Source organism: Papio anubis, chromosome 12, assembly GCF_008728515.1.
Source record: "Papio anubis isolate 15944 chromosome 12, Panubis1.0, whole genome shotgun sequence".
Lineage (NCBI taxonomy): Eukaryota > Metazoa > Chordata > Mammalia > Primates > Cercopithecidae > Papio > Papio anubis.
This window is the reverse complement of record NC_044987.1, coordinates 47,290,781-47,362,869: the sequence shown is the minus strand read 5'-3', so window position 1 is coordinate 47,362,869 and position 72,089 is coordinate 47,290,781. Positions and strand designations below refer to the sequence as shown.

The following is a 72,089-nucleotide window of genomic DNA, read 5'->3' as shown; positions in this document are numbered from 1 at the left end:
CAGCTCACTGCAAGCTCCGCCTCCCGGGTTCACGCCATTCTCCTGCCTCAGCCTCCCGAGTAGCTGGGACTTCAGGCGTCCGCCACATCGCCCGGCTAGTTTTTTGTTATTTTTTAGTAGAGACGGGGTTTCACCATGTTAGCCAGGATGGTCTCGATCTCCTGACCTCGTGATCCACCCGTCTCAGCCTCCCAAAGTGCTGGGATTACAGGCTTGAGCCACCGCGCCCGGCCAGGCACTTTTTTATAGATATCTCAGAGGAGAAAAACTTATCCAATGTTCAAGAGCCTCTAAGAGGAAAATCTGTGATATGATTCCTGGTGGATTCAGGTCTGCTTGATTGTAAATTTGTTGTTATTTCCACTATATTGTGGTGTTTCTCGTAAATATCACCTTTGTCATCATTACAATGAACATTTTATAGCCCTTTAGAGAGTAGCTCACACTCATGGCAACCTTTTAAGGAAGGTTTTATTATCCTAATTTTAAAGTTCACACAGTCCCAGAGAGACACCATTAGGATTTGAGCTCAGGATTTCTTACTACATAAACAGTGTTTTTTCCACTATATCACAGCTAGTTCCAATCAATGTTGATGAATTAAATGTTACGCAGCTTCAGGCTTGTGTTCTCTCTCTCTCGTTTCTCTCTCTCGTTTCTCTGTCTTGATTATATGTGCCACACCTCCCAGTTCTGGGTCAACTGCAAATTGCTTTTGTGTCACGCTGACTTCTCCCAGATAACACGCCTAGATATAGGGAATGAAACAGGTTCTGACATCAGCTTCTAAAGCCTCTAGGCCCCTCCACCCACAGATAAACCAGATCAAATTCCCCTTTGTTTAGGAACTTTTGGTCAATTTTAAGTCAACATGACTTTTTTAAATGTTGTAAAATATCCTCAGTATTTACCATTTTAACCATTTTCAAGTGTAGTTCAGTGGTATTAGGTACATTCACCTTGTTGCACAACCATCACCATTATACTTCTCTGGAACTTTTTCATCTTTCCCATTTGGAAACCCCACACTCCACACTCCTTCATCTTACCCAGATGGAAACTCCCCATTTCCCCTCCTTCCAGCCTCTGGCAACCACCATTCTACTGTCTTTCTCTATGAATTTGACTACTTTCAGGTATCTCATGTAAGTGGAATCATACAATATTTGTCCTTTTGTGACTGGCTTATTTCACTTGGCATAATGTCTTCAAGATTCATCCACGCTGTGTCAGAATTTCATTCCTTTTTAAGGCTGAATAATATTTCATTGTATATATAGCACATACTGATTATTCATCAATCAATGGACATGAGGTGCTTTCACATTTTGGCTATTGGGAACAATGCTACCATAAACACTGGTGTATACATATCAAGTTCCTACTTTCAATTCTTTGGGATATACCTTCCCAGAAGTAGAATTGCTGGATTCCATGGTAAGTCTATGTTTAATTTTTTTTTTTTTTTTTTTTTTGAGACAACATCTTGCTCTGTTGCCTTGGGTGGAGTGCAGTGGCACCATCTCGGCTCACCGCATCTATATTTAATTATTAAAGGAACTGCCATTCTGTTTTCCACAGTGGCTGCAGCATTTTAATTCCCATCAGCAGTACACAGGGCACAGGGTTCTAATTTCTCCTCATCCTTGCCAACACATTATGTTCTATCTTTCTGATGATAGCTCTCCTAGTGAGTGTGAAGCAGTATCTCATTGCGGTTTTGATTTACAGCTCTACTGATTATTAACCATTTGTATAACTTCCTTGGAGAAATGTCTATGCCTGTCCTTTGCCCATTTTTCAATCAGTTTTTTTTATTGTCAGTGTGACTTTTCATAAGTAAACTTTTTTATTTCAAAAATAATACATCAAGTGTTAAAAAATACATTTAAAATCACATTTAATTTCATCACCCAGAAAACCAGAGAAAGTTACTCTGAAATTAAAATGTTCCTAGAAATAGCTTAAAGATTTTATATCTAATATTACAAAATGAGTATATTAAATGCATTAGAGACCTACTAATTTATAAGCATTTTCTCTGGTTCGATACATTTTCTTTGGGGGGAAAAAAAAAAAAAAAAAAAACCTTATTGCATTTTGCTTATTATGTTGTTTAAGTCTCTAGGGTTACTTGTTACCTTCATACTCGTTTCATTAAGTTTATAACCAGATAAGACAGAGTCTACATTCCTCCTTGAATATAAATCAGTTTCCTAATTCTGTCCTCTAGAACTGTCTTCATTTTTCTTTACTTTACACAAGTTAATGCAAACACCCACTTCCAACACCCCTGATAACTTAGATCTAGCTCTGCTGATTCTGCAAAGTTCTCATTTGCGAAGTGCTCCCCAGCCTGCTTTCCATCAAAAGTTACAACAGTGTTTTCACTACTTCTTCATTATCCATACTACTGGGCTCTGAGATCCTTGTGAGCAAAAGCAAATAATAATTGGGGCAACTGCATTTTTCTTTGTTTAGATTACTATTCTTTTCTCTACAGAGTTTGACTTAATGCAGCATTTTCTGTTTTTGTAATTACATTTTTCCCTAAACTCTAAACCTCATACTTTTGACTCCTTCATTTCTCAGTAATCCCTGACCCTTTTTCTGGGTGCCTCAGTATAGGTTACTAGATTTTCTCATGCTTCTCCTTTTTATGAAGTGAGGGCATTGCTTTTTTATGCTAAGTTCCCAGATATGATCCTGCTTTAATTACCTAAAAAAATGAACCATTTAATCAAATTTTATTTGTAGAGGTTGTGCCTCACTGTTTAGTCACAGTAGAGTCTATTGAATAGACCAATTGATACTTATAATCCTTGGTTAATTATTATTACTTATTACAGTATTAAAGTATTCCATGAATCTATACTATATGTCTAATAACAAAAGTCACTTTTTTGGAGTGTTTATGTGCTAGGCATTTTTCTAAGCACTTGACATAATTTATCACAACAAATCTGTGATAACTTAATTATTATTTTATGATGATACTCACATATAGAAATACTAAGTATATTGCCCAAGGTCACATAGCTAATAAAAGATATGGCCACAGTTTGTACCTAGGCAGGCTGAGTGTTGTGTTAGATGTTTGTTCATAGGACATGTCAGTGACTCTCTAGATATGTACATGAACTTTCAAATAAGTATGTATTCTCTGAGGAGTTACCGAATGTGTTCATTTATTCAAAGTGCACTTACTAAGCATTGAATCAATGCCTCTATTATGATACACTCCATGGAAAGAGATTCAGCAAACCAATATCTATGCTTCAGGGAATTAAATCTAGGTGAGAAGATCTACACGTATAGATATGACACAATCTAGCTAAGGAGATTTAAGATACAGACACGACACCATCAAATAACAATAGAATCAACATTTGAGTACAAGATCGCATAGAACAGCTTATCTCTGATACCAGAAATCACAAAATGGGAAAATAATTGTAGTACCCATTTTGTCAAGCCATACAATGGACTTGCGTTAGAACATGAGTACACTCAAAAAGATTAAAAGGAAATCTTGATACTATGAATTTATTTGATTAAAAAAATACTTATTGAGCACCTACTGTGTGTCAGGCACTGTTCTTGGCACTAATTGTTAAATGAGGGGATGGATGCATTATTGAGAGAAATTACAAAATTACTTTCTCTTCAGTAACTTTAAAAATAGAACAATATTTAGTTATGCACAGAGGCATGGAGATGAGCTATGTGATGAAAATTGTACTTAATGATAACAGGATGACCTCGAAGGGGGACATGGCATAGCCCTCTCTGGGCTGTCCCATTAAGCTACCCAGGGAGAAGTCATTAAGTCATCTCAGGAGCTCACAGAAGTTCAAGGCTGGTGCTGTGTGCATCATTCAGTCCAGTCCTTTATGCCTCCCTTTCCTCCCAAACTTTTCTAGAACCCTCTGGAGCTAGATCTGTGATCAACAAACTCCAGTACATCCTCATTGCTCTGACCACTCCCTCTCCTGGGCTTGTTGAAACTTGGTTATCCCCCAAGGCCACTACTTCACCTAAAATTTCTAAAGGCTATGGTCTCTCTTATTCTAAGTGTCTCTAAGGGCTAGGATGTGGAGTAAGTATCCTTTTTGCTCTAATTGCTGTTTTAAACCATTTGTCCCCCATCCTCTCTCAAAAACTGAAGCTCCTCCCTTGAGATTACAAGAATACCTTGTAGTTGTCAAATATCTACCTCCCTAGATGGCAGTAGCTCATCCCCCTCTTTCACTGAAGGCTTTGGTTATGAGTGCTAGGTCTCCCAACTAGACTGTGAGCTTCTTGAGAACAGAGACTTTCTTTCCTTTGGTCATTCCTGGATCTCCAGCATCCAGAACAATGCTTGGAAGAAAACAGGTACTCAGTCAACATCTGTTAAATAAATAAATGAGTTTTAAGATATATGTTATATGCTATCTTCTTCAAATGTCTTGTTTCATTTAATCCCCATAACCATCTTACCAGTTATTGTAACTATCATATTCTTTTGACAGATGAGGAAACAGAGGTTCAGAAGAGCTATTTGCTCAGAGTCACATAACTAATGCAAATTGTATTAGTCAGCATGGGTTGCTATAACAAAATACCATAGACTAAGTGGCTTAAACAAGAGAAATTTATTTTTTCCACAATTCTGGGGGTTGAAAGTTCAAGATCAGTGTGCACAGGCAGAGAGAAAGAGTTTAACCCTAATTACTTTCTCAAAAACACCATCTCCAAATACAGCCACACTGGGGTTTTTGGATTCAATATACATTCAGGGAGTAGGAGGAACACAAATATTCAATCCATAACACTGACAGAGCCAGGATCCAAACCCAGACTTGTCCAGCTCCAAAGCCTATATCCTAACTGCTGAATCAGGATGTCATATTGCCTCTGGGTCCCTCGCTCTGCCCCATCCTGAACCACTACAGGCCAGGGTTCATGCATTGCTGGGGTCACCTGTCTGGTTCTCTCACGGCACACATTCTCCTTGGAGTTGGAAGCTAATCGTGCAAGGCCTGGCTTTGCGCTTCAGTACCTTTGTGACCTGGAGCCAATAACTTAACAGCTCTGGATGTGCCTCCATTTCCACCTCAGTAATAGAAGATGATTCTAGGAACTTCTTTCAGGTGTTGAGGGAAAAAAGAAAATAGTCTTCTGACAAGTCCACTAAATACTTTATGGTCAAAGCACCACATGATTCCAATGTCTTGTTGCTATAAGTATTTCCCTGAATAACATTAACAGCTGTGTGGCTAAGCACGCGAGAAAGCTGCCTCCATCCCAGCAGGGTGATGCAGCCTATGGGAAAGGCCCTTAGAGGCTGTGACCAGTATTTTCTGCTGCTTTCTCATTTGAATCATTGTGCTTTTGCTCTGTTTGAATGAAGTTTTTGTTCATTTTGTTTTGTTTTTTGCTCCTTTGCTCTACTTACAAACTGGGAATGATTATTCCAAGGGGATTGTTCTAGTAGGTGGCCTCAGGATCCCACTGAGATGGATGTCACCCTGTCTGGAAGTTCTCAGGAATGTTATTTATCCACTTGAGATCAATGGACATCTGAAGGTAGCCTAGATTATAATAACAGCTGACACTTATACAGCACTATGTAACAGGCATTGTTCTAAGCACTACTGAGATATTAATTCCTTTATTTCCATGATAACCACACTCTGAAGTAGATGATCCTCCTAGGCAGGTACTATAATAATCATTCCCCTAGCTACTAAGCAGCTGAGCTGGGATTGGAACCAAAGGACTTTGGCTCTAGAACCTGTGCTCTGAAGGATGACAACACATGGCTTCTCCCGACATCTGTTATTCCTCTCTGCCTGTCCCGTAGTCGCGAGTGTTGAGAGATGGGGCCATCTTAGAGGACAGGGAAAGGAAGCATGGGGCCTTATGGGTAGAGGTGAGTCCAGGAGCGCCATTGTAGGAACAGAGGCAGAAGCCAGAAGTCCGTGGTACCTGTAGTCACCACCTAAGAGGGTTGGGGCTAGTCCCTCTCCAGGGCTCCCAGATCACCCCTGTGGGTTCCCAGATCACTAACCAGCCTGCATTGACACTATTAGCTCAGTTATGTCCTCCAGGGGGCAGTGGATTCCTCCAGGGCAGGGCTGGTATCTAGGTCAGCTCAGGGGTCCCTCTGCAGACAGTGGCCAATGGTAGTAGGGCAGGAACCTGGGCCATCACCTGGGCTATAGTGATCCTCGGCTCTAAAACAATGCACTCACAGCATAAGTGCTCATGAATGGGTAGATGAAATAGGCCAGGAAACACCACAATAAGCACTTGCATAATGTTTCTTTAGTATTTCTAATTTCTTTACCTTTTATATGTTTCTGCTCCGCACAAAGGCCTTTAAACTTGAATCACCTGAGGAGTTTGGTAAGAGGGCCCAAAACCACTGAGATTCTGAATCAGTAGCTGGTTCGTGGTTTTTTGTTTGTTTGTTTGTTTTGTTGTTGTTTTTTTGTTTTTTGTTTTTTTTCTGAGAAAGAGTTTAACTCTTGTTGCCCAGGCCAGAGTACAATGGCACGATCTCAGCTCACTGCAACCTCCGGCTCCCGGGTTCAAGCAATTCTCCTACCTCGACCTCCCGAGTAGCTGGGATTACAGGCATGTGTCACCATGCCTGGCTAATTTTGTATTTTTAGTAGAGACGGGGTTTTTCCATGTTGGTCAGGCTGGTCTCGAACTCCCGACCTCAGGTGATCCGCCCACCTCTGCCTTCCAAAGTGCTGGGATTACAGGCATGAGCCACCACCCCGGCCAGTTCATGTGGTTTTTGAGAAACATTTTACTAGGGGCCCCACACAATGGCTCATGCCTGTAATTCCAGCACTTTGGGAGGCCAAGGCAGGTGGATCACTTGAGGTCAGGAGCGCAAGACCAGCCTGGACAACATGGTGAAACTCCATCTCTCCTTCAAAAAAAAAAAAAAAATTTATAGAATACAATATACAACCGGAAGTACTCATAAGTGTATACCTTACTGAACCTTTGCAAACTGAATATACCTATGTACCCAGCACCTAGATCAAGAAACAGAATATTATCAGAACAGTTTTTGGACCTTTAAACAAATGTCATAAGATAAACAATACCCCAATAATTCTCATGCAGGTTCCCTGAAGGCTGAGAAACACTACAGGAGTAATAAGCAGTAAAGCTCAAAGTGGAAACCACTCATGTGTGCATCTTTGAGGGCAACAAGGACAAGATAACTAGAGAGATTGGTTCCTTGGACACTGGGACTCCCCAGGGACAGAGTAAGTGGCACTGGTCTTGGGGTGGGGAATGGAGAAGGCCATTCTCCACTGAGCTGCCAAGTGACTTTCTGGATACACAAGGAGCAGAACTCACAAACTTCCAACGCCTGAAGAGAGACCCTGAGGATTCAATAAGAGAAAAGTTCATGAATGCCAGGTGCAGGCCTCAGGTTATTAAACAGCTAAAGCAAACAAACTTTCAGAGCAAAGGCAGAGGGGCCTCATGGGCCTTAGTCATTGAGTCACCTGCTTAAAATGGATGTGTGTCCCTCCTTACAGGTTCCATCTGAACCAGAATGGATCAAGGCCTTCAGAGATTCATTCGTTCTCTTTCTCTCTCTCTCTCTCTCTCACTCACACACACACACCCCAAGACTTGCTTTTGAATATTCTTTCCCACGCTCCATTTAGGGTCTTTCGCTATGAATCAGACTCACTTTGATTCTTGAATTTACTTCTGCCTTTTTCCTCCTAACTTGTCCTTTCTTCAAAATTTGTTGATTCCTGATGTTCAGACTTAATGACAAAACTAAAAGTTGAAACCTGACCCTCTACAAAAATTAAAATTTTGAGTGATGAGAAAAGAAGAGATGATGTTATCCTGATGATCACTTAATCACTCATCAGATTCTCAGAACACTGAAATCAGCCTGGCTGTTCCAAGCTGCATCTGTATTTTCCCTCCTGTATTAAAAGTCCTCCAGAGCCTAGCTGTTTATCAAGTATAGATATAGAAACAGGGATAACAGGGAGTCATTTGGGCACTGGACTTTGAATAGTTTCTCTAGTTCTCTAATGTTAAATCACTAACAGTCCATCCAACGTATACAACTATTTGTTTTTAGTGTTGTATATTCAACAGAGGGATAGAATTTTGTTGTTGTTGTTGTTTATTGGGTTTGGCTCCTGAATTCTTTCCCTAGAATTTATTTAGTGTGGGAAAAGGGTTGAAAACATTTCAAAATAACTTTGGAAAGGAGTTGTCTGAACCCTGTACAGATTTAAGATGAATAAAATGAGTAAATTTTTTGCATAACTTTTTATCTCCCAGCCAATCAGTAATAAGTCTCCATCTGGTGGTCCTATGGAGAGCTCAAGTATAGTTCATGCCCAGAAACATTACATGGGGGACTTTTCACATTACACTATTGAATTATTCAATCATTCATTTCTTCAACAAATTGTTATTGAGCGTGAACTATGTGTCAGGCACTATGGTAGGTGCAGATCACCAAATGCAAACACTCTTCCCTGGTCTCTCCTTTTTATATCTTGGTCGGGGCACTCACATAAATGAAGGAAATACAGCTCTCTAAAATCATCATCCTTCCCGTCCACCTGTCCCTTGCTTTCCCAGTGCCCAGTTAGGAAGTTGCATAATTAAGAAAAAAGTGATTCCCTCCAAACCTGGGCCTTCTATCAGTGTTGTTGTTAACATCTGTGTCTCTTCAGGATGACTTTTATGAGTCTAATGAGGGCCAAGAGGTTTCCTGGGCTTCACAAATCCAGCTGACATATTGCAGCAAGCCTGCAGCCTCCCGGGAACTGCTGATTACAAGACCTGTTGATTGTATTGTATTGGGACAACCAGCTCTGGCTAAAACAGTACACTCGTCTGCTTTGCAGGATCAAAAATCAAGTGTTCCACCCAGATTCTTTTCTAATTTTCAAACTTCTGATCTCATTCCAAATTACATGTTACAGCAGTTTGCATCAGCAGGATGATAGTCACTTTGGAAAACTGAAGGAGTGGCTCTGCCATATGTTTAAAAATATGCACACAGCAGTGTGGATTTTGGTAACAACTTGATTCAAGCTGCATTTGTGCCTTTAACACTTTTTTAAAAATTTATTTATTTATTTATTATTATTATACTTTAAGTTCTAGGAAAAAAAATTTTTTTTTTTTGAGATGGAGTCCCTTTCGACCAGGCTGGAGTACAGTGGCACAATCTTGGCTCACTGCAACCTCTGCCTCCCAGGTTCAAGTGATTCTCCTGTCTCAGCCTCCTAAGTAGCTGGGATTACAGATGGGCACGACCACATCCAGCTAATTTTTGTACTTTTAGTAGAGATGGGGCTTCACCATGTTGGCCAGGCTGGTCTCGAACTCCTGACCTCAGGTGATATGCCTGCTTCAGGCTCCCAAAGTGCTGGGATTACAGGCATAAGCCAAACACTTTTCAAGTAGACATTTTCTTTTTAATAAAACAGAGCTCAAATTTAACAGTGTTATAATGGGATTCAACATTTTTCCTTCACGCAGCTCAGATGTGAGTACCTGACTTTAAAGCAAATCCAGTACATGGAAATGGGGATGTGTACCCATCAGATCTGAGGCAAGGGTCACTTCACAGAATGAATGCTTCTTTTCTTTACCAGAGGAATTTTCATAGTATTCTCTGGAAGGGATAAGCTTTCTTCATACACATAAACACTTAGTAAACTTTTAATTTAAGTATACTCTTTAGTCAAGTGCTGTATAAAGAGAAGACTCAGATCAGGCAGATGGTGCATGTTATTTTTCAAGCAATTACCTTATTTCAAATGAAATTCAAATGATTTGTCAACATCTGGTTGGCATTCAGTGCCTTGCCTAGATTGTTCTTTTTAAAACGTAATGGGGTCTCACTATGCTACACAGGCTGTGAACTCCTGGGCTCAAATAATTCTCCCAACTTGGCCTCCTGAGTAGCTTGGACTACAGGTGTGCATCACCATGCCCTGCCTAGATTGTTCTGATGTAAAGCTGCTTCAAGGCTTAGGTTAATAGTTACTCCTTTGTCACCTCTCAGATAATCTGTACCCTTTTCCCAGACTTGAAATCTTTTTAGCGTTTATGTAGGTTTGTACTCTCCAATTTGAATACTGTTTGGTTTTATTCATTTTATGAGGTTAGCCATGTGCCAGGCCCTTAAGAAATGCCTTAAAAAATATTGCAGTTGATGAAATGGAATGAAAAGCTGTCACTGTTCTGAATCGTGTCTTTTGGTTAGGAAGAATTCATCAGAATGAGATCTGATCTTGGTCACAGGGCAGCATTTTATAGTGGCCTACACTTAGGCTGTCTTCATGGGCAAATTATTTAAAACAAGAATAAGAAATTAAAGACCAGGCATGAGTCCAAGCCAATCAGCAATGATCTCTCAGAGCCAGAGGGATTACTTCAGGAATGTGCAGGTGACCCTGCCTGGCCAGTGGGAATCAGGGTCCAGGATAGTTGTTGGAACTGATGGGGAAGACAAACTCTCTTTTCTGCTGGTTTTAATTCTTGGAAAATAAAAGTTAATAGCATCTGCGGATTACCTTAAAGTGAAACCAGCACAGAAGAAAAACCGAGCAGTAGAGAAACCCAAATCCTGATGTTTCTTGAGCCCTGTAGTTCAACAATTCCAAGGCTGATCCTATTTTGGGGACTTTTCAGTTAAGTTAATAGGTAAATTTACTTTTTTTTTTTTTTTTTTTTTTTTTGAGATGGAGTCTCCCTCTGTCGCCCAGGCTGGATTGCAATGGTGCAATCTCAGCTCACTGCAATCTCCGCCTCCTGGGTTCAAGCAATTCTCCTGCCTCAGCCTCCCCAAGTACTTGAGATTACAGATGTGCACCACCATGCCTGGCTAATTTTTGTATTTTTAGTAGAGATGGGGTTTCAACATGTTGGCTAGGCTTGTCTCAAACTCCTGACCTCAAAAGATCTGCCTGCCTTGGCCTCCCAAACTGTTGGGATTACAGGCGTGAGCCATCACACCCAGCCAAATTTACTTCTCTATTTAGGCAAGTCAAGTTTGGGTGACTTTTTAAATTACTTCCTAATGAAAAGTCCCTGACTCCCCCATTTCCCCAACTCTTTTTTATATAAATTACCAAGACCTAAGGTTTCTCCCTCCAGAATATCACATATCCATATGTCATCTCCATCTCAAAGTCCATAATCTACTTCGGGTTCTCATGAACTCTTGCTTGAATGTGCAAACTCTTAGTTTGTCTCTCAACCTTCACTTTCTCCCCTTGCATCTATCTTTCCAGAAGCTGCCCGATTAATCCTCATAAAGCACAGATATAATGAAGGCACACTGCCCAAAAGCTTTCACTGACTTCCATTGCCTACCGAATAAAGTTCAAATTCCCTGGTCCAATATTTCAGCCCCTCTGTATTCTACCCGCAATCTTTACCTTTCCAACTTTTATTTTTTGCTGCATCTCTTATGTAATTTATACTAAAGGATTTTGCTTTCCAGTTGGGTATTCAAATTTTTGAAGCAAGTTTGATATACGTGAACAGGTGAACTTGCTATTTCCATATCCAAATCTACCAGCTTCTAATTCAAGTGACACCTTGTCCATGAAGCCTTCCCTAACACCATAGCTGAAAATTGTTTCCACCCTCTGAGTGGTTACAGCCCTTTGTTCCTTCATTACTGAGCTATTACTTCCTCTTATCTTCCTATATTTTATTATAGCTGCTTTATCTAGTCTGCTCTCTAGAATTTTTAACTACTAGATAGCCACTGTCCTTTCAGCAGTAAATCTGTTTCAGATTTACTTTTTTGTGTACTCCATCCCCTCCTCCCATGATAATATTCCATACATGTTTATTGAGTTGGTATAAATGAAGGGATGAGAAAGGTGTATAATAGCTTCTTAGAAAACTTAGTTTTTTGATGACTACTTTAAAATAACTTATAAATAACCAATCTTATTCACCTATCCTAATTTATATATAGACTTCCTGTTTAAATTCATCTGGATGCTTGAAAATTGGCTTTTTAAGTACTAAATTTTACACTTTCCCCCTATTTTACACCATAAATCTGCCAGCATAAAAGTAAAATTTAGGTAAATCTTTGGCAAAACTCACACAAATTCTAAACTATCATCTTGATGAGATCAAGTACCACAGATGAGTTTAACTGAAAAAGTGTCTCATGATCAACAGCTCTCTTTGAATCATGTTAATAGAAGCCATAACATGCATTTAAGTAGTGTGTTACACTTTACAAAATGTTTCTACAGACATGACTTCATTCCTGTTTCACAACAACCTGGTGAGATCAGTAGGGTGGGAATTGTTGGCCCTGTTTTACCAATAAGGAAAAGGTAAGGTCTAAGAGAGGCTACCCAGTTAGCGAGTTTCCATAACTAAGTAGATGACAGAACTAGGACTAAAACCCAAGATCTCTGAACCCTAGTCCAGAGCTCTTTTAATTATTCCACACCACCCACCTTAGACTAACTAAAGTAACTTCATTCCCTTTCCAGTAACAGGTTTAGCAAAGGATGTATTATGACCATTGAATTCCAGCCATTGCAATATGAGGACAGCTGTGGGGAGTGGTATAAATTTGTTGCTCCTAAGAGATATAAGAAAAGCCCCCTTTTGATTGTCTCCTGGATATAATTATACACGATGTTTGCTTGTTTCTCCCTTCATCTTGTCACAAGCCTGAGGGCTGAGCCAACACAGAAGAGGGGACCCCAAGAGAAGCAGAGAGGGAGCCTTGAGTGCCCCTCACCTGCAGCCACCCTGACCTTGAACTTCTTGATTTGATTTTTCATTTCATTATTTTTTAAGCTAGAATGAATTGGGGTTTTCCATTACTTGCATGTAAAAGCATCTTAACAGAAACAACATAGGGAACTTTATATGAGAATTTGGGATAGAGTGTTCTGGGTTTTCATCCTCTCTCCCAACACTCTGAACAGAGAATGTTACTTAACTGTTTGGAGCCTCAGGTTCTTGCCAGTAAAAAGAGAGATTTGAGTTACTACTGCTCAGGGTTATCCAGTCAAATGCAATAAGGAGTGGGAAGTATCTAGCACGTGGTAAATTATAAGTGATTATTATTAAGATGGACTCCAACTATATCAATGCCATAAGGACTTTTTTAAAAGTGCAAAAGTAAATTTGGTGCAAAAGTATTTGCGGTTTTGGACCGTGAATTCTAAGTTATTATTGTTAAGCTCAAACACATCTTTATTAAACAAAATAGGAACCGTTACAATCAACGCATTTTTGCCAACAAGTAATAAGTTTGTTTATTCCTGTAGCGTAAAAATCCATGCTTCAGGATTCAGTGAACTCTTGGAGAGCATTTTCTGCATCCTGCTGGCCGAGGAAGCATTTTCCTGCAAAAGGCTGTCGAGATCCTTGAAGAAGTGGTAGTTGGCTGGTGAGAGGTCAGGGGAATATGGCAAATGAGGCAGAATTTTGTAACCTAGTTTGCTCAACGTTTGGAAGCATTTGTTGTGCAATGTGTATTCGGGCGCCATTGTGGAGAAGAATTGGGCCCCTTTCTGTTGACCTTTCTGCAGGCCTTTCAGTTTTTGATGCATCTCATCAATTTGCTGAGCATACTTCTCAGATGTAACGGTTTCACTGGGATTCAGAAAGCTGTAGTGGATCAGACTGGCAGCAGACCACCAAACAGTGACCATGACTTTTTGGTGCAAGTTTGGTTTTGGGAAGTGCTTTGGAGCTAGAAGAATCTAGTTCCAACCACTGAGCTGGTCGTCATCGGTTGTCATATGAAATCCATTTTTGTTGCACATCACAATCTGATCAAGAAGTGGTTCATTGTTGTTGTGTAGAATAAGAGAAACGACAAAACGACATTTCTTTTCTCAGCTTATGAGGCACCTATGAGTGAGTACTTATTGAGCTTCTTCACCTCTCCAATTTGCTTCAAATGTCAAACAACCATAGAATGGTAGATGTTGAGTTTTTCAGCAACTTCTCGTGTCATTGTAAGAGGTTCAGCTTCAATGACTGCTCTCAGTTGGTTGTTGTCAACTTCCGATGGCCAGCCACTATGCTCCTCATCTTCAAGGCTCTCTTCTCCTTTGCAAAACTTCTTGAACCACCACTGCACTGTACCTTCGTTAGCAGTTCCTGAGCCAAATGTGTTGTTGATGTTGCAAATTGTCTCTGCTGTTTTATAACCCATTTTGAACTCGAATAAGAAAATTGCTTAAATTTGCTTTTTGTCTGGCATCATTTTTATAGTCTAAAATAAATATAAAATAGCAAGTAAGTCATTAGCAAAAAACATTAAGGAATGTACATTAAAATGATATATAACATAACATTTAATAATGTATTCCAGTATCAAATGGCAAATTTCAACAATGGAAAAACCGCAGTAACTTTTGCACCAACCTATACTATTTAAAACTATAACTTTACATGAAACCATTTTATTAGCTAACTCATTCTTCTCTTGTCAGATAGGGATCAGAATAAATGCAAAGGTTGATACCTATCATGCTTAGATCAAGAATACCCAATCTTTGAGTGAACTTCACTTCCCTGAAGCTTGGAGATCATTGGGCAGAGGATGAAAGAGTTGATAATAAAATCACAGATTGTAGTTGGGGTTGGGGGACTGCTACCAAGACTGGAATTTGCCTTGAAGTCCGCAATCAACCCTACAAAGCTAGGTTAACAAATCAAAGGCTTGTCATTTATTTGTTTTTAATTTTCCTGCAGGAAGGTTTTTAAGGATTTAAGAGTTCAATTTTATTGCACTGAGAGAGGGAGAGAGAGATTGCTATCTCTTGTCCTGAAAGAGTAAATAGCTTGGATAACCTCATTTTCCAAAATGCTATTTATACAACTGTGAGGTCACGGTAGTTTAGGTACTTTAGACTTCCTGGGTCTTCCTGGATTGCAGCCAAGTGACTTTTTCATTTTCACATTACAAGGAAAATTGCCATGTCATCTTGGAGTGGTGTCACATTGCTGGGAAGAGCCCATTTTTATTGGCAGCATGATCCTCAAACCACTGTATTACCTATCACCCTGCTGTTTGATGGAGTGGACCCACTTCTCGTCTGGAGACTCTGTGCTCACCCTGACTGCACACAATTCCCCAAACAGCACCTCTGCCAGCCTTGAGCAAAGAGACCAGATATCTGTGTGCTCCAGGAAGAGCCAGAAGACTCAAGATTGGCCCACTAAGAAAGTGTGAGGCTTGTGGGTGCAGTGACATCAGAGCCATTTATTAACAGTTTGGGTTTATGTCTTGATTTCCCAGGGGCAGGGATGATAATGTGAGCAACTACTTACAGATCCCACAGGATCTAGGGGCTTTTCCCTAGTAATTTTAGTCTGCCGGAAACTGGGAGAAAAAAGTCACTCCTCCTTGAAGGAAGTCCCTACCTGCAGCTGCTGGTGTCAGTACTGGAATCTCGTCCCAGTGTGACCTTCATTGCCTCTGTTAGTGTGACAGGTTCCACAGAGCTGTCACCCTGCAAACTCACCCTTTCTCCAGGAGAACAGGCGCAGAGCTGCAGTGGAGGGTACCTGTGTGGCTTCCCTGTCTGACACAGATTTGCCTTCATGTGGTAAGTCCCACCTCACTCCCCCAGCTCCCAGGAAACGGCTTTCTTAAACCAGCATAGCCCTGGAAGGGCCTCTCTTGTGTCAGAGAGGGAGAACCTTGTGGCATTCTGCAGGGCTTTGAAGTGAAAAGAACAAGGATGATTATTCTTGTGGTTTCCCTAATCTGTGTGCTGAGGGCTGAAGGAGCCAGGTGATCCTGTGTTTGAAATAAAACAGGTTACTCTTCTGAAAAAGGAGGAAGCAATTTGCTTCTATAGGTACAAATCCCCCTGCTGAACCCCTGGGCCAGCCCCCTCTTGCTGGCTTTCAAATGTGACAAATTGGTGCCATTTCCAGTGATGGCTGTGAGGCACTCTTCACAAGCTCACTTGTTTTTCAGCAGCTCCCACCCCCACAAAGAGACAAAGGAAAACCTAGAGGCCTGGACTGTGGGGAAGAAGTGCCAGAACAATCTGCTGAAAGTTAAAAATAAGTTTTAAAGTCAGCTTACTGCTGTCTGTTTTCAAGGTCAGACTGACTGATGATTCCAGTCAAAACAGCCAAACTAGCTTCCCTGTGAGTTCTGTTCAAAGTGGCTACCCGTGGCACACCTGATGGCATCCATTCATGGCCCTGCTGCTCAGAGGGCCTGTGCTGTATGTGTAAGAGCTGCAAAATAAGCAATGCATGACATCTTCCTCAATCAGCTATACCAGTAGCTATTCACAGAGTTGTTATCAATAGCTAAAATAATGTGAGAATCAGGCTCTGTGCAATATGCTAATATTTGGATGCATTTTCTAATGAAATCCCTATAATCTCCTTACAGCCCTGTGAGGAAAGTACTGGTCACTACCCCTATTTTGAAGCAGGCTTTCCAAGTGTGCTGATTATTTTCTGTCTGCCTCCCTCTCATGAGTTCTCCAACCTTCACTACCCTGCACTGTGCCCAGAAGGCTGGTCCTTGTAGACAGCCAACCCGACTCCCTTGTGAGCTGACTTTGGTAGGCCTCGGGAGATCAGAGTAGGAAGAGAAGAGGTCAGGGTGCTTCTTTCCAACTCCCTCCATCCTTGGGGAGCCATTTTGTGCAGCAGCTGCAACTCTCTGGACTACCTGGCAATTGGAAGCAGGCTTCCCTCCAAGGTGCTCGTGCTCACTGGGCTCTGGGACAGCATTTCCTCCTTTTTGCCTCTTGCCCAGAGGAGTGATGGCTTCTCACTGTTGCTAGACCCTGGATGCCTCTCTGGCTTGTTTGTTCCCTCTACCCTGTTTTCACCTCCGTAAGTAGCCACTTCATTAAAGTATCTCCATTTGAACCAATCTAGGGTGAAATGTGCTATTGCCAAGACCCTGAATAATACACCCTGCCAAAAAAGGTGCAGGCCAGAGATGCAAACTCATGGTATTCAACAGTAGGGGAGAAGAAACATAAGCTGAAAATAAAACAAATAAAATTACAAGAGCCATAAGAAAGTCATAGAAAGTGTTACGGGAAATCAAAGGCCAACAAAAATACTTTGTAGAAGATGTAACATTGTGTTAGGCCTTTGAAAAACAGATAGAAGGTAGACAGATGGATATGAAAGAAAGAGTTTCAAGTATGAACAAAGACAGAAAGGCAAAAACACAGAAGTGGAGTAAACTTATGGATGATGTTTCTCAAACTCCATTCTCTTTTTGAGACAGGGTCTCACTTCGTCACCGAGACTGAAGCACAGTGGTACAGTCACAGCTCACTGTAACCTTGACCCCCCAAGCTCAAGCCTCCCAAGTAGCTGGAACTACAAGCACGTGCCACTAGGCTCAGCTAATTTTTGTGTTTTTTATAGAGATGGGGTTTCATCATGTTGCCCAGGCTGGTCTTGAGCTCCTGAGCTCCAATTCTGTTCCTTAGAAGGCTAATATACTATGAAATGTTACTTCTGTACTGAAAAAAGGATTCCATGGCCAAATAAGAGTGGGCACCTTTGAGATAAACAAACTTAACTAGACTTCTTTATGCAAGACTTCTCAGAGTATTTGAAATGGTAATATCCATATTTAACTACCTTTTTTACAATTTGTTGAACTCTTCCAGAAGTGTGGGAGGGAATAGAGTTTGAGAAACAGATATTGTCCAACAGCATTCTATAATCCTGTGGGACTCCCTGGTAGAGCAACTCCGAACACCCTGCAGGGGCCAAATTCAGAGCATACTGCAAAGAGTTCTGCAGAAAGCCAGTCAAATGTCATAAATCATGGACAAATGGCACCTAGAATGCCAACATGTAGCCATAGCATGAGTAGTGAAATGTAATTAGCAGACCAAGTGGAAACTGAATTTGTTGTCTGACATGACCTGTAAGGAAACAATGGGAAACAGATCTTAAACGGAAGTTCAGATTTACATTCTGGAGAGTGTGGGAGCCCCAGTGGTAAAATTTCATGTACACTCACTGTGTCCTGTTCCTAGTGGCTGGCAAGCTAAATTATTTCTGATCTAATTTTTTAACTAATTAGAATTTTATTCATTAATTTATTTAATCATTTATTAACATTAAATAAGCCTTTGCCAAGAGCCAGGTTCTCTGTTAGACTATAGCAGAAAACTAGAAAGACTATAAAGGAAAACAAGACAGATTTCCTACCCACAAGGAGCTCTGGACGGCTTGAGTTTCAACAGGTAAATACATATAATTACAACATAAGATATAATTTTAATACAACCCTCTAAAAAACATAAACTTACAAATCTCGTACCAAAGGGTTTGGAAGACTTCAGAGAAGCTGATATTTGAGCTTGAAGGATGAATAGAATTTTCCAGAAAGAAAAGGAGAAACCTCATAAAAGACCCAATTTCAAATATCCAGACCCCACATTGAACCACATGAAAGCTTACTCCTTATAAAAGAGTAAAGAGAGAATCCAACATTTATGGATAAATATAAACGTAAAACAAGAATTTTCCATAAAAGATTTTTAAAGTTATAAAGATTTTAGAAAAAAATTCCAATATAAAATCTTCATTTTCTCTATTGTTCTTGATCATAAGATCCAGTATGCAAGTTAGAGTAGATCAGAGAAACCCCACGCAGGTCACTGGAGACTCTTCATATTTGACCAGAGAAAATGAGAAACACATAGTTATTCCAAAATGTTCCTAATATTTCAGTTTACAATAGTGCCCAGAGTATACAGGAAATTGTGAGTACTCAAGTCTATTTTTCTTTCTGATAATTTTAGATTGACATATTCTAAGTAGGATTAAAGCTTTTCCTTGCTGTGCAGCTCTTTTTTTCCCACCATATGTACCAATATGACAATTTAACCCTACAACGATTTTACCTGTTAAGCATTTATATATGACACCTTCATATATTTACATTCAGAGTGCCTGACTACCTATGTTTCCAAAGACTTAAAATGAGTAATCTATACTTAACAAAAATAGAAATTTTTAGAAAGTTTTGAATGTAATACAAATATATTTGTTTTCTGTATTAAGTGCTGTAGAGATTTGAGTGGTTTATCTTGTAAAATTTGTTTTTATTATGGAATTTTACTATGGGGGTTTTATTTTTTTTACCATAGAAACGTTTAAAACCTGCATTATAAGAAAAATGTGGTTGTGCCCTAAAAAAAAAATACTGACAAGTATATAAACCTTGTAATATTCATGGTTCAATAGGTAATTGTTAAATGAATGAACTGATGGTACGACAGAGGAGATTGGAGGAGGAGACAAAAAATACAACCATGGCTTTCATCTGAATCTATAATTCTTCCTAAATTCAGTATTAAAACTCTCTTGCCTATAGACCAGACCAAAGACAACAAGATTTGGGGGTGTCAACAGGAGTCCTGGGATAAATTTTTTCTTATAAAGTCTGGATTAAACTTTTTAGTATTGATGATATTCATTTATTTATTCAACAATTTGTGAAAACATTTATTAAGCACTCACAGTAGTAACAGCAGCAGCAGATATGGTAACGATAATAATAATAATAATAGGTATTGTCAATTTAGAGTTTACTTTGTGCTGAGCTCGATGCTATGGGTTTTGTACCGATTATCTCACTGAATCTTTACAACAGCGCAAAATCAGTCCCATCGTGCAGATGAGAAAAGTGAGGCACGGAAGGTCACGTAACTTGCCCACATTCACCCAACAAATAAATGAATTCTAAGTTGAATCCAAGTCAGTCTGACCACAGAATTTCACATCCTTCACTACTCCAGGATCCCACGGTAGGCACCATGGGTGCCCCAAAATTTAAAAATGATGTAGATCATCTTCCCATAAGGATTACTATGTCATAAGCTCACAGACTGTAACAGCAGGTTATCTGGGCTCTCTATAGACAAGAAATTAAGGCCAATGAGTGTGGTGATTTACCCAGGGTCACACAGCACCTCTATGGCCAAGACACATTTAGAATGCCCCACCCTGTGTTGACTTTCATTCTTCTTCTCACTCACTACACAGAGCCGAAAACCCCCACTTACTGACTAAACTACAAAATCCTCATAATACTTTGTTATTATCATCAAAGAAATATGAAACCATATGGAAATGATTTTAAAATATGCCCATTTATCTCCTTAGAAATAATCCTTTTTGATAACTTTCAAACTGACTTAAATTGTTGAGGCTACATATGGATCTTGGGTCTTATGAAAAATAAGCACTAAAATTGAATTGAGGTTGAGTTTAGAGTTGGTGCTGGTCATGCTACCCTAAGTTTCCAAGTATCATTCAGTCCCATCTTGTTTCCTGCTTTGGGGTCATTTAACAGGTCATTATTGAGTTATTACATAATTGGAACAAAAGCAAGATAGAATCAAAAGGATACTTAGAGCTGGAGTGACATCAGAAACTGATGCAACCTCCTTATTGTCAGCACGGGAAAAGGCAAGTCTGGGAAGCAATATAACACAATGGAATCTGGCAAAAGAATGGGGCAGACTGGGCAGAGGTCACAGCTGTGATCCTTTGTACTGTAGTGTGGCACCCAGTACACTATTTTAAAACTTTGAACCTCAGAATCCTCATCTGCAGAATGAAGAAAATCATAGCTTCTCTATTTGTCTTAAAGATTACACATAATAAAATATACTCCACAGTACCTGGCATATAGTATGCATTTCCTAAGCATAGCTACAATTACAATTTAGTCCTAGTTCTGCTCCCTTAATTTATGCATTGATTTTCTCATCTATACAGTGGATATTTTTCTTCTTGTCTATGTTACAAAGTAGTTTCGTGAACACAGTGAGATAATGTCCAGATCTTTATGCTTTGAGCTTCAGCTAAAATTCTACCTCAGAGAAGCTTTCAGCACCTGCCAGAGTGGGAATTAATGATTCCCTCTTCCATGTTCTCTAGCTCACATCTGTATCCTGATCCAGCCAATATCTTGCTTTCTCCTATATTTGATTTTGTTTATGTCCGTTGCATAAATTCCTCGAGCTGAGGGGTATTTGCTTTTCTCTCCCCGACAGCCCAAATAACCTTATACAGAGTGGATGATCAGAAAATGTGTGGGCTTTGCCCTGAATGCGTTTTCAACAACTCGATTGCTATGCATATAAAAAGTATTTGGGAATTACAATTATAGAGTTGAACTGAGTTCCTAAGAAGCAGTGAGGATTTCAGCTTTGGTTCCCCCTACCCCTTCCCCGCCAGGGAGGGAAATGGGACAAGTACAAAAAGAAAAGCAAACCTCTAGGCTTAGCCTGAAGACAACTGCTGTTTACACTGGTCATTTGTCTCAGAGGTCAAAATACAGTTCTATCCTCGTCCTTATGGCAATCGTGGTGACAATCTAACAGCCAGGAAGTAGCCTCTCATTTTACTCTTGGCAGCTCTGAGGAAGAACAAAAGCCAGTGGTGAATGTTCAAACCCTGAGCCCCCATGGAGCATCTGTAGTTAGAGTCCTGCCTATTAGCTCTTGGGATAGTAGGCAGTAGTCCCTGAGACCAGCTCAGGGACTATTGTGCTCCTGGGCCCTTCTGTGCCTCAGTTTTTCTCTCTGAATGATGGGAATAATCATCTTGTTCTCCATGACTCTACCTTGAAACACTGCAACTACTAGGAAAAAAAAATGAGCAATGAATGTCAAACCTGTTGAGGTGGTACTGGAGGACTACACTCCAAGCAGAGCCAAGCGTGATAAATATAATAATTCCTAACATTAAGGGCTTGTTCCACGTAAGAAACTGTCGAAGCACACTATGTATATTCATTCAATTCTTAAAAGAACTCCATGAGAAAGTCCTGGTTTTACAGTGGATGAAACTGAGGTACAGAAAAGTTAAGCGAAAAGCCACACAACTAGTAAGCGTCAGACCCTGGATTGGTACCCCATAGTCAGATGCCACTGGCCACTCTTAATTATGTTGCTGTATGGTCCTCCTATTGCCATCTCTTTAATTTTGTGCCTAGCGCAATGTTTTCCATGTAATAGGTCTAGCTCAATATATATTTGTTGGATTGAAGTAACTCTAATACGACTTGAGCATGGTTGATAAATCTCTCCCTTCTTCTCCTCCTTCCAGCTATACCTCCAGTTCCTCTATTAAGATACTTATCTTTTAATGGTGTTTCTTCAATTGGGAGCTACAGACCCTTAGAGTGCCTCAATTTAATTTTTAAAATATTTATAATAAAAGATAAATATAAACACATTCTGGATCATTGGGATGACTATCTCATACCAAGTACTGCCTCTTGATTGCAGCACCTGTGCGTACTAGTCTTTGGCAGCAAGAGTTACCACTTCACTTGCTATGTTAATAAGAAAGAAATAGCACGAATACCTAAATAACGTATTAGAGTCAAGAGAGACCATTGCAATGACATATGGTGTGGGCAAAGGAGATGTGGTAGATGGAACGAAGGAAAGAGGTGAGAGAATTGAGTCTGCATTGGGCACCTCACACACCATGAGAGTGGTAGAGCCACAGGGAACTCAAAGGTACCCACACCTCAGCTGTCAGTACCATGCAATGCTGGTAGTTGTCCAGGAAACGTTACTAATTTCAATTTTATTATTCTGGAAGAAAATTTTTATCTGTTTTGGTTTTATTTGTGAGTTGTTCAAAAGCTGTAACATAAGCTTATATCTGGTTTTGTGTCTGTGTGTGTTTTGAGACAGGGTCTTGCTCTGTCACCCAGGTTGGAGTGCAGTGGTGATCATAGCTCACTGCAACCTCCACCTCCTGGGCTCAAGCCATCCTCCCACCTCAGCCTCCCAAATAGCTGAGACCACAGGCGTGTGCCACCACAACTGGCTAGGATTTTTGTATTTTTTATAGAGATGGGGTTTTGCCATGTTGCCCAGGCTGGTCTCAAACTCCTGAGTTCAAGCAATCTGCCCACCTTGGTCTTCAAAGTGCTATGATTACAGGTGTGAGCCACTGAGCCTGGCCTGTCTATATATGTTAAGGTGACATTTTAAAATAAAACAATTGAAGCCAAGCCTGGAAAGGTCTAAGAAAATTTTGCCCTTAAAATGGTGGAAAATACCAGTTTCCTTTCTATTTAGGAAACACCAGGCCGGGAGCAGTGGCTTGCGCCTGTAATCCTTGCTAAGAAGGGAGGATACTTGAGCCCAGGAGGTGTACGCTGCAGTGAGCTATGATCCCGCTACTGCACTCAAGAATGAGCTACAGAGGGAGACCTGTCTCGAAAAGAAAAGACCACAGAATAATGTGTTCAGGGCTTTCTTATTTAAAAGTAATTGTAAACGCCAATGTATTAGGCATATCAGTAACACCTTGCTGTGAAATAGTACTTTACACCTTCCCTTTCTGAGAGCAGGCTTTGATAGGAGAAAGGAAAGCTAAGTAGCTTGATAGAAAGTATGGCTCGGTGCAAAATCTTGTCCTACCATTCAGTAGCTGTGTGACTTTGGGCAAGTCATTAAACCTCTCCAAACCTCCTGTTCCTTATAAAATCAGTGTAATCTCTGCACCTTCTTCACCACAATGGCCTATATGTAAAGCTAGTTGACAGAAAACGCACAATACACGGTAATCTATGTTAAATAGGAAGGCTCTAACACTAGGACCTTAAATGGCAAGGTCTCCAGCCTGGTTAGGAGAGGATTCCCCGCACACCCCCTACCCTGGCCCCTAACCACCACCACCACCACCAAGATACCGACCGCTTAGAGTGACTCAGGGAAGCAGGCCCACTGGACGAGGAGGTGGCTCCACCAGCTGGTGCCCCGATGAAGAACTGAGGCCAGTGGGCTCGCCCGCCAGCCCGCCGCCCAGAAGCTGCCAAGCACCCCCGGTGCTTTGGGCTCCACGCAGAACACTGGGTGCTGTAAGGAAATGCAAAGCATTGGTGGCCCTACCATGGGAGTATAGGTTTCTGTTCTCCGGAGAAACTAGGAGTTCGGTCAACACCTTAAGGCGCTAAAAGTGTACGTAGGGGTGGGGAGCACACAGGTTTTGAACAAATTCTTCAAATTTGCCCAGGGCTCCCCATGCATCAGGTGTGGCCCGCGTCCCTAGTTCTAGGCTGCTGCGGGAGGGTTCGCCTTTTGTAGGGGACCTGGTCTTTTTGCGAGCTGGCAGCGTGCTCCCAGCAGCGAAGGCCTTAGTCTTGCTCAGGAGGCCGCGCCCCAGACCCGGGGATGCGCGATGTTCAAAGGGTGACGGCGCGCGGGTCCCGGGCAGGAGAGACCGCCAGAGCCCGCGCTGCCTGGCGCCGAGAGGCCGGGACTGGCGAGTGCTGCCGCGCCACCGGGGCCCACCTGCGCGAGGCCGCGAGGCCTCAGGCCCTCTGGGCTGCGCGACCCTGCTCCGGCCGCAGGCGGGCGGCGAGGGGAGGTGGGGCACGGTCTGTGTGCGGTGGGGCGGGCGGCGGCCGCGCGGCTTCCCCGAGGCCGGAGGCGGGGCGGGCGGGCCTCGGATGGCGCGGGGGGCGGACCCGCCAGCTGCCTGCGCTGCTCGCCCGCTCGCTCGCACTCGGCTGTGCGGCGGGGCAGGCATGGGAGCCGCGCGCTCCCTCCCGGCGCCCACACCTGTCTGAGCGGCGCAGCGAGCCGCGGCCCGGGCGGGCTGCTCGGCGCGGGTGAGTGCGGGCACATACTAGGGCGTCCGCCCGGGAGCGGGAGAGGCGAGGCGCCGGGAGGAGCGGGACAAAGGGCCGGGTGTGCACGGGGTGGGGTAACTGCGGGCTGCTGGAGGCACCGGAGACTTCGCCAGGGCCGTCTTCGGGGTTCCAGGACGCGGGCTGGGGGCCTGAAGGAGCTCTGGGGAGACAGCGAGGGCTGCAGGGCATTTGGATTCATGCAGTGTTACCCATGAAACGGATGGGGAAAGAAGATTTTGAGACTACTGTCTTGAGTGCAGGATGTTGGTTGGGAAGCGAGAGAGCCGGCTCTCGGCAAGCTGTCCTTCGGCGGGGGCGATGGCTACACCCCCATGCACCCCCCCAACACACCACCACTACTTCTTTTCCTTGAGTTTTGCATATACGCGATTCCATCAAGTTCTGAACATTAATTTTTAACCCTGGGCATGTGATTGTGAACACACCTGAGCAAGCAAGAAAAGTGCAAAAGTGCAGCAAATACAGGCTGGGAAATAGAATCTTTTCTCTGGAGCCGTAGTGGATGCCCGTGTGCGTTCCGGGGGTGCTAACCCTAGACACTACAGTCTCAACTAACAACAGTTGTTGTAAGCAAATAGTTCTTCTGCCTGTAGGCATTCACGAGTTAACTTTTAAATAAAAGTTTTCAAGTTTTAAAAGGAGCGGAAGAAGACTTGTTCAGATGAAGGAACACCACCACTCCCCTCCAGAATACAAATTAGGTTTGCTTTCCAGCACCTCAGAAGAAAGCAGCTGATAAAAATCCTGTTTGTTTTACTGCTCACTGGGCGACATCCGTAAGAATTCAGAAACTCAGTGTAGGTATTGGAACAGGGCTTGCTTCTCTCAGCTCCTGAAACTAAATTTGAGGGTTCCCTGTGCGCTCCTTAGGAGCAGGTAGACCAATGCCGGAATCCTCTTCACATGGTCATGTGAGAAAGAATTGAATTTATAGATGAAGTCAGCTGTGGCCAAAAGCCCTATGTCAAAGTAGTATCAGGATATTTATTGCATGTTGTTTCAAGATCCTACTCATGCATGAGGGTATTTGCAACAGGTTTATAACCGTGTCTACCATGAAGTCTGTCAGGAGTGGATTGGAGGTGAAGTGGGGAGAAGGAACTGAGAAAATGCCCCCAGAAGCCACTATGTTTATTTGTGAAAGCGTTTGCACCCCATCTGCATATGAAAAGTTTTCCTCTGCAGTTTTCCTAGTTAAAGTCAAGTGGTAACTTGTCCTTTCTTGTGTCTAAACTGGGAAGGAAGCCTTTTTCCAAGGTAGCTAATATGGATCTCATTTTTGTAACACAACTTATTCAGCTGGATGGTGAATATGGATGCATTTTCTGGCTGTAGCGTAAGTGTCCATTAATGTGTCTGAGAACATTTTTGTCCCCAGTCTGCAATGGTTAATAGTCTCAGGTTCTCCCACATATCTCTTCTCATAGATCCCTTAGGATTTCATCCACCAGGCATTATTCATGCCTAACTCCCACAGACTCCAGGGAATTTGTTTCTCATGTTCTCAACATTAGCAGGTTATTTTGCATTCCGTTCTTATTCGCCTGCCAGGTTTATCCCAGGCTCAATGTAGTTTACCTAAAATCCGATAGAGAAGAAGCTAAACTTCATTTGACCACAAGATTGTGTTTAGGGTTGCTGGACTTTTAAGTGCCTTGCAGTTTCCTGTACAAGACTGTAATTCTTAAACTATTATGCGATTAGGTCTGTTTTGCCTTAACAGGGTCTGTGACTCAGGAAAACGAGAACAAGCCTGACTGCAGAGTATTCACAGAGTTTGGTTCATTTTTATCCATTTGCTTTAGGATTTAGCATGGTTTCACTGTTCCATATCCCTGACCACTGATTCCATGGAAGACCCTTTGTCATCTCTCCAAATGGTGTCCAAAACCTGTATCTTTGCAAACGTTCCTGCCATTTCTTTCTGTCATTACTGTCTATAGCAGCTGCAGGAATTCACAATTTGTACAATAGAGAATACATGGCCTAAGGATTAGGTTTTCCCTCCCAGCACTTGTTTGCTATAGGAGTTAAATCATTCTCTCAAACAGTGGCCCTCTTGAGGAGACCTGTGTTGTTGCAGTTTTCAAGACTAAAGTGCCTTGAGACTCCGAAGAGATTGTTGTTTGCATATCTGTTAAATGTGCGAAGTCTCACCACCAAGGGCCTATGAAGTGGCAGCATCCTCAAAAATATAAATATTTTCAGACAGTGGCTCATATTGAGTGATGGAGGGTGGAATGTGTAACCCATTTATGAATCAGATACCCAAAGCTGGAAAATGAATAGTTTCTGTATTACTAAGCATGGTGAAAAAATATTTTCTTACCTTCGTTTTCCATTCTTCCCTGCCAGTTAGGTAAAATGATGCACGGAAACACTTAGTTGGAAACCTTAGCAGATAATTTATGTATATGAGGAATCTTTATTCAGCAAAATCTTATTCCTAGAGGTGAAACGTTACAGACCTAAATTTTCTTCATCCAGACTTAGGTAAAAGGAGAAGATTTGAAAATCTTCATTCCATTTTTAAGGTGTGAGTCTTTCAGGCAGCTCTGCAAGGATATGGTGATTCATTCATTTATGAGGGTGAGAGAGAATTTAAAATTATGTAACTCATTAGTTACCTTTCCAGGTGTGGGATTATGAATGTTTTCATTACATCTGTTTATACCTCAGACGAGTGTTTATGTTTAAATAAACAGGTATAGCACAGGCTTACCCAGCGTTTATACAAATGGGAGCAATAATTATTTGTCTTCTGAGAAATTAATCCATTATCATGTGAGTTGAGAAATTCATGTAAATCCACAAACCTAATTTTAAAGCGTCACAGTTGCGCATCATTTGTTGTGTTATTAATGAGGATGAGCCAGGGCAGGCTGCGAATGCCTCAGGAAAGACCCTTAATGGACAGGAGGGTTGTTTCTTCCTCAGGCTTTTCTTTGGGGCTGTCTTAAGAGCATACACACCCAGCCATCCCTCCACTCCGTTCTTGAAAGCTGCCTTCTGCTGGAGTCACAATTTGTACAATAGAGAATATGTGAACTAAAGATGAGGTTTTCCCTCCCGGCGCTTTTTTGCTATGGAGTTAAATCATTCTCTCAAACAGTGGTCCTCTTGCAGACTGATCAGGGAAATCTTGTCTGCCAGATAAGTGAGAGATTAGCGTGATACATTTTCCTTTTCCTTTCCCCCTCCTCTGCCTCCACCCTCCATAATTCCATGAATCAATGGTCCTGAGATATAAATGACAGTACAGACACTGTAGACAGCATCGTCCCTGACCTGGACTTCTGTGATTCTGGAAAATTATAAAATTAGGGAATCCTGGACCTGAAAAGACCAGAGCTAAAAAGACCAGCTAAAGAGACCGTCTGGTTGAGGATGCTATTCAGAAGAATTTCTAAACCACCCTAAATAAACATTTGGTAAAGGACTAAGCAACTTAAGAAGCTTGTAGCTTTAATACAGACATCAGTTTAAACCCATTTAAGGGCTTGAGAACCTACAGCTGTATCTTCTAATTTCTGATTAGATATTTTAAAAATATCTAAGCCTAATCCGTTCGAAATAATTTGATGGGAATTCGTTTCTAAAAGTCTGCATTCATTTCTAAATCTGAATTAAAGTGTTTTAAATGCAATTTTATAACTTTTAGGGTTACATGGAAGCTTTAAGCAAGATATATAATGCTGTCAGAACAAAGTCATCACACAAGTTAGTAAGTAGGGTTTAGTAATGTAGAGAACTTGGAAGCAGAGTTGCAAACTAATAGAAATTAGGACTTTTTGAGTCTCCGAAAAGTTTATTCTTCAAAGTTAAAGCTTCACACTGTCGTGTTGGGTTAGCAGTTTGTTTTGTTTTGTTTCTTATAGATGGCTGGCTTCTCCTTCACTCCTGGCTAAATGAACAGAATTTAAGTTGTAAGAACTCTGAATTAGTCATATTCTATCATACAGTAGACTCTTTAGCATTCTCTAACAGGATTCTGTGATTCATAACTGATCGCAAAGGTTCTTGAGACATAATCATTCATCATTTTGCCAAAGAATACATTTGCTCCTCTATATTGAGAGGTTGGAGTAAGGCTGTGGCTAATGAAAGAGGATATTGTAACTGCCATGTTCTTCATGCACATTGAAAATATTCTCTGTAGCTGATGATAATACACAGTATAATACTACCTCATCTCCTACTCTGTCTCCCCCAAGAATCATATTTTAAAAACAAGAACACTTGGCAGCTTGGACCTCTGCATTCTGTGTTTTCTTTCTTAAGATAAGCTGAAGTAAAACTTGGCTTACCACGTCTGCTGCTCAATGTAAGCCACATTACCATTCCCCACATTACTCAAAGGGAGGAGAGGATGGTGCATTGGGGCCCAAGATACAGCCGTGTGGGAGATCTATTACTCCTCGTAGTCCATGTCACACTTGGCAGGGATTCTGGTGTGAGTGGGGCATTTGGTCACCTAGACAGCAACTTACATAGAGAAAAGGCTGCTCAAGTCCTAGATAAGCCCAAAGGATGAATCCTCAGCCAGTAGGTGGGAATAATCAGGCAGAACCATGCCCCACAGATCTCCTAAAGGGTTGTCGTCACCACACCCATCTCACTGCCCAGTTCTCCATTGGCGAGGAGGACTCAGCTAGTGTTGGCATCCCTTCCTAGTCCACTTAGAACCTTTAGTCTTGGCAGTACTCCCAACAAGCACATATAAACATGTGTGTGCACATATGCAGGCGTCCCATGACTTCAAGGATTTAAAGAAATAAATGTATGTCCTTCCTGCAAAAGGGCTCAGGGACCCTTCCTATTTGGAAAGATGGAGACAAGTAGAGTTTCAAAGAATCAGGGAGTCCCAAGGAACTGGCTTTTCCAGGACCTTATTTCTTTCTTTTCCTATCCCTATTCTCCCTGACAGAAGTGGAAGCCAAGAGGAGTCAAGCAAAAAGGTCCCAGAGGTGGGTGGGGCACACACATAGTTTAGAAACACAGTGTGGATATTGGGAATGAGAATAGGCACACTCCCCTATACTACGTCAGATCATTGGGATTTTCTAGTTTGATGTAAAAGGGAGCAAAAGGCACCCACAGTTGTCAGTAGATCTGTACTCTCAAACAGGAAGAGAATGAGAATAACAAAACAGTTTCTTCCTGACTTCTGCTGTGTTCTGAGAGCCTCCCGCGACCTACCCCTTCGGGCTCCTTGTTTTTGGATGCTTGGTTGTGAATGAGTTACCCTACCTGCTGAGTCAGCTTCTATTGATCCAGAAGTGTCAGAGCCACTGAGAGCCAACTGATGCTTAAACATTTACGAAAGCACTTTCAGTCTTCCTCCTTGTTGTTTTCATTGTGGGATGATTGATCTGGGCATTTAAACATACCTTGCAGTGTAAAAGCCAAACTTCTTCATTTAATACACATAGCCCTTCAGAATCTAGCTCTTACCTGCTGCCTCCACCACTTCCTCTACTCCACCCTTGTTGAGCTCAGTGTGATTCCCAAAATTACTCACATGGTTGCATGTTGCTGTGCCCTTGCACAGACTCTTGTTTCCCTTCCCTAAGTATCCCCTTCTATCTTATGTTATCAGACTTCTTTTCAACTTCAGTACCCATCTGAAACATCAGGTGATGCCTGGAAAATTTCTAGGGCAATTTGTTCATTTAGAGGGTAAATTTAAATTACACAGCTTACTGAATGACCGAGGCATCAAGGAGGGACAGCTCCACAGTGTCACCTTTACTAGGACTCCTATTGCTTCTAAACGATGGGTGCATTTGCCAAATTATACATTTGGTCCTCTATATTGAGAGGTTGGAGTGAGGCTGTGGCATATTATTTCTCAAGCATCACTTCCCCTAGAAGGCCTCTCTTGTTCTTACTCCCACAACTGGCCTCAAGCTCTTTCTCTGAGCTACCACATCATCCATGTACATCATTGTCATAAGCAGTCAGCATGCAACATTCATTCACTTTTCCATTAATACAAGCATCCATTTAACAAATCTTTGTTAAGTGTTAGCACATGCCCAAATTTAAGGGATTTAGCTGGGAATACAGATACAAACAACTGAAAAAGTAACCAATGGCAACAGTCATAGTGTTATAGCTGATGCAACATTAGAGCTTTAGATATTGACAAAGATCCTGGTAGTGTACGACATAATCCAAAGGAAGAAGGAATATTTTATTAGAAGCCTAGCCACTCTGGAACTCAATATATATAATAGTAAAGGTTGTTGTAAATTCAAAGCAAAAAACAAAACAAAAACAAAAAATCTCATACCCTTTCTCAAATGCACCATCATTTAAAAACCAAAGGAGTGGTGGTAATTGTGACACTGTGGAGCGGTCCTTCTTTGATGTCTCAGTCACTCAGTAAGCCATGTAATTTAAATTGACCCTCTGACTGAGCTCTGAGAAGTTGCTCTGAAAATATCCAAGTACATGTTACAATGAGAATGAGAGAAGCAGGAGGGAAAGGCAGGGGCATCAGGAAGGTAGAAGAGAAGGAGGTTTAGAATCAAGCACAAAGAGGGCTCAAAATCACATGGAAATTGGGGCTAGTCAGTCAATTAGCCAGGGGACTAATGACTTTATGCATGCTGCCCTGTAGTCTGCCATCATTAGGGGCATCTTAAACATAGAAAAAAAGGAACACCCAATTTCACTTCAGGCACCCAGCCACAGGAACGTTCCTAAGGTGGAGCCTTTGCATTGAAAGTGAGACGGTTATCTAAGGATTCCTCTCCACACCCTGATTGCTGAGGAGGGTTCAAAGACAGTAAATGAATGTTCAGCCCTTGCCCTCCTGACCTGCTTGTCTTTGTTTCTACAGAACAGTGCTCGGCATGGCAGGGATTCCAGGGCTCCTCTTCCTTCTCTTCCTTCTGCTCTGTGCTGTTGGACAAGTGAGCCCTTACAGTGCCCCCTGGAAACCCACTTGGCCTGCATACCGCCTCCCTGTCGTCTTGCCCCAGTCTACCCTCAGTTTAGCCAAGCCAGACTTTGGAGCCGAAGCCAAATTGGAAGTATCTTCTTCATGTGGACCCCAGTGTCATAAGGGAACTCCACTGCCCACTTATGAAGAGGCCAAGCAATATCTGTCTTATGAAACGCTCTATGCCAATGGCAGTCGCACGGAGACACAGGTGGGCATCTACATCCTCAGCAGTAGTGGAGGTGGGGCCCAACACCAAGACTCAGGGTCTTCAGGAAAGTCTCGGAGGAAGCGGCAGATTTATGGCTATGACAGCAGGTTCAGCATTTTTGGGAAGGACTTCCTGCTCAACTACCCTTTCTCAACATCAGTGAAGTTATCCACAGGCTGCACCGGCACCCTGGTGGCAGAGAAGCATGTCCTCACAGCTGCCCACTGCATACACGATGGAAAAACCTATGTGAAAGGAACCCAGAAGCTTCGAGTGGGCTTCCTGAAGCCCAAGTTTAAAGATGGTGGTCGAGGGGCCAATGACTCCACTTCAGCCATGCCCGAGAAGATGAAATTTCAGTGGATCCGGGTGAAACGCACCCATGTGCCCAAGGGTTGGATCAAGGGCAATGCCAACGACATCGGCATGGATTATGACTATGCCCTCCTGGAACTCAAAAAGCCCCACAAGAGAAAATTTATGAAGATTGGGGTGAGCCCTCCTGCTAAGCAGCTGCCAGGGGGCAGAATCCACTTCTCTGGTTATGACAATGACCGACCAGGCAATTTGGTGTATCGCTTCTGCGACGTCAAAGATGAGACCTATGACCTGCTCTACCAGCAATGTGATGCCCAGCCAGGGGCCAGCGGGTCTGGGGTCTATGTGAGGATGTGGAAGAGACAGCAGCAGAAGTGGGAGCGAAAAATTATTGGCATTTTTTCAGGGCACCAGTGGGTGGACATGAATGGTTCCCCACAGGATTTTAACGTGGCTGTTAGAATCACTCCACTCAAATATGCCCAGATTTGCTATTGGATTAAAGGAAACTATCTGGATTGTAGGGAGGGGTGACGCCATGTTCCTTCCTGGCAGCAGTTAAGAGTCTTCATGGACTTATTTTAGGAGAGGCCAAATTGTTTTTTGTCATTGGCGTGCACACGTGTGTATGTGTGTGTGTGTGTGTGTGTGTAATATGTCATATAATCTTTTACCTAATTTCTTAAAATTGCAAGATGACTGGCTTTATTATTTGAAAACCGGTTTGTGTATCATACCATATATCATTTAAGCAGTTTGAAGGCATACTTTTGCATAGAAATAAAAAAATACTGATGTTTGGGGCAATGAGGAATATTTGACAATTAAGTTAATCCTTCACATTTTTGAAAACTTTGATTTTTATTTCATCTGAACTTGTTTCAAAGGTTTATATTAAATATTTGGCATACAAGAGATATGAATTCTTATATGTGTGCATGTGTGTTTTCTTCTGAGATTCATCTTCGTGGTGGGTTTTTTCGTTTTTTTCTCCAATGCCTGATCATTGATGCTTCCATAAGGTAGTGTTCCTATTTAGGAACTTTGACAACATTTGTTAGGAAGTTAGAATATTTTGGGTTTAAGGCATTTGCACAGTAGTCTTTGAACAGTAAAACAATGTGTTGACTATACTGATACACATATTAAACTATACCTTATAGTAAACCAGTATCCCAAGCTGCTTTTAGTTCCAAAAATAGTTTCTCTTCCAAAGGCTGTTGCTCTGCTTTGTAGGAAGTCTTTGCAGATGGCCCTCCCAACTTTAAAGTCATACCAGAGTGGTCAAGACTGTTTAGCCCAACTCTTCCACTTAACAGGATTTCACTCACGTTTCTGGAACTAGCTATTTTTCAGAAGACAATAATCAGGGCTTAATTAGAACAGGCTGTATTTCCTTCCAGCAAACAGTTGTGGTCACACTAAAAACAATCATAGCATTTTACCCCTGGATTATAGCACATCTCATGTTTTATCATTTGGATGGAGTAATTTAAAATGAATTAAATTCCAGAGAACAATGGAAGCATTGCTTGGCAGATGTCACAACAGAATAACCACTTGTTTGGAGCCTGGCACAGTCCTCCAGCCTGATCAAAAATTATTCTGCATAGTTTTCAGTGTGCTTTCTGGGAGCTATGTACGTCTTCAATTTGGAAACTTCTCTTTCTCATTTATAGTAAAAATACTTGGAAGTTACTTTAAGAAAACCAGTGTGGCCTTTTCCCCACTAGCTTTAAAAGGGCCCCTTTTGCTGGAATGCTCGAGGTTATAGATAAACAATTAGGTATAATAGCAAAAATGAAAATTGGGAAAATGCAAAAATGGATCAGAATCATGCCTTCCAATAAAGGCCTTTACAAATGTTTTATCAATATTATCAAATTACAGCATATAAAGAAAATACTTGGACTTACTGTATGTTTTTATTTTATGGCTCTCAGCCTAAGTAAGCACTTCTTTCTAAATGTATCAGGGAGAAAAAAGCAAATGGACTACAAGGCACATGTTTGCTGTTCTTCCACCCCAGGTAAACCTGCATGGTAGCAATTTGTGAGGACATTCAGATGGAGCACTGTCACTTAGACATTCTCCAGGGCTTTCTTGAGCTTTTTGGAAGGATAATTCTGATAAGGCACTCAAGGAATAGACAACCACAGTGCTTTCTTCAAATCATATAAGAAATACTATGCATAGCAAGGAGATGCAGAGCCGCCAGGAAAATTCTGAGTTCCAACACATTTTTCTTTGGAATCTAACAGGAATCTAGCCTGAGGAAGAAGAGAGGTCTCCATTTCTATGTCTGGTATTTGGGGGTTTTGTTTGCTTAGTGAAAAAAAGCTCACTGAACACCAAGACCAGAATGGATTTTTTAAAAAAATAGATGCTCCTTTTATGAAGCACCTTGATTCCTTGATTGTGATTTTTTGCAAAGTTAGACAATGGCACAAAGTCAAAATGAAATCAATGTTTAGTTCACAAGTAGATGTAATTTACTAAAGTATGATACACCCATATGCTGTATACAGCTTAACTCATAGAACCGTAAAAGAAAATTGTAAAATAATTCAACATGTCCATCTTTTTAGTGATAGTAAAAGAAAGCATGGTATTAAACTATCATAGTAGTTGACAGAAAAAGAAAAAAGGACTCATGGCGTTATTAATGTAATGAGTGCTTTACATGTATTAGTTATACACATTAGAAGCATATTTGCCTAGTTCGGCTAGTAGAACCACGTTTCCCAAAGTGTGTAGGTAAACACTCATGCCTTACGATTTTCTACCAAAAGTAAAAAGGGTCATATTAAGTCAGAGGAAGATGCCTCTTCATTTTCCCTCTCTTTATCAGAGGTTCGCATGCCTGTCTGCACATTAAAAGCTCTGGGAAGACCTGTTGTAAAGGGACAAGTTGAGGTTGTAAAATCTGCATTTAAATAAACATCTCTGATCACAAAACCCTTGTTTTCTCATATAATGCCTATGAGCAATCTGGTGTTCTAATAAACACATTCTGGAGATCTCTGTAACAGCCTTTTCGTTGAGGTGATAATGTAGAAAGAATGATGAGTCCAAGTGGGGTCAGGTGCCTTTAGGGTTTAACCAGACCCTGTAACCAGGATTTGGAAGTCTTCACAGCGTGAAATTAGAAATAATAAATTTGAAAATTATCAGTCGCTGAGAATCAGAAGTTTGTGGCAGAACGGGGGACACATATTTTACATAGACTTTACTCTAAATTTTGAATTTTGGAAAGGAGATAGTGTTTTTAAAAGGTGGGGAAATAGCCTTAAAGAGGTAAAGAAATATGAGCCAGTAAATGGCAGAGTTGTATGTGTATTCTTTCTTTTTATTGTTTTTGGACCAAAAAGGGATTGAAATATCAAGGTCATGCTCCCAATTCCCTGTTCTTTTGTAGCTCAGTCTACCTGCTTGGGGAGATAGGAAACACCCGGTGATGCCTGGATCATGTATTCAAGGAATCACTCTTTCCCTAACAAACCCTACAGGAAGTCTTTAACTCAGAACTTGTTAAGGATGACTAAGCCTGTCCTGGAATGATGACTCTAGGCTACTTTCTGCTAACTGAAGGGTAAATGGCAGCCATCCAGGGAATTCAGAGGAATTCTGACAGTGATCCCCAACACTAAGGGCTTCCTTCTTACTTTGCCTGGGTTCTACTGCTATTCATGTCTGCACTTTCTTTGTTCTTGTCATGAACCAGCTCAAGTATACCTTGAAGTTGCCTCTAACCATTGATTTCTATGGATGTTTGATAAGGCAGCCATTTCATTTATTCAGAATGGGATTCTTTTGAGAATGCTATGAATAATGAAGCTGGGGCAGCAGCTGTAAGCCAGGTATGTTTTGGCCAACAAGCATATTTGGTCACCTAATTATTAACCTTTCAAAGCACTGTATAGAGTGCAGACTGGCAGCCATCCTTGCTAATCTAGGAACAAAGGTGGGGCTGCAACTCCCTGTGTTTCTCCTCTCTGGGCTTCCATTGTGATTCCTGTGATACCTTCTTTGCCTGGCTCGGCATTCTGAGGGCCTCCAATAGGGGAAGGGCATTTAAAAATCCTTTCGATGGGATGGGGTCATCGTATATACATAGACATGGGGCCATTTCTGGAAGATCAACAACACATCTGTTTTTAGTCTGGGGTTCCCCCCGGAGGAGGAAATAAACCAGCTTCCAGAACAAGAGTAAACAGGGGTTGGCTGGGCATGGTGGCTCATGCCTGTAATCCTAGCACTTTGGGAGGCCGAGGAAGGTGGATCACTTGAGATGAGGAGATCCAGACTAGCCCTGCTAACATGGTGAAACCCCATCTCTACTAAAAATACAAAAATTGGCCGGGCATGGTGGCACATGCCTGTAGTCCCAGCTACTAGGGAAGCTAAGGCAGGAGAATCGCTTGAATCTAGGAGTCGGTGGTTGCAATGAGCCAAAATTATGCCACTGCACTCCAGCCTAGGCAACAGAGTGAGACTCTGTCTCAAAAAAAATTTTTTTTTAAATTTTAAAAAAAGGGTAAACAGGATTGAGAGCTGAGATAGCAGCCTGGTATGGGAAGATGATGGCCTTGGAGTTGGGCAGACTGATTCCATAGTTGCCTAGTTCGTTATGGCAAATAAATCCCAATGCAGTGTGGTTTAAAATTTAAACCCTCCATATGACTTAAAGATCCTCCGTCTTCTGGGTTCTAGCTTCTCAGTGGGCTCGGTTGAAGCTGAGGAAGAGAGAAAGGAGACAGGCATCTTTATCTGACTCACTGCGATGATGTTCTCTCTTCATTGCTTGCTGCTTCTTAGATAACACCAGCTCTTCTACCCTCTTTAGCCCTTACCTGTGGTGATATAACCCTCTGTCTCCTGCTTTTGGGGGCACCTTTATCTAACAGATAGCTCTCTCAAATACGCAGCCAGCAAGATGCTTCAAGCCCAGTCATCTTGTTTCCTATTTGCATAAGCCACAAGAAACTCATAGGCTTGCTACACCTGTGTGTTAGTGGCTCATTGAGAATTTGGGAGGGAATATGTTTGAGCCTCAACAAACTGAAGTGCAAGGGCCCCTGGCAGTAGCAAACTCATTCTGTTTAAGAGACAGCTGGGGAAGAGTTCAAAAAGCTAGATTCCAGCCAGCTCATATAGAAATTAAGGATTCTGGTAAGGTCTTTTTAATTCATCTTACTTGCTGGGGGATAGAGTCAAAGGACTTTAAGTAGGAGCCCTGGTGGGGCCTCATCAGGACCGACTTATCCATGAAGGGACAGTGGGCACAGTGCCTGGGGCCCACAGTAGTTTTAGGCATCACACAGAAATATTTTAACTTATTTTAAAATCAGAAGAAGAAAGTGAATTTTTAAGCCTAATAAAATGTGCTAATATAATGTTAATATATTTATCTCTGTATTAACAGTCATAAAATATAGTTTTTAATATTTTTAATGGAGGAGGAGACTTATGAAGCCAAAAGTGCTTAGGGCCCACAAAAATCACAGTGCAGCCCTGAAACTCATTTATATTTTACAATATCTCTTTGGATGCTAAATAGAGAATGGATTTGAGGCAGTGGCAAGGGGAAAACTAGTAATCCAGGTAAGAAATGGCAGTGGCTTTGACTATGGAAGTAGAGGATATTGAATAGTGGTCATATCTGGAAGAGTATATATTTGAAAGTAGAGCCATCATGAATAGGTGTGGTAAAGGGGGAATCAAGAATGACTGCTTGGCTTGGGGCCTAAGCATCCAGGCAACTCCAAGTGCCATTTGCTGAGATGAGAAAGACTAAAGGAAGAGAATTAGATTCTGCTGTGGAAATGAAAACCAATAATTCCTGTGTCAGTAGTGTTAGGTTTCAGTTGTCTAGTGGACACCCAAATGCCAATGTCAAGTGAACTATAGGATCTCTGATTGTGAAGCTCAGTAGAAATATCTCAACTGTACTTGTAGATGGTATTTAAACCACAGAGAGATAATATCACCTGGGGAGAGAATGAGGCTTGAGAGGAGAAGAAGGCTGAGGACTGAGTCCCAGTCTACCAACATTTAGTAGAAGAGGAGGAGGGTTCAGTAGAAGAGGAGGAGGAAGAGGAGGAGAAGGAGGAGGAGGCAGTAAGGAAGCTGGTAAGAAGCCACCAATAAGGTTGAGGACAAAGAGGAAAATGTAGCCTCAAAGAAACCAAGAGAAAAAAGTTGGAAGCCAAGTTGAGGAAGGGGAGACAAAGGGTGGGACAAGATCAGATTGCACTTCAGGCTATGTTTAGAAATGTCCCTCTGGCTATGGTGGGAAAGATGGGGTGGAAGGCAGGAGACCAGAGAGGAGTCTGTCTAGTCCTCCAAGCCCCAGCTGTTTTCATGACAAGCAGAACCTTGCCTTGTGTATCTCTGTGCACCCACCATGCAAGCATGGGGCACTGTGCACCAGCTATGCTTATCACGCCTGTGAATGAGGGATTGATTAACTGAATCCTCCAGGGACATTTGTGACAGCTGTGCCCACAAGAAGAGCAAGAACCCAGGCATCAATGGGGTGGTGCAAACATGGGCTCAGGGAGGCCCCCTGCCATCCCCTCCTGCCAGGAATAATGTTTTCTGAGAGGCAGAAAGTGCAGGGTGACTCTTCAGTGTGGTATTTGTCTATGTGTGTATCAAGTGTGTAAAAATACTGAGTGCTCTCTTAGTCTTGATTTATCACTGCCCCTTGTCTTTGGGCTATTAAAAGGACTAAGGCCCTCTCTCCCATAAAGAGCAAGAACAGCTTTGAGAAGTGTCAAGTTCCAATCCAGTGAAGAAAGACTGAAGTGTTTGCCTTGGAGAGAATGAGGAGAGTCTCAGGAAATGAAATAAACAGACAAAGGGGCTAGAATCCGAGCAGCAGCCATGGGAACAGCAGCCGATTCTTGCCATCCAATGAGCTGTCTTCTCAGGATGGCCTTGCCTGGCTATCTTCTCTGAAGTTCAATGCTCCTCAGCCTCTTCTTCGGGCAGTTCTTATTGCCCTTCCCTGTTTTTTTTGTCCTGCTCTGCACTTATCACTAACTCTGTTATATTTATGTATTTGTCCTCTGCCACTAGAATATAATTTCATGAGGACAGAGGTTTTTGTCTGTTGTGTCCACAATTAGTATAGTGCCTGGCATGTAGGTTCTCAATAAATAATGTTATTCAAATGGATGATTGAATGAATGATCCCAGATGGTTTATATAACCCAGAAAATGACGACTTAGGATTACTTGAGCTTGGATATTCCTTGGGTCCAAACACATCCCAGAATAAAACTCTTGTGGTGTTTTGTATGTATTCTGTTCTATTCTAGCATGTGTTACATTGCTGTTGTTATTTATGTGTCTGTCTCTCCTACTAGACTATGAGCCTTGCAAGAGCAGGGGCTGAGTTCTGTTCTTCTCTGTCTTCCTTTATCTATCCCATGGTCTAGCACAGGAATTATTTGTGAGAAAATGAGTGTCTGTCTGTCTTGACCTGTCATGACAGAGATCCTCTCCCACATCTCACAGGCAACAAGCTAGAGTTCAGTGCTATCTATCACCTCCTCTCTAGCTCCCCTGCCACTGCCCTGATTTCACCTTGATTTTTCTCCTTTAACTATGACAGCAGATTCCAAATCGGATTCTGAGCCTCCCAGCTCACCCACACCTGCCCAAGACATGTTCTGAAGCAAAGACATGATCAGGCCCCTCCCCTATGTTTCCTATTGACTAGATGCTGGTTACTAGAGAAGTTTAGTTTTCTTAGCTTTGAATCCATGACCCACCCAATATAGTGATCAGATTTATCCCCCATTGCTTTCCAGAGTCACATAACCTGGCATCTAGCCAAGTTGCACCAAACGCATCTGTGTTTTCAACCCTCTCTCATTGCTCAAGCTCTTCTACCCTCTAGCTAGGTTGCCCTTCCTCCATCTCTTTAATTAGTCAATCAGTCAGTTATTCATTCAGCAAATGTCCTCAAGCCCACCTCGGTGCCAGTCACTGTGTTCACACTGGGGCTGCAGAGATGACTGAGATACATCCCTGTGCTCAGGGTTGTTTATGTGTCTTCTCCTTTTGAGGTCACTGTAGTCATGACTCTTGCTGTACCTCCCAGAGTGATGAGGCTCAGTAACTACTGTCTCCACAAAATATCTTGGCCTCAGTACAATGGAATTGCCACTTTGTAAATTGAATGAATTGAGTGTTTCCCATACATTTGAATAAATCTTTGAGTTACCATCCTGCCTGATTATTACATTTCCTTTCTTGGATTTATTAATACTTGCTCCACATCCAGTTCCCTGATAGAAAATGCCATGTTTGGTAAACTACTATAGCCCCAAGCATGACTAATATCCTCTGTGGATAAGGCATTCTGGGACATAAGGACACTGTTTTTTTAAAGTGACAGGTTTTACTACTCCAGGATGATTTCCAGACCAGCTGAACACAGAGTTGGAATAGAAATGCCACCATTTTGCCTTTCTACTCTCACAGAAAAAAATGTGTTCATTGAGTATAACATAATATCAGGAAGAATTCATTCAATTCCTTCATTATATCTTTACCGATCAGCCTCTTTATGCTTCGTTTTGTTCTTCAAGCTGTTTAGTGTCCCAAATTCTCTTCACTCTATTTGTCTGAGTTCTTGAAAATTGTAAAATCCTATGAAGATTCATCTGCAAAAAAGTTTAACTTGAAAATCTAATTATTTATAAGACCCACTTTTGTGAAAGAATAATACATAATGATCATGTTTGAGTCTAAAAATCTGGACATTTATAGTTGTGATCAGATTTATTTACATTCTATATTTTTTCAAATGGCCTATTTTTCCTTGAAAATATAGTTTTTGAGGGGCAAGAAAGCCTTTTTTGTGATTTTTTAAATTACCTTCTAACTGAGCTTCTGTTTCCCTCATGCTTTCTAGTTCATGTATAGTATATTTTGGATCATGTTTTTCTTGACTCTGGAACTTCCTGTAACTTTTTATATGGTGTTTCTTTTAGATACTGTTTTAAAAACTTTTTCTTTTGAAATGTGTCAATCTGTCCAGAGAATTAAGTTAATGGTGTGCCTATTTTTAAACTCTTTAGATAGCTATAGTTGAAAAGACAAAAACAAAGCGAGAAATTATGTGACTACAGATAGAACTTTTCCAAATGGCTGACTGACATTTTTGAGACAAAATTCCATACTTTTATTGAAACACCTATATTTCTGGCTCATGGCTTGTCACTGTATTCTGGAAGTAAGACAAAGAGGCTTGTCTAGTAGACCTGAACACCAATTAGAGTTTCTTTTCAAGAGTATCACTATTCAGCTCTCCTGTTTGCCACTGGCCAGTTGACTTTTTATAGCCAGTGAAAATCCATCCAAGAATCCTGCAGTTTCTTCATGAACTTGTTCTTGTAATGAATTTACATTATGTTCAGATCATTCATTTATGAAACCAACAAGCATGTCTTGAGTACCTGTTATGTGCCAGATACTTTTATGAATGATTTACATATATTAATTCATTCACTTCCCACTACAAACCTATGAAGTAGGCATTGATTTTGTATCTATGTCAAAGAGGGGCTAATTGAAACAAGGTAACTTGCCAAAAACACGCAGCTAGAAATGGGATCCATATTTTAGTAGTCTGCCTTGGGAGTTCATGCTCTGATTCTACTAATAGCAAGGTGCCATGAGACTACCAAGAATGTAGCAACTAACCATGCCTCCAGATTGGGAGACAGGAGCCTCAGGGAAGATAAATACAGAACAAGAGATGTTTGATCCTTGATCAAGATGCTTAATCCTTGATTTAATCCCTGTTAGCAACTGATGAGCACATACTAAATTACCTGCAAAGAAGATATACCAGAAAAAAATATGTGCACATATCTGCAAAACTGTATTACATACCCAAAAACTTTGTATCATCAGTACAACTGTAAAAAAAAATGTGTGATTTGATTCATTTACACATGCTAACCAAATAGATTAGCATGTGTAAATGAATCAAATCACACATGATTTTCAGATTTCCTTTATGCTGTGCCACATCATATGTATCATTAATTGAAATCTATTTTGAATGGCCAACATTCAGAAGTTTCTTGAGTGCCTGGGGGGATCTAAATTTTTAAGACACACTACTGTTGCAACCATTGTTTTTCATTATAACATGATTCTGATCAATTTGTGTTTAATAAGTGTTTCTGACCATTGAGGAAGACTTTTCCTTTCTAAATCAACACGAAACTTGAAAAAATAAATCAAAATTTTGAAATATCACCTTGTTCTGTAGATTCAGACTAAACGATCTCAGATTTCTTCATGCGTTGGAAAATGTACTTTAAAAAAAAACTTGCCCCAAGGCATCTTCTTTGCCAGCTGGACTGACTTTTGCTCATTCTTGGATTGCCCTCTAGTGGTTTATTTAACTTATGACTGTTTCCCAAATGCTCCTGGGCAACTCGTGGTTGCTTTGAATTTGCTTTTAGTTTGATCCTTTCCACACCTTCTCCCATTTGCACAGAGGGGCTTCCAAAGACAGTGTCTTTGAATGAGAGTGAGCAATGTGCAAAATGACCCAAACACTTAGTGGTAAGCAATACATGCTATTAATGATGGTGGTGAAATCCTTCTTTCAAGTTTGTTCTCTTACTTTTTTTCTTTGTGCTGTTTTTAACTTTGCCCACTCTTTACTTTCTTCCCTCTGTTAACATCCTACTGGAGTGGTGCCGGGTAATCTGGTGGCACAGGATGACTTACAGGCAATGCTGTGTCTTGAAAAAGCCAATTAGGAATGCTGAATGCTGCTGGGCGGGCGTCCCATGCTCTCACCCATATAACAAGTCAGCACTCCATAGGCCTCAGTCAGACCCAGACTTCTTGGCTCCTTCTGGGTAGCTGAGGCTATGACTAGCTGGTCCAGACACTTAAGCATCATCCAAATCGCAAGAAAAATCTTTGAGTTTCTGTAGAAAGCCAGCAAGAGGCCCAGCCAGCATCACAGACCTGACACTCTGCAGAACTCTGGGTCCAGGCCACCTGCACCAATTAGAGCAGAACCAAGACATTCAGTGCAACATGCATTATTAATCCAAAACCTTTTTCAATAAGAAAAAAGCCAATTATTGGCTCAATTTTTTTTTAGAGAGAGAAAACAGCTACACTGCTATATATAATTTAGCAACTTAGTTTAGTCTCAATATTTAGTAAGTTTGTTTAAAAATTACCATTTCCATTGGTTTATAGTGACATGAATATAAATCCATAAATCCATTTCAGAGTCTACATTCCTTTCACTGTGAACATAAGGCTTCTTAAAAGCTAATTGTGGGATGGGGAACAGTAATGACTGTGGCTGGTGAGCACTGTTGAAAGCCAAAAGGACTGGCAGGTTTGGAAAGGCATACACGATATATACACACACTCTCAGTATACTACTGTTCCCCACACTTTTGCTGTACATTCTTGTCTCAAAAGATGGTATAAATGATTCCCTTAAATTTGAAAGAAACAATGAAGATGAATACATTTTCATCTTCATTTCAAAATAACCCTTTTAAATATAAAAAGTTCCTCATGTTTGTTAAATCTGTTCAAAAGTTGAATTTAAATACTTTCTTCACAACAAGTACAATGTTTTCAGCCTTAGTGCCTCATTACAATCAGTTTGGCAATAAGATCTCCAGTGCTTGATCAAAAATGGCATTCAATAGCTTATAAGACTGATAAATCTGCATTGGAATCAGTCTTACCACAAGGAATTAAAACAAAGTCCAAAAAATGTATGACTATTCATCAACACCCTTGGAACCTATGAATTATTGCTAATAATCTCCCACGTGCATATAATTCAAACACAAACTTTGTGAGGAGAGGGTGGAAAATAAATACTACAGTATTTCTTCAATTTTATTTAATGCTGGCTAGCTGGTTAAATGAAAGATTAATATTACTAACAGGAAGAGTCAAACTATTTTAAGGACTGTTTTCTAAGAACAATTTTGCAAAACAAAGATAAGCAAGACCCTATGCAAATACATTTTCTTGTAGTGTAATGTAATTGCTAGTATGAGGTATAATCTGCAAGCAATTAATACAAATATAAATAGGTATAAGCCACCACTAACTCACAGTCTGGTGAAAAGCTTCTCAGCTAAGGTAGTTTGAGGATAAGGTTAAGGGAAACGAGAAAGGGTGGACAGGGCAGGTTTCCAGTGGGAACGTCATTTATGTGCCTTATCATTATCATCATCCTGTATGCACCAGTCCATTGTTGCAGAAAGGTAAATCCTTTCCAAGTATGTTCTTTATGTAGCACAGTAAAATTATTTAAGTATTACTCTTGCTTCATTTGCATTTGTATTTAGATATATATATAATTATATATGCATATCAAAAACTATAAACAGAATTTTAAAACAGTTTATCTCATTTGAGGAAAGTTAACAGGTAAGACAAAACTACGTACTGTAGAACTTTTTAGGATATCTAAACTCAGGGTAAAACCAAAGAAAAACATTTCTACCTCTTTAGTAAATGGCTTGTGTGAAACCTCAAGCTCTCACTCAATTTTTTTTATAGATGGGTTTGTTTGATGAGGATTGTGATCCAATGATTGTTTAGCAGCAATTTTACCAAACTGTAAATTATTTTATTAACAGGTATTATAAACAGATAATACTAATCTTATTTTAAAACCATGGGTGCCACACTGGTGAATATACAGCTTATGAATAACTTAAAAAGTATTTCCCATTTTAAAAGGCAAACCCAGCATACAATACATGTATAACATGTATAATACATGTATAACCCATACAATACACGTATAACCCAGCTATACTATACATGTAGTAGCTATAATATGGATTATACTACTAATGAAGAAGCTATAATATGGATACATGATTGATGTGTCTAAAATGATATATACACTACATAATTCATGTTAGATAGGTGATCAGTACATTTTTCCATATGATTCCCTTCTTGCTTCACTTTCCCCAGAAACTGAATTCTGTACTTCCTCTTCTAATATTGGTATAATCAGGTTATCGCAGGACATCAAATTATATTTCATCTATTTCATCACAAATTTAGTAAACCAATGACACAAAAATATTTCATTTTCATATTCATCAAATATCTGCCAATTTTGAAAATAAGCATGCAAAAATATCCTGTAAATCCTAAGGCATACTGATCCTAGTTTTGCTACAGATTATTCCTTTATGCTAACCCTGCTGGGAAAATATTTATTGCCATTCAGAAAACATGCAGCGCCATCAATTGTGTGTCTAGTATAGGCTATAGCAGGACACTCTTGGAGTTTTATGAGCAGCACAAAGAAAAATCTATTGTTCAGTTGCTGTCATTTGAGTGCAAGTATCTGGATGGCATTCACTCTGAAGTTTGACAACAAGTCCATTTAGCTCAAGGCAGAATTGCCTTAAATGTCCATACTTCTCTAACTTTCATCTGGGCCTTCAGATGGTTCAAGAATTTTGTCAATATTGGAGCAATCTGCTCTTATGTTCTGTTGAATATACTGTTGAACAGCTAATGTACTGTCTATTTCTTCAAAGGATTCATCAGGCCAGTTATAAAAATCCTGTGCCCAGCCTGTTCTGCCTCAGCACGCCACCCCCTCCGCCATGACCATAGTATCAGCGTCTGGGCCTATTGGCTTGATTTAATAAGTAAGAGTACCAGTAATTTTTTAGAAGTAAAATGGATTTATTAAAGGATTTTTAAGAAAAAGCACTTGCTTTTATCTGCATTTTAAAAGGAGAATTGACATTACAGATGAAATAAAGATGAATACAGAAGAGAAGATCCTACTTTACATGCAAAATAATATCTATAAAATGGGATTAGTAATTTCTTCCTAGAGAGCTTGTGAGAACTAGAGATAGTGAATTATAAAGCATGTAAGAGGGGTTCATTTATTTATTCATTTGGCAAATATTTATTGAGCACCTGCTATGTGCAAGGCACCCATTTAGGTAAAACTGAAAAACATGTGTCTTTGTGAAGTTTACATGGTAATTTTTCATCCCATGTGCCAAAGAGATAATGGGAGGAATGACTACCATCTTTTAGAGACTTGTGGTATCATTTTGGGGATTAAATGTCATGTTTTATGTGGCTATAGAAAGCAAAACTAGAGCCAGGCATGGTGGCTCATGCCTGTAATATCAAAATTTTGGGAGGCTGAGGCGGGAGAATGACTTGAGCTCATGAGTTTGAGACCAGCCTGGGCCACATAGTGAGACCTTGTCTCAACAAAACATAAAAAAATTAGCTGGGTACAGTTAAGCGTGCCTATAGTCCCAGCTACTCTGGAGGCTGAGGTGGAAATAGTTTGAGCCCAGGAGGTCGAGGGTGCAGTAAGCCGTGATCGCACCACTGCACTACGGGAGTGTGAACCTGACTCCAAAAAAAATTTTTTTTTAAAGAAAAAAAAAAGCAGAACTAGGACCAATGGATGGTCTTTCAAGGGCAGTGGTTTTCATAATTAAAGGAAAATCCTGTTTACCAGCAGGACTGACCAAGAATGGGATGGGGCCACCTCTGGGAGCAGAGAGGCATGGGCTGGAGGTGATTCTGTTAGTGGAAGTATTTTGTAGGGAATTTGAGACCTCGTATCAAGGATCTCGGCAGTGTGGGCAAGGGGAGAATATGAAATCCATGTTTCCTTCTGCCTCTTAATTTCGAGATGCTGGAACTGGGATGGGAAGCCAAAGCCATTGACCAGAACCAGGGCTACAACTCAGGGGTGAGTGTGGGAGTTTAAATGCAGGATCCACACTGGCTACAGCTGAACTGGAGCCACAGATTCCTGTCACTTTCTGCCCCCAGGGATCAAGTACCATGGGTTTCAACCTGACCAGCCTGAAGGTTTGGGAGGCCCCATCAGGGGATGGGGGCAAGTTACTTTCCATAAAAGAATAAGGAGGTTATAGCTGGTGACCAGAAACAAACATGGAGGCAGAGGGTAATAAGGATGATACATACAATTTATTCAGTTCCTATTTCTTTTACTTTAGTATTCCTAATCTGTAAAAACATCATGAAAAAAAAACGTATGATTAATCTAATTTTACAGATGAAGGGACTGAGGGTCTGAGATGTAGAATAACTAACCTAATTTAGTGTAAAGCCAGGACTTGAACTTGCTGTCTCTGTGCTTCATCTACTCCAGATGGCTCCCTAATGAGTAGAATGAGACCTGTGTGCCAACCCTGGCCTGGTTCTCATGCTCCCACAACTGTGAAGTGAGAGGGCTCAACAATTTCAAATTCAATTCAACCACCACCTCCTGAATACTAACTAGGTTCCAGGACCTGGCTAGAAGCAGAGACACCAGGATAGAAAAGACAGTGTTCTGCTTTCATGGAGTTCACAGAAGAGTCGAGGAGGTAAGTTCATATCAGATTACCACAAAGCAGTGTGCTTAATGATGCTAAATCTTTTCATGTTTCCACATTTGCTAATGCATTTTAACAGAGCAAAGCAATGTCACATTGGTTTCAGCAGGAATTCAAACCAAGGGGCTTTGGTGAAGAGAAGTCAAAGCCAAAAGAGGGCTCTGCCCTTTAGAAGAGGTGGAATCATTCAGTCTGGGCAACATGGTGAAATCCCGTCTATATAAAAAATTCAAAAATTAGCCAGGCATGGAAGCGTACGCCTGTGGTCCCACCTACTTGGGAGGCTGAGGTGGGAGGATCACTTGCGCCTGGGAGGTGGAGATTGCAGTGAGCCAAGATCACGCCCCTGCAGTTACTACCTTCTGGGCAATAGAGTGAGATCCTGTGTCAAAAATAACATAACATAACATAACATAACATAACATAACATAAAAAGGGGGAAAGTAAGAACAGTGGGGTGAGGCCTTTGAGCTCTGAAACTATGATGGAACCCAGTCTTTTCCTCTTTTCTTTGGAGTTCCTAAGTTCACAAAGCCCAATGAGCAATGGCAAAGAACTGTGTTTGGCTATCTGACTCTCTTTGAGGAGTGCTTACATTATCTACTTCATTGTGATTTAAATCTTATCCTTTTCTACCATCTCTCTCCTCTCAAATCCTACATTGAATCCTACCCCACAGTGGGTGCTATATATGGACTGAGACAGAGATTTGGGTGCCAGGCCTACCAGGGTGTTGATTTGATTGGATATGGTTCCTTGACTCTTTGATACATTGGGTATTGCTAACCTAGTAAATCCATCTTTTTGAGCCTTTGCAAAGTGAGATAGTGGGAACCTATCACTTCCTTCTACAGGCATAAGCAAATGAGGCTTAGATTACAGTTAAATATCTACATCAACAGAGCAATTCTGCAAAGAGATTGGCATAACCAACAAGATTGCAAAGCAGAATATACAAGCCTCTCTTCAGTCTCCATTAATTGTGGCCCAAATTTTTCTAGGGAGTAACAGTTCCATGGCATCATTGAGTCTAGAATCTAAGTATTTGCTTTAGGAAATTATGGAAGCTTGTTAAATCATAAATGATGTCCTGATTTTGTACTCCAAATTACAGGTCATTCCTTGTTTATTGAAATAGAGGAGGATATTATGTTTCTATCACTCTTTACTCTTTAAAATGTTTCTTCCATCCTTCACTTTCCTATGGTTTATGTATTATTTTTTATTTAATCTGGTATCTGAATTTTATAAAACACTTTACAATTAATTTTGTCTTGTCTTCTCTTCCCATAATGATCCCGATCATCATCATAATTATATTTTCTTACAATTATGTATTGCTCTTCACAGTTCATAAATCACATATTCATAACCTCATGAATCTCCGAAAAGCCCATGAGGCCAATAGTGCAGTTATTATTTGCATTTTGCAAGTGAGAAAACTGCAGCCTAAAGAAGTTAAATCATTTGTTCCAGGCTCTAAGCTCAGTATTTTAGTGTGGAAGTGAATCCAACACCCTGATGCTTAACTCTGTCTGTTAACCACTATCCTAGATCAACAAGGTCCCACATTTGGACTGTGATGGACTTTACTCAGAACCTGGATTCTTTTTTCATAAAATTTTTAAAAATTTAAATAAGTGGCATAATTTATAAGACAAAATGTGTAATTTAAAAGAAAGCTATGTGTTTGGATGCTAAATAAACTACTTATGGTGCTAAATGCCCCCTCCCCAAAATCTCCAAGATAGATTAACATCACTAGTCATTATTCAGCACTATGTAGTACATGCTCAATAAATATTCTATTGATGGATATAGGTGGGTGGGTAGATGGATATCGGCCATGTTCTGAGCCCAGGGGATACAATAGTGAACACGACAGGCAAGTGCCTTGGTCCACACCACTCACAGTCAACTGGGCAAGTCAAACCTCACACAAGCCTTCTCAGTTGTATCTGATGACCACAATGAATTATATGAGGTCAAGTACGTGAAAGTATTTAGTGGATGGTATTGTACAAGTAAAAATTATTATCATGTTTCATGGACTTTTATCATCCTTAGATACAGTGCTACTTCCTTGGTCACACAGCTCCTGTGATGCTGAAACAGAGAGATAAGTACTCATCGAGGAACACACAGGTGGTAATAGCATAACGATGACTCCAACTAGTCAGGGCGTTCTACCCATGTGGCCCATAGGCATAGTGTTTGAGGATTCCCCGTCTTTTGGCGGGGTGGGGAGTTGGGGGACAATAAGAACACTTAAACCCCTTGCAAAACAACAACAAATACAAAATGCAGCTAAATATTGCAGGGAATTTGCAAAAACTAAAAGAATTAAAATCTGAATATCTGTAAGCTATCTCAACTTTATTAAGTCAACTTTATTGTTTCTTTATTATGTGTTGAAATTTCCATTGCATTTGAACACAATTTAGGGTTAGATTTTCTCACATCACAAGATTTCCAGAGAATGCACAAGGATTTTCCAGAAATTACAAGCAATCCTATAATAAATAAGTAACTTATAACCAAATAATTTCAAAAACATAATTATAAAAATACATTCAAAAAACTTACATGACATGTATGTTCATTTTAATATATTTGATATCAGCTACAGAATGTGAGACTGTCTCAGTTCTGTGATGGTTAAAATAGCCCCTGGCTGGCAGAACCAGCCTAACTGTGGGCTTCTCATTTCAGAGAACCACTTGGATGTTATTATTCAGTTAAGATATTTATAGGATGGTCTTTCAGCTCAAATAACTACCAGGCAAAGGGGGAGTGAGGTGAGAAGGAAAAGAAAGAGAAGAAGAATGGAAGGAGGGAAGGGAAGGAGGGAGTAAGAACAAAAAAAAATCTTTAAGCTAACTTTGGTATGACTGCTGTCGTCAGTGGCAGCACGTACCTTTGCCAAGTGGAAATAAATAAGCTTCTAAGGTATGGGTTTGTTCCCAAATAGGTTTGGCAAATACATAATTTATTTTTCTTAGCTCTAGTACATGATACCCTGGCCATTCAGACACCATATAGGCACTGACATTAATCAAGTACCTCAATACCATCCCCTCTGCCATGCCAGGGAAGGTCTTGCACAGGAATATTTATTTAGCTGAGTTCTTTCTCCATGACTGAGAGCACGGAAGCAGGGCTGTAGTGAATAGAGCAATGGGATTGATCAACACCTCTGTGCAAACTCCAGGTTAAAAGAGGCTAAAGAAGTGACTACTCAAGGTCATGCATAATCTTGGATTGGATCCGCACATTGGGGGAAATAGTCATAATGAATATAATCAAGGCAATTGATGAAATTTGAATGTTAATTTACTTATTTTGATAGGGAATATCCTTGTTTCTAAGAAAAGAGCTTTGAAGTATCTAGGAGTGAAGAGACCTCTTTGTTACTATAGTGATAATAATAATAATAATAATAGTAATAATAGTTCTTACAAGAAACTGAACACCCACTTGCTGGAAGCTGGGGACATGGTTAATGTCTGTCTTTGTGCCCAGGGACTCGACACTTCCTGGATGCCCAGAGCATACCATGTCCACAACTGCCAGCGAGTAAAGACTCAGCGAGTCCTAATTCATGTCATAGTATGACTTGCTGATGAGGAGAGTGGGTGGGGATGTTCCAGAATTTAAGGGGTGGTGGCTAGAAATTCTAACATTCAAGGCAGTGAAAGTAGGTCACTTGGCTCTCGCAAGGCAGGATTTGTGGGCAGCAGGGACTTTTCTGAAAGTAGAAAGACAGGACAGGCCATTTTAGGGAACACCTTTTGTAAGGACACAACAATCTCAGAGCCATGCAGCACTCAGAGTGAAAAATCACCATGGCATGTGTGTACCTATGTAACAAACCTGCACATTCTGCACATGTATCCCAAGAAGAAAAAGAAAGTACTACATAAGCGTTTGCTATGCATAGAGAATATGTAATCTGAACAGAAGACTTCAAAAGTTAAGCAGGGCAGGGAACAGAGCTGAGAGACAAGCTGGGACCAGAAGAACAGGACAGGCCTCTGAAAACGGGATGCAGATCAGACACTGGGCAGCTCAACCTCAGATCAGGAAGCTCAAGACAAGTGGGGATAAGGGGTTTGAGCTAAGACTGGTTTTAAGGTAATGACTTATATAAAAGCTGCCAGAGAATATGTGCAAGATTTTTCCCATCATTCTGAGTATGTGCAAAAGGAACTCATTTGGAAGAAGGAACCCCACTTAGCTGAACAAAATTAAGTAATTCAGTTATGCATGCAAAATTTATTTTTGGCCATGTTGCCCAGGATGGATGAACTGGCAATGGACTTGCATTCCCAGCATAAACAACTAGACAACTAGACACAATGTATGAAACACATGTTTTAAGACATTGGATAATCGGCAGCATAGGAATGTGTCCCTAGAAAAGAAAAACAGGTGAGATGAGCCTACTCTTCCCCTGCTTTCAGCCTAAAAGTGCTCCCCAGACCATTGTACGGGTGGGGGAACCGAAGCTGGGCATGGCCTTCTTGCTGAGTTGAGAAGGCAGAGATCACGGAAGCTGAGGTGGCTGGAATTTGTGAGGCAAAGTACCACAGAGTTGGATGACATGTAGAAAGGAATTATGGAAATTTCCCATGAGCTGATGTAGAGTCATTTCCAGGATATACAGCTAAATTTTTAAAAGCTAAACAAAAGCAAAAGACAAAACCATATATATAGTATGCTAATTTTGTGTAAGAAAGAAGGGAAAATAAAACATAGATGTATCTCTTATTTTTAAAAATTCAGGAAAAAGCACCGGAAGTCCATATAAGATCCCTCTGAATTCATGGCTGAATAAGCCATGCATATGTAGGGAGAAACTCCATGAGGCCAAGCAAAGAACAACCAAGCTGTGAACCAACAATTCCCAGAGCAAACAGCTGGGAGACATTTGAATTCCAATGATCAGAGAGTAAAGGTTGCAGTAAATATGGGGATATTCCCTAGAGTCTATGAGAAAGGTCATGCCTCAGTAGTAGGGCTAAACTAGTCCTGGAGTAAACAGTACTTCAGAACTGCTCTGATAAAACATACTAACAAGTATCAAAATGATCAAAATGATCAAAATGATCAACAGGTAACTTATACATCTGCCAGAACAAAACCAATACTCTTTAAAGGAAGAAAAAAATCAAGCACTCAACATACAATATACACAATGGCAAGCATTAAATAAAAAATTAAATTCAAGGCTTCAGTGAGGTTTGATCACACCACTGCACCCCACCCTGGGCGACAGAGTGAGACCCTATTCCTAAAAGTAAAAAATACTAGACACACAAAGCAGAACCAATCAGATCAATAAAACTGTTGCCTACAAAGGGTTGCGGGTTGGTGAAGCAGACAGGGGAAGAAGTGGCCCTTCTCTGGATAGACTTTTATATACAGTTTTGAGTTTTGGAAGCATGCTAATGTTTTACATATTAAAAAATAAAATTAAGGCTGGGCTTGCTGGCTCACACCTGTAATCCCAGCACTTTGGGAGGCCGAGGTGGGCGGACCACCAGGTCAGGAGATCAAGACCAGCCTGGCTAACACGATGAAACCCGTCTCAACTAAAAATATGAAAAATTAGCCGGGCGCGGTAGTGGGCGCGGTGGTGGGCGCCTGTGGTCCCAGCTGCTCAGGAGGCTGAGGCAGGAGAATGACGTGAACCCGGGAGGCGGAGCTTGCAGTGAGCCGAGATAGCGTCACTGCACTCCAGCCTGAGTGACAGAGCGAGACTCCGTCTCAAAAAAAAAAAAAAATTAAATCAATAAGAACGTGGAAAAACATATTAGAATACTGGGGAATAAAAGAACTAATCCAATAACTTCCAAGTAATAATCCAAGGCTTCATGAAGCCTTCACTTACCTCTCCAGCCCACAGCTCTCTCTCCTCTGAACTCCAAGAGCAAACTCTCTCTGTTCCATTTATCTACATTCAAACCTAGTAACTGGTATATGGTATAAACACAGACTTGGAAATCAGACAACCTGGTTCCAGATCCTGGCTCCCTCACTTGCCTATTATGTGACATGGGCAGACGGCAGATGTGGGCAGTAAATAGATCATGAGGGGGAAATGCCTGGCACATAGTTTTCTTATTTATTTATTTACTTTAACTTCTGGGATACATATGCAGATTGTGCAGGTTTGTTACATAGGTATACATGTGCCATGGTGGTTTGCTGCACCCATCAACCTGTCATCTAGGTTTTAAGCCCTGCATGCATTAGGTATTTGTCCTAATGCTCTCCCTCCCCTTGCTCCACACCCCCCAACAGGCCTGGTGTGTGATGTTCCCCTCCCTGTGTCTATGTGTTCTCATTGTTCAACTCCCACTTATGAGTGAGAACATGCAGTGTTTGGTTTTCTGTTCCTGTTTTAGTGTGTTGAGAATGATGGTTTCCAGCTTCATCCATGTCCCTGAAAAAAACCATGAACTCATTCTTTTTTATGGCTGCACAGTATTTCATGGTGTATATGTGCCACATTTTGTTTATCCAGTCTGTCAGTGATGGGCATTTGGGTTGGTTCCAAGTCTTTGCTATTGTGAATAGAAGCACATAGTTTTCAAAGAATATTAGGCCCTATAGTAATTACACAGTAGTGTTGCAAAGACTGTAATTTCTGCTTTGTGATGTTTCTTTTGATGCTATTTAATTATTCTGCCTTCATTTATTTTAACTTTATATTTATATTATATATTTCATTTATCATATATCCTGCCTTGATTTATTCAATTATCCTGCCCTTATCCTAGGGAGATATTACTTCTAATATCAGAGTGGGTGTACACCAGGTGTGTACAGTGGGTGTACACCCTGTGATATTATTTGTAATATCCTAGGGGGACATTATTCCCAATGTCACAAGTCGTGTTCACCCTGTGATAATTCTCATAATATCCCAGGGAAACGTTACTCTTAATGTCACAGGGGGTGTACACCATGTGTTTACATCCCTTGTGATATTATTCAAAATATCCTATAAGAATGTTACTCCTAATATTACAGGTGGGGCTCACCATGTGTGTACACCCCTGTGATATTATTTATAGTATCTGAGAAAAATGTTATTCCTAACGTCACAGAAGGTATACACCATGTTTGTACACACCCTGTGATATTATTTATAGTATCTTTGGGGGATGTTATGCCTACTTTTACAGAATGGGTACACCATCTGTGTACACCCACTGTGATATTATTCGTAATATCCTAGGGGGATGTTACTCCTAATGTCTCAGTGGGATTACACCATGTGTGTACAACCCCTGTGATATTATTCCTAATACCCTATTGGGATGTTGCTCCTAATGGCACATGGAGTGTACAACATGTGTGTACAACTTCTGTAATATTATTTGTAATATTCCAGAAAGATGTGACTCCTCATGTCACAGGCAGCATACACCCTGTTATGGTATTCATTGTATCCTAGGGGAATGTTACTCCCAATGTCACAGGAGGTATAAATTATGTGTGTAAACCACCTGTGATATCATTTGTAATATCCTAGGGGAAAGTTACTTTTAAAGTAACAAATGGTGTAAAAAATATCACAGGGGGTATGCACCTGGTGATACTATTTGAAATATCCTAAAAGGATGTTACTTCTAATGTCAGAGGTGGTGAACACCTTCTTATATTATTGGTGATATCCTACAAGTTTGTTACTCCTCATGTTACATTATTATCTGTTAAATTATTTGCAATAGTTTTGTGGAATGTTACTCCTAATATCACAGGGGGTGTACACCCTGTGAAATTATTCGTAACAGTTTCAGGGAATGTCACTCCTAATGTCACATGAGGTGTACACACAGTGATACTATTTGTAATATCCTATAGAAATGTTACTCCTCGAATGGCGTGAACCTGGGAGGCGGAGCTTGCAGTGAGCCGAGATCGCGCCACTGCACTCCAGCCTGGGTGACACAGCGCGAGACTCCGTCTCAAAAAAAAAAAAAAAAAAGAAATGTTACTCCTCATATCACAGGGGCTGTACGCCCTGTAATATTATTCATAATATCCTAGGGAGATATTACTCCTAATATCACAGGGGTGTACACCCTTTGACATTATTTGTAATATCCTAGGAAAATATTACTCCTAATATCACAGTGGGTGTAAACCCTGTGATATTATTCATAATATCTTAGGAGGATGTTACTTTTAATATCTCACTGGGTGTACAACCTGTGATATTATTCATGATATGCTAGGGAGACGTTCCTCCTAATGTCATCAGGGGTGTACGCCCTGTGACATCATTTGAAATATTCTAGGGGGATGTTACTTTTAAAGTCACAGGGGGTTTACAACCTGTGATATTATACATAATATCTTACACAGATGTTACTCCTAATGTCACAGGGGTGTACACCGAGTGATATTATTTGGAATATCCTAGGGGGATGTTTCTCCTAATGTCAACGGGATTTACACCTTGTGATATTATTCGTAGTATCCTAGGAGGATGTTACTTCTAATGTCACAGAAGGTGTACACTCCATGATATTATTTGTTATATCCTAGCGGGATGTTATTACTAATGCCACAATGCTTGTACACCCTGTGATATTATTTGTAATATCCTAGTGGGATGATATTCCTAATGTCGCAGCAGGTGTACACCCTGTGAAATTTTTTGTAATAGTTTTGGAGGATGTTACTTTTAATGTTACATGTGATATACACACAGTGATATTATTTGTAATAGCCTATAGAAATGTTACTCCTAATATCACTGGGGCTCTATACCCTGTAATATTATTTGTAATATCCTAGGGGAATGTTACTACTAATGTCACAGGGGGTGTACACACTGTGATATTATTCATAATATCCTAAAGGTATGTTACTACCAATGTCACAATGCTTGTACACCTTGTGATCTTATATCCAATAATCTAGAGGGATGTTACTCCTAGTGTCACAGGGGGTGTACACCCTGTGATATTATCCACATGTGCCAATGTTACTCCTAATGTCACAGGTGGTGTACACCTTGTGATATTATTCATAATATTCTGGAAAGATGTTACTCCTCATGTTCCAGTGTGTGTACACCCTGTGATATTATTTGTAATATCCTAGGGGGACATTCCTAATGTTGAAGATGGTGTAACTCCTGTGATATTACTCATAATATCTGAGGTAAATGTTACTCCTAATGTCACAGGGGATGTACACCACGTATGTATACCCCCTGTGATATTATTTGTAATATTCTATGGGGATGTTGTTAATATTACTGGTGGTGTTCACCATGTGTGTACACCCCCTGTGATATTATTCATAATATCCTAGGGAGATATAACTCCTAATATCACAGTGGGTGTACCACATGTGTGTATACCCTTGATATTATTCATAATATCCAGGGCAAACATTACTTCTAATATCACAAAGGGTGTACACCTGGGGATATTTTTCATAATATTTTAGGGAAATATGGCTTCTAATATCACAGTGGGTGTACCCCATGTGTGTACACTTTGTGATAGTATTTTTGATATCTTTGGGAGCTATTACTCTTAATATCACAGTGGGTGTTCACCCTGTGATATTATTTGTATTTGACCTTGCTGGCTTTTTTAACCCACACTACAAAAGGAATGGAACAGATAATAAAATAATGAGATTAAACTGTTCTGCTATGCAACCACTGCAGGACACTTTTAATGTCACTGTTTCTCAGGCTATAGATAAAGGGGTTCAGCATGGGAGTGACGACTGTGTACAACACGGAGGCCACTGCGCCCTTTCTGGGGGAAGATGAAGGGAACCACCAAGCAGATATTGAAGCCACAAGAGCCGCAAGGTGGGACCCTCCATTAGAAATGCTTATAGAAGGACCTCTGGTATGGGGTAATCCCCTCCGGGAAACCAAGCCCCAGCACTCAGAAGAAGAAATAGAATGGGGAACCTCACGAGGACATAGTTTCCCCTCAGGATGGCTGGCCACTGAAGAAGGAAAAATACTTTTGCCTACAGCTAACCAATGAAATTACTTAAAATCCTTCACCAAACCTTTCACTTAGGCATTGATAGCACCCATCAGATGGCCAAATTATTATTTACTGGACCAGGCCTTTTCAAAACTATCAAGCAGATAGTGAGGGCCTGTAAAGTGTACCAAAGAAATAATCCCCTGCACTGCAGGCCATACATTTCAATCCCTATATCTTTAACCTCCTTGTTAAGTTTGTCTCTTCCAGAATCAAAGCTGTAAAACTACAAATGGTTCTTCAAATGGAGTCCCAGATGCAGTCCATGACTAAGATCTACTGTGGACCCCTGGACCGGCCTGCTAGCCCATGCTCCAATGTTAATGACATCAAAGCCACCCCTCCCAAGGAAATCTCAACTGCACAACCCCTACTATGCCCCAATTCAGCAGGAAGCAGTTAGAGCATTCGTCAGCCAATCTCCCCAACAGCACTTGGGTTTTTCTGTTGTGAAGGGGAACTGAGAGACAGGACTAACTGGATTTCCTAGGCCGACTAAGAATCCCTAAGCCTTACCTAGTCCTCCATGCCCACACAGCAATATGGAGACAAAGGGAATTCTCACCTAATGATGAAACCCTCAGCATGGAGGAAACAATTTTATAGTAAGAGAAAAGGATCCCCGAGATGGGAAGAAAACCAAAAAAGGCAGGAGGGAAATGCATGACTATGTTATTGGTGAAGGTGTCACGACATGCAAGATGATATTTAAGTAAACGGTTGTCTGACAGCTACAAGTCTCCTTTAGCAGTGAGTATGCCATTCACATCATAAGATGTCCACACAGTAAGATCTCTTCCTGGTATTATTTTAACTGCTTCAGATACTAAGACTGCTACTGCCGCCACTACCCATAAACAATGGGCCAACCCTTTGCCACTACATCAATTTCCTTACTCAGGTATGCCACGGGTTGCAAGCTCATCCCTTGGACCTGTGTAAGGACTCCTAGAGCTATTCATGTTTTTTCTGTGACATATAAAGAAAAGTCTTGCCCTGTTGGCAAGCTTAACACTAGGGCTTGGGTTAGGGCCCTCTTTAGGGCCTGGAAAGCCGCTTTTGCTTCAGGTGTCCATCTTACTAAATGGGTATTGGTTTTTTGAGTTTCCTTAATTACTGTATACAATGGTCTGGCTGTTTTGCCGTACCTGGGAATCCATATTCGACAGAAACCTGTTATGCCAGGGAATCCTCTTAGTTGCTTTAGGGTTTTGGGATGAGGATAAGCCAGTATAGGCTGGATACATTCCTTACTGGGGGCCCTGGTGCCTTTGGATAATTTTAGCCCTAAGTATTTAACCTGCTGTGAGCAGAGCTGAGCTTTTGGTTTGGAAATCTTGTAGCCACAGGTGGTGAGGAAATTTAAGAGCACTTGGGTGGCTTGATGGCACAAGGTTTCTGAATAGGCAGCTAAAAGTAAATCATCCATGTACTGAAGGACAAGAGTGTCCAGGTATGAGAATTGGCTCAAGTCTTGGGCTAATGCCTGGCCAAATAGATGGGGGCTATCCCTGAACCCCTGGGGTAAAACAGTCCAGGTGAGTTGAGACGTTAGGTTTGAAGGATCTTCAAAGGCAAAAAAGAATTGAGAGTCAGGATGTACAGGGATGCAGAAAAAGGCATCCTTAAGGTCCAGGACTATAAACCACTCTGCTTCCTCTGGTATTTGGGAAAGCAGAGTGTAAGACTTAGGTACAGCTGGGTATAGAGGGACAACAGCCTCATTGATAATCCTGAGATCTTGCACTAACCTCCACTGTCCACTGGGTTTCTGTACTCCTAAAATTGGAGTATTGCAGGGGCTATTGCATGGTTTTACTAGGCCTTGGGCTTTTACGTCCTTAGCAATCTTTTGGAGTCCTTTTTGGGCCTCGTTTCTAAGGGGGTACTGCCTTTGGTAGGAAAAGGAGGTGGAATCCTTTAGTTTAACTTGAACAGGATGGGCATTCTTTGCTTGTCCATATTGTCCTTCTGTTGCCCAGACTTCAGGATTAATTCCTTCCTCAAGCAGGGGACAACAAATGGGTGTTCCTTCTCCTATGTTCAGTATAATGGCCCCTGCTTTTGCTAGAATGTCTCTCCCTAACAAGGGAGTGGGGCTTTCAGGCATAATTAGAAAAGCATGTGAAAAGAGTAAAGTTCCCCAGACACAACTTAGTGGCTGGGAGAAGTATCTAGTGACTGGCTGTCCTAGGACCCCTCGGATAGTGACAGATCTGGAGGACAGTTGTCTGGGACAGGAGAGTAAGACTGAGAAGGCCGTGCCAATGTTCAGGAGACAGTTAACCTCCTGGCCCTCAATGGTCAAGCATACCCAGGGCTCTGTGAGGGTGGTGGCATAGGCTGGTGCTTGCCCTGGGCACCCTCAGAGTTTCTACGTATTTTGACTAGAAAAGAGGATTGAAAAATAGAAAACAAATAAACCAACACCCAGCACTGTGTCTGCATTTTGGATATAAGCAATTCACAAGTAATGTTTTCAGATTTCAGAGCAATCCACATTCAGCAATATTGTGCAGTTCTAACAAACTCAATTTTTTAATAATTATTCTATTGATTTTTGTGTTATTCACCTCTTGCTGTACACACCTGCCTTAGAGATATTAGATTCAAGAATGTTCCAAGAACCAGATCATCATATATAACAAATTCATAATTGCTAGAAAATACAGCCTGTCTTTTCTGAAGAAAAATATGTAATAATAACATTCTCTTCACTTTAAGAAAAAGCTTCTTCTAATTAAAAGAAATTAAGAACTCAAACGTATTATTTTATTCTAAGATTGCCACAAGTTCCCTTGATTTAGAACATTTATAAACACTGTGTAACAACTGAGACAAAGTCATCTGGAAATAAAATTATAGTTGACAATTCATAATCAGAAAATATTTCCAGATGCCAGTTAAGTTCTAGTGATTTCATCATTATGTTCTCTGACTTTTCTCCTTCAAGAGTGTAATTGCATACTCAAGTAGGTGGGCCTTGTTTTAAAATTCATGTAAGATATAACTCCTGTCCTTAGCTTAGGCGGACTTGGAGTTTTCATAAGAAAGTTTGGCCGGACACGGTGGTTAATGCTTGTAATCCCAGCACTTTGGGAGGCTGAGATGGGTGGATTACAAGGTCAAGAGATCAAGATTATCCTTAGCAACATGGTGAAACCATGCCTCTATTAAAAATATAAATATTAGCCGAGCATGGCAGCATGCACCTGTCGTCCCAGGTACTCAGGAGGCTGAGACAGGAGAATGGCTTGAACCTGGGAGGCAGAGGCTATAGTGAGCCGAGATCACACCACTGCACTTCCACCTGGGTGACACAGCGAGGCTCCATCTCAAAAACAGAGAGAAAGTTTTAGTTAAATGGACATAACTGGAGATTGCTTCTAAGATAGCTGAATAGGAACAGTTCTGGTCTGCAGCTCCCAGCAAGATTGACGCAGAAGATGGGTGATTTCTGCATTTCCAACTGAGGTACCTGGTTCTTCTCATTGGGACTGTTTGGACAGCGGGTGCAGTGCACAGAGGGCGAGCCAAAGTAGGGCAGGGTATCACCTCGCCCGGGAAGCACAAGGGGTCAGTGGATTTCCCTTTCCTAGCCAAGGGAAGCCGTGACAGACTGTAACTGAAGAAAGGGTACACTGTTGACCAAATACTGCACTTTTCCCATGGTCACAGCAAATGGCAGACCAGGAGATACCCTCCCATGCCTGGCTCGGTGGGTGCCACACCCACAGAGCCTTGCTCACTGCTAGCACAGCAGTCTGAGCTCAACTTGTGGGGCTGCAGCTTGACAGTGGGAGGGGGATCTGCCATTGCTGAGGCTTGAGTAGCTCACAGTGTAAACAAAGCTGCCAGGAAGCTCAAACTGGCTGTAGCCCACCACAGGTCAGCAAGGTCTACTGCCTCTCTAGATTTCACCTCTGGGGGCAGAGCATAGCAGAACAAAAGGCAGCAGACAGATTCTGCAGACTTAAACGTCCCTGTCTGAAGCTCTCAAGAGAGCAGTGGTTCTCTCAGCATGGCGTTCAAGCTCCAAGAATGGACATACTGCCTCCTCAAGTGGGTCCCTGGCCCCCATGTAGCCTGACAGGGAGACACCTCCCAGAAGGGGCCCACAGACACCTCAAACAGGTGGATGCCCCTCTCAGATGAAGCTTCCAGAGGAAAGATCAGGCAGCAATATTTGCTGTTCTGCAGCCTCCACTGGTCATACCCAGGCAAACAGGTTCTGGAATGGATCTCCAGCAAACTCCAACAGACCTGCAGCTGAGGGGCCTGACTGTTAGATGGTAAACTAACAAAGAGAAAGGAATAGCATCAATATCAACATCAACATAAAGGACATCCACATGAAAACCCCATCTGTAGGTCATCAATATCAAAGACCAAAGGTAGATAAAACCCCAAAGATGGGGAGAAACCAGAGCAGAAAAGCAAAAAATTTTTAAAAATCAGAGTGCCTCTTCTCCTCCAAAGGATGGCAGCTCCTCGCCAGCAAGGGAACAAAACTGAATGGAGAATGAGCTTAACAAATTGACAGAAGTAGACTTCAGAAGGTCAGTAATAACAAACTTCTCTGAGCTAAAGGAGCATGTTCTAATCCATCACAAGGAAGCTAAAAACCTTGAAAAAAGGTTAGACAAATGGCCAACTAGAATAAACAGTGTAGAAGAGACCTTAAATGACCTGATGAAGCTGAAAACCACAGCATGAGAACTTCATGATGCATGCATATCAGTGACTGAAGGTCAAATTAACGAAATAAAGTGAGAAGACTAGAGAAAAAAAGAGGGGTAAAAAAACTAACAAAGCCTCCAAGAAATATGGGACTATGTGAAAAGACCAAACCTGCATTTGATTGGTGTACCTGAAAGTGACAGGGAGAATGGAACCAAGTTAGAAAACACTCTTCGGGACATTATTCAGGAGAACTACCCTAACCTAGCAAGGCAGGCCAACATTCAAATTCAGGAAATACAGAGAACACCGCAAGGATACTCCTCAAGAAGAGCAACCACAAGACACATAATCATCAGATTCACCAAGGTTGAAATGAAGGAAAATATGTTAAGGGCAGCCAGAGAGAAAGGTTGGGTTATCCACAAAGGAAAGTCCATCAGACTAACAGCAGATCTCTTGGCAGAAACCCACAAGCCAGAAGAGAGTGGGGGCCAATATTCAACATTCTTAAAAGAATTTTCAATCCAGAATTTCATATCCAGCCAAACTAAGCTTCACAAGTGAAGGAGAAATAAAATCCTTTACCGACAAGCAAACACTAAGAGATTTTTGTCACCACCAGGCCTGCCTTACAAGAGCTCCTGAAGGAAGCACTAAACATGGAAAGGAACAACCTGTACCAGGCACTGCAAAAACATGCCAAACTGTAAAGATCATCGACACTATGAAGAAACTGCATTAATTAATGGACAAAATAACCAGCTAACATCATAATAACAGGAACAAATTCAAACATACCAATATTAACCTTAAATGTAAATGGGCTAAATGCCCAAATTAAAAGGTACAGACTGGCAAACTGGATAAAGAGTCAAGACCCATCAGTGTGCTATATTCAGGAGACCCATCTCATGTGCAAAGATGCACATAGGCTCAAAATAAAGGGTTAGAGGAAGATCTACCAAACAAATGGAAAGCAAAAAAAAAAAAGCAGAGGTTGCAATCCTAGCCTCTGTTAAAACAGACTTTAGACCAACAAAGATCAAAAGAGACAAAGAAGGCCACTACATAGTGGTAAAGGGATCAATTCACCAAGAAGAGCTAACTATCCTAAATATATGTGCACCCAATACAGGGGCACCCAGATTCATAAAGCAAGTCCTTAGAGACCTACAAAGAGACTTAGACTCCCACACAATAATAATGGGAGACTTTAACACCCCACTGACAATGTTAGATCAATGAGACAGAAGGTTAACAAAGATATCCAGGACCTGAACTCCGCTCTGAAACAAGCAAACCTAATAGACATCTACAGAACTCTCCACCCCAAATCAACAGAATATACATTCTTCTCAGCACCACATCACACTTATTCTAAAATTGACCACATAATTGGAAGTAAAATACTCCTCAGCAAATGTAAAAGAACAGAAATCATAACAAACTGTCTCTCAGACCACAGTGCAATCAAAGTAGAACTCAGGATTAAGACACTCACTCAAAACTGCACAGCTACATGGAAACTGAGCAACCTGCTCCTGAATGACTACTGGGTAAATAGTGAAATGAAGGCAGAAATAAAGATGTTCTTTAAAACCAATGAGAACAAAGACACAACATACCAGAATCTCTGGGACACATTTAAAGCAGTGTGTAGAGGGAAATTTATAGCACTAAATGCCCACAAGAGAAAAAAGGAAAGATCTAAAATCGACACCCTAACATCACAATTAAAAGAACTAGGTGGCACATGCCTGTAATCCCAGCATTTTGGGAGGCTGAGGCAGGCAAATCACCTGAGGTCAGGAGTTCGAGACCAGACTGACCAACATGGAGATACTCTGTATCTACTAAAAATACAAAATTAGCCTGGTGTGGTGGCACATGCCTGCAATCCCAGCTACTCAGGAGGCTGAGGCAAGAGAATTGCTTGGACCCAGGAAGGTGGAGGTTGTGGTGAGCCAAGATGGTGCCATTGTACTTCAGCCTCCAGCCTGGGCAACAAAAGGGAAACTCCATCTCAAAAAAAAAAAAAAAAAAAAAAAAAGACAACAACAACAAGAACTAGAGAAGCCAGAGCAAACAAACTTAAAAGCTAGCAGAAGGCAAAAAATAAGATCAAAGCAGAACTGAAGGAGATAAGAGAAACAAAAAACCCTTCAAAAAAAAATCAGTGAATTCAGGAGCTGGTTTTTTGGAAAGATCAACAACATAGATTGCTAGCAAGACTAATGAAGAGGAAAAGAATAAAGAATCAAATAGACACAATAAAAAATGATAAAGGTGATATCACCACCTATCCCACAGAAATAGAAACTACCATCAGAGAATACTATAAACACCTCTATGCTAATAAACTAGAAAATCCAGAAGAAATGGATAAACTCCTGGACACATGCACCCTCCCAAGAGTAAACCAGGAAGAAGTTGAATCTCTGAATAGATGAATAAGAGGTTGTGAAATTGAGGCAATAATTACTAGCCTACCAACCAAAAAAAGTCCAGGACCAGACAGATTCACAGCCAAATTCTACCAGAGGTATAAAGAGGAGCTGGTACCATTCCTTCTGAAACTATTACAATCAATAGAAAAAGAGGGAATCCTCCCTAACTCATTTTATAAGGCCAGGATCATCCTGATACCAAAACCTGGCAGAGACACAACAAAAAAAAAGAGAATTTTAGACCAATATTCCTAATGGACATCAATGAGAAAATCCTCAGTAAAATACTGGCAAACCGAATCCAGCAGCACATCAAAAAGCTTATCCACCACAATCAAGTCAGCTTCATCCCTGGGATGCAAATCTGGTTCAACATACACAAATCAATAAACGTAATCCATCACATAAACAGAACCAACAATAAAAACTACATGATTATCTCAATAGATGCAGAAAAGGCCTTTGACAAAATTCAACAGACCTTCATGCTAAAAACTCTATATAAACTAGGTATTAATGGAATGTATCTCAAAATAATAAGAGCTGTTTATGACAAACCCACAACCAATATCATACTGAATGGGCAAAAACTGGAATCATTCCCTTTGAAAACTGGCACAATTTTGCAATCAGGCAAGAGAAAGAAATAAAGGGTACTCAATTAGGAAAAGAGGAAGTCAAATTCTCTCTGTTTGCAGATGACATGATTGTATATTTAGAAAACCCCATTGTCTCAGCCCAAAATCTCCCTAAGCTGACAAGCAACTTCGGCAAAGTCTCAGGATACAAAATTAATGTGCAAAAATCACAAGTATTCCTATATACCAATAATAGACAAACAAAGAGCCAAATCGTAAGTGAACTCCCATTCACAATTACAAGAAAGAGAATAAAGTACCTAGGAATCCAAATTACAAGAGACGTGAAGTACCTCTTCAAGGAGAACTGCAAACCACTGCTCAGCGAAATAAAAGAGGACAGAAACAAATGGAAGAACATTCCATGCTCATGGATAGGAAGATTCAATATTGTGAAAATGGCCATATTGCCCAAAGTAATTTACAGATTCAATGCCATCCCCACCAAGCTACCACTGACTTTCTTCACAGAATTGGAAAAAAACTACTTTAAATTTCATATGGAACCAAAAAAGAGCCCACATAGCCAAGACAATCCTAAGCAAAGAACAAAGCTGGAGGCAGCATGCTACTAAAAGTCTATAGTAACCAAAACAGCATGGTACTGGTACCAAAACAGAGATATAGACCAATGGAACAGAACAGAGGCCTCAGAAATAACACCACTCATCTACAACCATCTGATCTTTGACAAACCTGACAAAACCAAGCAATGTGGAAAGGATTCCCTATTTAATAAATGGTGCTGGGAAAACTGGCTAGCCATATGTAGAAAACTGAAACTCGATCCCTTCCTTACACTGTATACAGAAATTGACTCGAGATGGATTAAGACTTAAATGTAAGACCTAACATCATAAAAACCCTAGAAGACAACCTAGGCAATACCATTCAAGACATAGGCATGGGCAAAGACTTAGTGAGTAAAACACCAAAAGCAATGGCAACAAAAGCCAAAATAGACAAATGAGATCTAATTAAACTAAAGAGCTTCTGCACAGCAAAGGAAACTACCATCAGAGTGAACAGGCAACCTACAGAATGGGAGAAAATTTTTGCAATCTATCCATCTGACAAAGGGCTAATATCCAGAATCTACAAAGAACTTAAAACAAATTTACAAGAAAGAAACAAACCAACCATCAAAAAGTGGGCAAAGAATTTAAACAGACACTTCTCAAAAGAAGACATTTATGCAGCCAACAGACAAATGAAAAAAATCTCATCATCACTTGTCATCAGAGAAATGCAAATCAAAACCACAATGAGATATCATCTTACACCAGTTAGAATGGTGATCATTAAAAAGTTAGGAAACAACAGATGCTAGAGAGGATGTGGAGAAATAAGAACACTTTCACACTGTTAGTGGGAGTGTAAATTAGTTCAACCATTGTGGAAGACAGTGTGGCAATTCCTCAAGGATCTAGAACTAGAAATACATTTGACCCAGCAATCCCATTACTGGGTATATACCCAAAGGATTAAAAATCATTCTACATAAAGACACATGCACATGAACGTTTACTGAGGCACTATTCACAACAGCAAAGACTTGGAACCAACCCAAATGTCCATCAAGGATAGACTGGATTAAGAAAATATGAGACATATACACCATTGAATACTATGCAGCCATAAAAAAGGATGAGTTCATGTCCTTTGCAGGGACACGGATAAAGCCTGTAGCCATCATTATAAGCAAACTATCACAAGGACAGAAAACCAAATACTGCAAGTTCTCACTCATAGGTGGGAGTTGAACAATGACAACACATGAACACAATGTGGGGAACATCACACACCAGGGCCTGTCAGGGGTTGGGGGGCTGGGAGAGGGATAGCATTAGGAGAAATATCTAATGTAAATGTTGAGTTAATGGGTGCAGCAAACCAACATGGCACATGTATACATATGTAATAAACCTGCAGGTTGTGGACATGTACCCTAGAATTTAAAGTATAATAAAAAAATGGACATAACCATAGGCCATCACTTACCACACCGATGTCCATAGTGTTCAATACAGCTGTCAATGATTAAACAATAATGAAGTTCTAAGAACACTTTTGGTTTACTTTTTTTGTCTGGAGTAATGTGAAAGTGTAAAATGTGTGTCAGTCCAAGCAATAAGGTTTACCTGCCCCCGTTTCTTTCTGCCTCTATTTTTTTCCTATTAAATCTATGAAAAGTTCTTCCTTGGTTTTTGAATAATTGGATGCTGTGAATACTAATCAATAGAATCATAGGGCCCACGTCATGACATAGAAACAAACAAGTGTTGTTTTATCATCTCTAGTTCTATGGCACGTTGCTGGAAGGGATGAAAGAACAGGCAGCAAAGAATTGAGTCTGCCAGGCTGGGCATGATGGCTCACACCTGTAATCCCAGCACTTTGAGAGGCAGAGGCACGCAGATCACCTGAGGGCTGGAGTTCAAGACCAGCCTGACCAACATGGAGAAACCCCGTCTCTACTAAAAATACAAAATTAGCTGGCCATGGTGGTGCATGCCTGTTACCCCACTTACTCAGTAGGCTGAGCAAAAGAATCACTTGAACTTGGGAGGTGGAAGTTGCCATGAGCTGAGATCACACCATTGCACTCCAGCCTAGGCAACAAGAGCAAAACTCTGTCTCAGAAAAAAAAAGAATCAAGTATGTCGAAGTCACACTGATCACAGCCAATTTTTGTGAACCAAGGAAGGTTCTATTCAGTAATTAACATACAGTTTTACTTTTGCTCTCTCCTGTGTGCCAAGCAAAATATAGACTCTGGGGAATCAGAAACAAAAGGAACTCACTTGTTCCTCTCACAATACTCAGTACTTACGGAGATGAGGACAAAATAAAATGTCCTGTCTGGAATGCAGGGAAACCAGAACTTCAGGTCAGGGGATATTTCCGTTGAATTGTATGGAGATTAAGCTTAAAATATTATGAATGTATCTAAAATTCACTTTGTCTTTACTTTATGCATCTATCACATAGACATCATGCAGTGGGCATCCACGATAGGTTTGTTGCTCACTTCCGTTGGATCAACAAGAAATGAACTCAGATGACAGTGATGAGTCTCAGAGTGAGAGGAGGTGCCAGCTGGGCTTCCTTGGTTGAGTAGAGGCTCAGAAAGCTGTGAAACTCACTCATTTCCCTGCATCAGGACTTCCTTTGGTCCTAGATGATTAATATTGAAGATATAAGCTTAAAATATTCCTAACACCAGGATTTGTGCATGTGTTTTCTTCCCCAAGAAAGCTATAAACAGCAAAAATTTTGCTGAAAGTTTCCCTGTGTCCTCTCTCCCGTCCCCCTCTCCCGAAACTAAAAGGAATGTTAACTGCTCATTTTTCTGTGACCAGCGGACCTTATCTATGCTCCCAATTCTAATTCCTTGTAAACGTACCTTGTAGGGTCCTGTAAGATCCTGTCTCCTTTGCCATGCCACTGCAAGGTCATAAAGTAGGTAAAACCTAAGTTGCAATTCCAGTTTTCCTCAAAATCTAAGACATGTCACAAAATAATTTACTGCCTTTGTTTCTCGCTCTGGTAACATCTTCCTACCACACCTATTTCCTGCCTTAAAGAGTTTATAAGGAAATTGTATAATTTAACTCTGGCTACCCACTGGGGACCCCTTCCACACTGTGGAAGTTTTGTACTTTCTCTCAGCTCGATAAAGTCTACAACTGTTTCTCTCTCTCGGTCCGTGTCTCTCTCACTCGCCGTGGTCAGCTGCCACACCAGTTCTTTGGCGTCGCTAGGCAAGAACCTTAGGCGTTACAAGAGGACGGGCATCTCGCCCCTTGCCATACAGATAAGTAGAAAGGGTGGTATTCAAAATTAATGGCCAGTCTCTAAGTGCCAGGCACTGAACTTCATGGCCTTCCAACACTCAAAAAGTTTTGGGCAGAGGTCAGAGGTCTTAACCATAGCCATATCTGAGTTGCATTTTGAAACAGTTTCCAGTTTCCTCAATAGGAATGGAAACCAAATGAATTTATGACTCCTTTGAGGAAGTTGATATATGCAAGGAAAGCCAGGAGTAGGGGCAAGGGCAAGGGCAAGGGAGAGGTGCCCCTCGAATGATCCTGTGCCAATTCTTTCTGGCATCTTTCATGTGATCTCAGCTGCCTTTTCTATACTTGACACAGTGAATGTGGCACTCACAGCTCTAGCTGTGGTCTACCAGGAACCCCCAAAGGGAAGGGCACAGTGAGCAGGGGCATCTGCCCCAGTGACAAGGATTTGAGAGGGCAGATTGGATGCAGGGAGACGACTGGCCAAATGCCATGTGTCTGGACTTAGACTGCCTGGTTCAAATGGGACTTCACCCTTTTTGACTTCATGATCTGGTACAAGTTATATGAAAATGCGTTGCTCCTTTTCTAGTCTGTAAAATGATAATGAAATGTGTACTAGTAACTGGGAGAAGGCTATGCCGATGAAACAAAGCAAGTTGCATAGACCACACAGCTAAGAAGCTGGCATTTACGAAGCCCTCAGTAAGAGTTCTTGATGCCATGGTATCTGCCATCTTCCTTTTTATCCTCATCATCACCTTCATAATCTTTCTGTTGTGCTTAGGGAATCGTTTAGAGGGACTCATTCCCTGCTCTCATGGGTGAGATGTCTATGAAAAGGACAACCAGTGTGGGAGGAAAGCAAAATTTTGAATAAGATTTCTGAGACCCCCACCACAACCAAGAACAGAAACTCCACAGTCCGCTGAGCTGACACTTTGCACATTGGTCTCCCCGCATCTGCCCACCACACTCTCCTGTTTGTACTGAGGATGAGGAAACAAAACGAGGCTCCCGACCATCCCTCAGCACTCACTGAGCTGCACTTGCCATCTGCTGGGTCATGACCACAAAGAGCAGATCTGCTGTCCTCCCTGTATGGTGCACAATGGAGGCTCAGACTCCATCCTCAAGACTGGCCAGACAACAGGGTAAGACAAGCTTCCTGATGCAGATGATGGGTGTGGAGCCCACTGGACTAGAACCTCACACTGCAGGACTGGAGGCACAGACTGAGTATTTACTATTCTATGGCCTGAGGGACCCAAGGAACAGAGCTTCTCATTAGCCAAAGTCGCCCAAGTTCCCCAACCTCTAAGGATTTCCTCATAATAAGGCAAGAAGAAGAAGAGAAAAGTGACCATAGAAGCGTTGGGGCTCTTCCTCTAATCAGGAGAAAGCTGGTATGTATTATTCACTTCTTTCTTTTATTTGTAAAGATCCAACTGCTTTAATTTTCATCTCTTATTATGGTAAAATATACCATGTATACATATTAAAAATTATAAATATATATGATTTCATATAGAATGGTCAGTATAAACATTTACAATCTCCACTATTTTTAAGTTTACAGTTTAATGACATTAAGTACATTCACATTATTTAGCAACCAACACCACCATCACCACCATCACCTCCAGAACATTTTCATCTTTCAAATGGAAACTGTACCCACTGAACAAACCCTCCATTCCTCTCTCTTGCCCACCCCGGGGGCCACCATTCTATTTTGCAACTCTATGAGTTTACCCTAGAGACTTGATATAAGTGGAATCATACTGTGTTTATCTTTTTTGTTTGTTTGTTTGTTTTAAACAGAGTCTTTCTCTGTCACCCAGGCTGAAGTGCAGTGGCATGATTTTGGCTCACTGCAACCTCCACCTCCTGGGTTCAAGTGATTCTCAAGTCTCAGTCTCCCGAGTAGCTGGGATTACAGATGTGCGCCACCATGCCCAACTAATTTTTGTATTTTTAGTAGAGGCGAGTTTTTGCCATGTTGGCCAGTCTGGTCTTGAACTCCTGACCTCAAGTGACTCTCCCACCTCAGCCTCCCAATGTGCTGAAATTACAGGTGTGGGAAACTGAGCCTGCTCGTGTTTATCCTTTGGGGATTTATTTACTTCACTGACAGTAATGTCTTCAAGGTTCATTCATGTTGCAGCCTGTGTCAGAAGTGCCAGCCTTTTCTCTTTCTTTCTTTTTTTTTTTTTTTAATGGAGTCTCACTTGGTTGCACACGCTGGAATGCAGTAACACAATCTGGGCTCACTGCAACCTCCGCCTCCCAGGTTCAAGTGATTCTTGTGTCTCAGTCTCCTGAATATCTGTGACTACAGGCACACGCCACCACGCCTGGCTAATGTTTTGCATTTTTAGTAGAGACAGGTTTTCACCATGTTGTGCAGGATGGTCTTGAACTCGTGACTTCAGGTGAGCAGCCCACCTTGGCCTCCCAAGATGCTGGGATAACAGGCGTGAGCCACTGCGCTGGCCAGAGGTGCCTGCCTTTTTAAGGCTGAATAGTCTTCCATTGTATGAATGAACTGCATTGCGCTTTTCATTCATCTGTCCATGGACACTTGGGTTGCTTCTACATTTTGGCTGTTGTGAAGAATGCTGCTATGAATATTGGTGTACAAATATCTCTTCCACTCCTGGCTTCTAATTGTTTTTCGTAGGTACCCACAAATGCAACTCTGTGATCATCTGATAATTCTGTTTTTCATTTTTCAAATACACTCCATACTATTTTCCCTGTTCCTGCACAATTTTATATTCCCTCCAATCATGTTCGAGCATTCCCTCTAGTTTCACCAATGCTTGTTTGTTTATCATATCCATCCTAATGTGTGGTATCA

At 41.1% G+C, this 72,089-nt stretch overlaps 1 protein-coding gene and 1 pseudogene across 2 annotated transcripts; one reads left to right on the top strand and one right to left on the bottom strand.

Annotated features, from left to right (window-relative positions):
- The first annotated feature begins 15,066 nt into the window (after positions 1-15,066).
- On the top strand, positions 15,067-35,145 carry PRSS23 (serine protease 23). 2 transcript variants are annotated; one of them, XM_009187079.4, is made up of 2 exons: positions 15,067-15,620; positions 31,557-35,145. In XM_009187079.4, exon 2 carries the CDS (start codon positions 31,570-31,572, stop codon positions 32,719-32,721), a length of 1,152 nt encoding a protein of 383 aa, XP_009185343.1. In that variant the 5' UTR covers positions 15,067-15,620; positions 31,557-31,569; the 3' UTR covers positions 32,722-35,145. The 2 variants fall into 2 exon arrangements, with proteins under 2 accessions (XP_009185343.1, XP_003910562.1); XM_003910513.5 differs by lacking the exon at positions 15,067-15,620 and adding an exon at positions 24,260-24,667.
- A 10,134-nt stretch (positions 35,146-45,279) lies between these two features.
- On the bottom strand, positions 45,280-51,179 carry LOC116269822 (annotated as a pseudogene).
- Between the last annotated feature and the right edge of the window lie 20,910 nt (positions 51,180-72,089).

What these genes read in the sequence shown, in the direction of transcription:
- PRSS23 (XM_009187079.4), top strand. Translation starts at nt 31,570, where the DNA reads ATGGCAGGGATTCCAGGGCTCCTCTTCCTTCTCTTCCTTCTGCTCTGT.